We start from the raw sequence: 72,089 nt of genomic DNA on the forward strand, positions 1-72,089 counted from the left end.
TGAAGTCCATTGGCCAGAATTAGTCACTTGGGCTGCCACCAAATAATTGGCAAGACAGGCTGGGTGTCTAAATGTTAGGAAGTATATATGATACTTGGGAGCCCTTCCTCAACCATAGTCAATCATTTAATCTCCTCTTAAACATATAGAGTCTACTTAACCCATTCTTATTAGAGACAATCCTAAATCCCTTTCTCTGACTTCACCCAGAACAAAACAAGCTCTTTCAGAGATACTCACTAGTCTTTATCAGATACAGTGTGACTCCTCTTCATTCACACACCTGTTAAAGGACAAGTTATTCACCCTACACAAATCCAATAATTGGCAGAGGATCCGGGACAGGATAACCACAATCAATAATCCCATTCATAAATGAAAAGAACCAGAGACACACAACATCTAGAATGATGACCTTCAGCAGTTCAGAAATCTCACTGAGCAGATATTGTAAAGATCTCCTACCCTATGATGGAAAAAGGTTTCTTGATTAGGGCTGCTAATGTCTAGGAAGAGTCCTTGGCCCATTGTATTGTTTCTGCTGGCTCCACCCTTTCTGAGGGTTTTGCTTTTTCATCATTATTCCCATACACAGTTTATGTACTATATGGGGTAATATTTCCTTCTTGAAGATTGCATGGTTTTCTCAGGTTGCATCCTACTCTTGCAAAGTTGAAGGTTAGGTTTATTTTGTCTCAAAGTGTCAAAGTCATTTTTCATCTAGGGTTTCTTTGGCAATGATGTAATTTCAAAAATTTAGAAAGCTTCCCAACTATTTGCTATCCTCCAAGATTAAAAAACACACAAACAATTTTAGTTATTTTGCATCCTCATCCCCAACTTAGTAGCAGTTGCCTTGACACTACCTGGAAAATACCTTAAAGACTACAAAGTCTGATTTTTGCCCAGTGTTCTTTATTCCAACTGGTATTTACTAAGCCTCTGTCACTTAGTCATTTTATAGTGTTTGGGATCTAGAAACAGTTAGCTCTTTCAACAGTTCAAAACCTTCTATTTTTGAAATCTATTCTCTTTTTATTTGTTTGCTAAGATACCATTTCCTTCCTACATTCATTAATTTCTTGCAATTCTTTGCTACATGTACCCAACATCAACCTAAAAATACTGCCAATATTCTATTTTCCAACCTTTTCTTCCATGCATTTGAGAAGCACAATCTGCATCTGAACTGTGACAGATGTCAGTTGTACCACATATTTTGCTACTTTGTAAAATGTCTCTTCATTTTTCCAGCCAATTATATCCTTTTCTTTGTCTACCATTAACCAGTTGCTGAGAGTGCCACAATTTAGGTTCTTCTTAGAGCAGCAACTTACTTCAGGTTATCAAATTGTATTTTGGCATAAATGAGGCAAAGTACTTTAAAATCTTAGTAATGGTATTTGCTTTAAGATTTATTTTGTGTTTACATGAAGCCTTATTTATGTTAGCCATTTTCCTTCTCTTTGTGCCTACACCATGTGTCCCTGGAACAGAATAAGAGAAATGGAGGCAAGCTCACTTTTAAATGCCAGAATGAGGCACATGATCTCAAACCAACTTAATGGGGTTGGGGAAATACCTGGGACATGTAGAGAAGCACAAGGATTAGTTGGAGCATCCTATACCTACAACAGACATTTTGGGCTTATTTTGCCATCTATATATATAAAACCCTAATATGCAAATAGATCGAATGGCGGAATAGCTGAACAACCGAACAACTGGTCACTATGACATGCGCTAACCACCAGGGGGCGCGCATGGAACATGGCAAGTGTTGGCAGCAGGCAGCAGAGTGCGGAACATGGCAGGCATCGGCCATGGTGGGATGGTGGAGCAGGTGAGTGGGGGTGCCAGACCAAGGTGGGATGCTAGTCGTTGTCATTGGGGTGAGCCTCTGGTGGTTACTGAAAATTCTTTGCTCCCACGCACCGTGGTCCCACCCAGCACTTGCACCGCTGCTGGTGCTGGCCCTGCTCGCACCCACTGCCGGCGCCTGAGCTGCTGCTCACTTGGCGCCATAGCGGGTGCGAGTGGCGGCTGTTGACCCTGATCTCCCCTCAGGGTTTCTCCACCTGCCCCTGCTTCTGAGGGGCGATCGGGGCCAGCAGCTGCCTCTTGCACCTGCTGCCGGTGCCGGCCCCACTCGCACCTGCTGCCAGTGCTGGAGCCACCACTCACACTCACTGCTGGTGCCGGCCCCACTCGCACCCACAGCTGGCACCGGAGCCATCACTTGCACCTGCTGCTGGCACCCCGTGCTGGTCCTGATCACTCGGCACTGTCAGCAGATGCAAGTAGAGGCTGCTGGCCCCTATTGCCCCTGAGGGCTTCTCCACCCCCTCTGCTCTTGAGGGGTGATTGGGGCAGTAGCTGCCACTGCACCCACTGATGGTGCTGGCCCCGATCGCACCTGCTGCCGGCACTGGCCCCAATCGCTTTGTGCCATCAGCGGGTGCAAGCAGGGCTGGCATTGTCAGCACGTGGGAGTGGCAGTGGTGGGAGCGAGGCTGCCTGCGGACAAGGGACTGGGGGCCACGAAGGGAGGAGCTGGGTGGGGGTATGGAGGATGGGCCAAGACCGGCCCCTGTGCCCACCACAGCCTTGTGGCCCACAGTTCCTTTTAAGGTGCACAAATTTGTGCACTGGGCCCCTAGTGTGTAATAAAATTGTCCCAATAGTGAATTGAATAGACCTTTAAATACGTAAGTTTGGAGTTTAGGGAAGCAGCCAAGATTGGAAATATAAATTTGACAGTTATCAGCATATCAATAGAATGAGACCACTTAAGGATTGACTCTAGATGTAAAAAAGAAGACATTTAAAGATGAGTCTCAGTTCACTCCACGTTTAAAGATTGGAAAGATAAGAATCAGCAAAGAAGACTGAGTAGGAACAGCTACCAAGAAAGGAGGTGACAAAGAAAGAGATGCCCCAGAAGTCAAATTTAAAAAAAACAAACTCCTGTTTCTAGGAATAAATAGTTCAACTATATCTGAAGCTATGATAGATCCAGTGAGAGGAGATGTGAGACTTTCCATCTAAACATCAATGAAAAGGTTATTAATGGCTTTGAAAAGAATTGTTCGATGAACTTTTAGTTAAAAAGACATGGTAAAACAACAGGAACTACTGACAATAGACAGCTATTGTGAGGAATTTTGTTCTAAAGGCTAAAAAAAGGGATATTAGCTAGACCAGTTTGAGGGGGAAAAGGAAGCATTTTGTTTGTTTTTAAGCAAGGAGATATTAAAACATATATGTGTGTAGAAGGAACAAAATAAATATTTGTGGTGATAAACATGAGTTAGATGCCCAGATTAGGTCACTAAAACAGTCCACATTATATCTGAAGTGTGGTTCTATTGACACAACTGGAAATTACCATAAATAACAATGTATGAGTATTAAATGAAATCAAGCTTAAGGCAATAGTAACTTACACTTACTGTGAGATATTGTAATTTGCTTTAATTATTTAATACTAGTATATAGTTGATAAACACTTGTTAAATTCTTCCATTCATTAAAAACATACTTAACACCTAGTATTATGCTAAAAACAAGATGATGAATGACCAGACAGACATGATATGACACTGGAATGCTGGCTAAGCTTTTCTTCACATAAATTTAAATGATAGATAAGCATCAAGGAGCTGAGGAGCTGGCTTTAATGGTGATACCATTCAGGACAGCTCCCTTCAACCAGGTTTGAAAATTCTCCCAAACTGTATTCCATTGCATACTTAATTGAACTGCTCATGTCACTTAAGTCTTGGATATGATGAGCAGATCTACATTTTTCTACCAGACTGAAATATTCAAATATATCCAAAGGGATGGAAAGCACACTATAAAAAGAAGATTATATTAAAGAGGCCAAGCTCTTCAGTTTAATGTTTAAAAATAAACTTCTCCTTTTATAGAATTCCAACATGGTTTTGTTTAAAGAAATAAAACGGGTTGAGTGCCTCTGATAGAAATGAAAATAGACTCTTAGTGCTGCCATAAACCTGTGTGTATAATGGTTATGAACACAAGGGTGACAGTCTGCAGAGGGAGTTGGGGAGGGAACTCTGAAAAGGTAGATATTTATCATTTATTTCAGTGTCTTAACTGTACTATGAGTTTCTTTGATTCTTTCATTGTGCATCCCATTAATTAATAGTGAATCAAAGACCCAACTCTCTGAGGTCTTAACTTCACAAACTATATAAATTGAAGCTACTGTATGTCAGGCAATTGATTGGAATTAACCCACAGAAGATTTAACGTGACTTATTAATATACTAGAGGCCCGGTGCACGAAATTCGTGCACGGGGAGGGGGTGTCCCTCAGCCCAGCCTGCACCCTCTCCAATCTCCAATCTGGGACCCCTTGAGGGATGTCTGGATTGGGCCTAAATAGGCAGTCAGACATCCCTCTCACAATCCAGGACTGCTGGCTCCCAACTGCTCACCTGCCTACCTGCCTGATTGCCCCTAACCACTTGTGCCTGCCAGCCTGATCACCCCCTAACCACTCCCCTGCCAGTCTGATGGATGCCTAACTGCTCCCCTGCTGTCCCGATTGCCCCTAACTTCCCTCCCCTGCTGGCCTGGTCACCCCTAACTGCCCTCCCCTGCCAGCCTGGTCGCTCCTAACTATCCTCCACTGCAGGCCTGGTCACCCCCAACTGCCCTCCCCTGCTGGCCCAGTAACCCCTAACTGCCCTCCCTTGCCAGCTTGGTCACCCCTAACTGCCCTCCCCTGCTGGCCTGGTCACCCCCAACTGCCCTCCCCTTCAGGCCTGGGTCCCCTCCCCCAAATGTCTTCCCCTGCAGGCCTGGTCCTTCCCAACTGCGCTTCCCTGCTGGTCTTATTGCCCACAACTGCCCTCACCTGCCGGCCATCTTGTGGCGACCATCTTGTGTCCACATGGGGACGGCCATCTTTGACCACATGGGGGCAGCCATCTTGTGTGTTGGAGTGACAGTCAATTTGCATATTAATCTTTTATTAGATAGTATTTGAAGATTAAAATATTGATAGGATTGGTTTGATTTTTCTGAAACATCATTTTATGACCAGAATGTGAAGACTCCGTGTGAAAAATTATTTAAATATCACCCTGGCCAGTGTGGCTCAGTTGATTGGAATATCATTCTGTGCACCAAAAGACTGCAGGTCTGATTCTGACTAGGGCACATACCCAAGTTTCAGGTTCTATCCTTGGTTGGGGCATGCGCTTGGGGCTTGAGGCAACCAATTGATATTTCTCTCTGACATCAATGTTTCTCTCTCTCAAAAATCAATTTTAAAAAGTGCAACATTTTAAAAAAATTACTTAAAATCATTTGGTGGTTTGCAAAGAGAGCTTTAAACTGTCTTCCTTTTTCTTTCCCTAATAAATAGGAACACATATATCACTGCTTACTTATGTGACTTCCTTCTGGGATTTCAGTTACTCCCAACTATAAAATAGAGGGGTGCATTTAATAGGACAACCTACTATATTTTCTGAACTGTTTTATGTGCATTATAATACATATTACATTATCCTATATAATAAAAGGCTAATATGCAAATAGACTGAACAGCAGAACAACTGGAACAACCAAACAACTGAACAACTGGTCGCTATGACTTGTGCTGATCACCAGGGGGCGTGTGTGGAACATGGCAAGCATTGGCTGCAGCGGGATGGTGGAGCAGGTGAGCGGGGGTGCCAGACCAAGGCAGGGCGCCAGTCACTGTCATCAGGGCGAGCCTCTGGTGGTTACTGAAAATACTTTGCTCCTGTGCGCAGCGGTCCCGCCTGGTGCTTGCACCCACTGCCAGCATCAGCCCCACTTGCACCCACAGCTAGAGCCACCACTTGCACCCACTACCGGTGCCCAGTGCTGGTCCTGATCACTCAGCACCATCAGTGGGTGTGAGCAGTGGCTGCTGGCCCTGATTTCCCCTGAGGGCTTCTCCACCTCCCCCTGCTCTTGAGGGGTGATTGGGGCAGCAGCAGCCACTCACACCCACTGCTGGCACTGGCCCCAATCGCTCTGCGCTGTCAGTGGGTGTGAGTGGCGCCATTAGCATGTGGGAATGGTGGTGGCAGGAGTGGGACTGCCAGCAGACAGGGAACCAGGGGCTGTGGCGGGAGGGGCTGGGCGGGGGCGCAGAGGAGGGCCAAGACCTGCCCCTGTGCCCACTGCAGCCTTGTGGCCCACAGTTCCTTTCAAGGTGCATGAATTCATGCACTGGGCCCCTAGTTTTAATATAATAGTGCTGTCCAATAGAACTGTATGTGATGATGAGACCATTCTCTAATTTGCACTGCCCATTCTGGCAGTCACTAGCTACAAATCACTATTGAGCTCTTGAAATGTGGCAAGTATGATGGAGAAGTTGAATTTCCAAATTGTATTTAATTCTAATTAGTTGAAAGATTCACATGAGGCTAATAAGTGCCAGATTGAATATCCTGAATATAATACTTTCCCATACTCAAGCACACATAAAATTATTTTATTAAAATCAAATGTTTTACCAAATGTCCTCCTAATAGGTAATTTGTTGTTTTATTTTTTAGCTAGCTTTTGGAAATACTGTGTCTAAAGTTTTTTCTCTGGATGCAAAAACATAAGGACACTAGAACAAGACATATCTCCTTACTCTATAGCTTAAAGACTGTAGTTATTTCAAGCATAAAGGAACTGTGGCATTTATTTTGTGTACTATATCCTTAAGATTTATGTTGCGAACAATGATAAATTAATTGCACTTTGAATGGCATGGGATTATCAAAATGGCTTTGTAGAGCTAAAATTGAGAGTGCTGTATCTATTGTATGCTTTCCATAAATTCATTGTCCATATATAGTTTTGTCCGGTGATGACTATACTATTAAACTATTAATTAAAATATTTTAAAAAACATTTTGGGGCCCTAACCAGTTTGGCTCAGTGGGTAGAGCATCGGCCTACAGACTGAAGGGTCCCAGGTTCAATTCCAGTCAAGGGCATGTACCTTGGTTGCGGGCACATCCCCAGTATGTGCAGGAGGCAGCTGATTGATGTTTCTCTCTCATGGATGTTTCTAACTCTCTATCCCTCTCCCTTCCTCTCTGTAAAAAATCAATAAAATATATTTTTTAAAAAACAACAAAAAACATCTTGGGAAATGAAAATAAGTTACATTGTCTCAATTTATGTGAAAATTATGCATGAGTGTCCTTTCTCTTTTTGATGATTGTGCTATCATCTCTTTCCTGTGAATTGGGACAGTTATCACTACAACTAAATGAATACATTAGGAAGGAGCAGAAATGTATTGTTTATTGGACTCTGAAGAAAGTAGTATTAGATGTCTGAGGGATAGATATGAAGAAAACTTTCTTACAGAACAATGCACTTTTTGGTTCCTTAATTCTCATATTTGCCTCCTTCACATCATCAGAAACTACTTGAGACTCTCAGCATGTCTGTAAGAGATTAGACTCAGTGTGCTAAGAAACAACAAACAACAAAAACGCATTGGCTTTTTTTTGATTTCCCCTCACCCCACATTTATACATTAAACTGCTCTAGCTTATTTCATCAATGCAAGACTGGGAATCCAACTTTAGTTTTGTCTGCCACTCGTGCTGGCACAGAAACTTTATAATTAAAGTAACTTTATAATTAAAGAATATTAATGACTACAATAGCTGGCCAGATGAGCCTATACATATCCCTTACTTCATAATATGGAGGACATACATGCAGTTTATCTCTATAATATGAATTATTTGGTGCTTAAAGATAAAGCTATCCCATAAGACAAAATAAACAAGTTGCTTAAAGTGAAAAAAAATGCATAAAACAGACCAAGTTGAGTAATATGCTTGTCGTGCTATGTATACACTTGTTAGGAGCCACTCTAATGTACATAAGGATTACTTGCTTAATAATGCCTGAAATGTTCCCATTTATTTACACCAGTTGTGAACACAAATATATGATCATAAAGAAAGACAAGATATCTTGTTTTCATCATCTCATGTTTATTAACTTTGGAGCAGTTGAACAATATTCAAGCATTTTGAACCTTTTGGGGTAATGTCATTCAAAAAGCATGTGACACTTCTTCCTTTCAGAAGCTTCCATTAGGTTATCTTTTAGTAATTGATTTTAAGAAATTTAATTCCCTAAAGCTATCTGGAGATTAAAGGTCGAATTTGCTAAACTTTTGTAGTGTCAGTAAATTTTAAGACAATGTAGCCAGGAATCAATATCCTGTCATTAAAAATTTGATCATGTAATTAATGCCAGAACTCAGAAATCTATATTCACAATTTGCTTTATGAAGCCTCACACGGGAACGAAGAGAAAAAAAGGTAATGCACTTTTTTGAAACTAAATGAAAAGTCTTTTCTAGCGACTTTTCTGTGAAATATAACTGGATTTAGTAATATACAATACATTGGACAAATAAATGAGATGACTCGTCATATTCCTAACAGAAATTTTGTCTTAATTTTATGCCATGTTAAAAGAATGTCTTATTTTAAACTAGTATGCTGCTGATTTATTTTCTGGTCAGTATAAAGTAGTGGTAAAAATTAAAATTTGAAATAATATAGTTACAGGTGGAGAAAACATTTTTTCTTCATTGGGAGTCTTGTGCATATATTATATTATGAGACAAGTGCATTACATATTAGAATAGAATATAAATCAATATATTGTGACCTCTTATTTTAATTAAATTGGATGTCATAAGCATAATTTTTAATTAAAAAAATGAAAAAGATAGAAAATCAATGTATTTAATTCAACTTAAATCTTCACCATGAAAAATGTTTAGGTTAAAATAGGTTTGAATACCTTTTGTCAAAGCATGAAGCAGTAGCACCCAGGTGGATTACAGGCTTACAAATACGCAAATGGGAGAAAAAGGAAAGAAAGTGCTTCCAAAGAACAGGAAACATTTTATAATTCATCAGAAGGTTAGGGAAAGGTGGGCAAGAGAAATTATAACTTCTTCTTAAATAATCCTTTCAAACAGCGATTCCTGCAGAATATCTGCCCATGTAGCACTGCTAACTCTCTCATGCAATTTTATGAAAAATAGAATTGGTGAGCTTTCTCAAAATGTATCTTTCTTTGTTACAGCCCCTCTATCACAATTAAAAGAATAATTCATTCACTGTTTTTCTTAAACTTTAAATTTGACTTTTAGCAGTTGAAAAATTTTCTCTAAATCTAAAAAGTTATATACAAAACTATTACATATTCTAAGTACATATGTTCATTTCTATGTTTATTTTAATCTTTGGATTGTACATTTATTCTTTTTAGTTAAGGAATTAACAACTACCCATTTATCTCTTCTTCTTTCAATATAAATAGACCTTTTCATAGCATTCTTCATTGTATGCTAAAGTAAAACTTTGTTCTCCTGGCCAATTTTTTTTTTTTAATCAGGTCTGTTTGGCACTGATTACCAGGGTTTAAAGAAGTGTTTTCCAGAGAATTATTAATTTCTCCTAATATGCTAAATCTCTGGTTCATGAATAAGTTATATTTGTGTTTGTTTTTTTGTTAAATATATTTTTATTGATTTTTTACAGAGAGGAAGGGAGAGGCATAGAGAGTTAGAAAAATCCATGAGAGAGAAACATTGATCAGCTGCCTCCTGAACACCTGCTACTGGGGATGTGCCCGCAACCAAGGTACATGCCCTTGACCGGAATTGAACCTGGGACCCTTCAGTCCGAAGGGCGATGCTCTAGCCACTGAGCCAAACCAGTTAGGGCTATATCTATGTTTTGAAAGCATATCCAATGCACAAAGCTTAAATTACAGTAACATCACAGTTATTGCTGAGAATCAAACTTTCCAGAATATCAAACTTTGTGCTTTGATAGGTCAATTAAAAATAATTTGGGTCATTTTAAAGAAGTCACTTTCCAATACTTATACTCTTTAATGCCTTATTAAACACAGTATATGAAACAGATTAGGTGAGTCAGTAACATCAAAAAGATTGACTATTGTACTATTGTTAAAATTTACTGTGCTAAAATTATGTGTATTTAACCGGCCTCAGACTATACTGGTGGTCTACTACTTGATATTCTTTGACTTTCCCACACTTTCATCTGTTACTTCTGTGAGTAGTTCTCATAATCAGCCACTGATGCTCTTAATTATCAGTTGTAATTGAGAGAAATGGAAAGTTATTAGGGGACACAGGATATCCAAGCTTGACAGATGAGTAATATCCTTCACTTCCTAACTACAAGTCAATATGCTCTGACCTGCAGGTATTTTCTCAGTTCTCTAGAAGACTAAAATTTATGGGCTTAATTATTGCTGTTTTTTCTTTGCTCAGAGAATTTCTTTTGTTTATTTCTAGAACTGAGACTGAGTTTTATTTGATTGAAAACGACTGAAATTTGAATATAATATGAAAAGTCTAATTTCATAATTATTACCCAAGAAGTCCATAGACAAAGGATAAGAAAAAGTGAAAGCATTAAAGAGAAAATACACAGCATTGTCTTTTTTTTGTTCTCCAATATTGACAGATTGCACCTAAATTTTACAGAAACAAATTAGTCTTCAGTTATTCTTCAACTGCATAAATGTAAAAGGTAAATGCATATAGAAAGCATTTCACTACATCATGTTGTTTGTTTCTTAGAAAAGTAAAGTTTGGGGCCAAGTAACCATTCCTGAACAACTAAAATGTAAATTTAAAAATATCCATGCATTGAAATGATCTGCATAATTTACTTGAGGCTATAATAACACTGGGATGTGATAGACCTAAGTTCAAGCTTTGGAAAGAATTTGCAGAAGGTCAGTTCCTTCAAAGTTTAATCATTAAAGAGTGTGAAGAACATCTGAAGCATCTTCCATGTTTCTGTGACATTTCACCCAAGGAAGTCACACCTGCAAAAATGAAAGTTGAAATGGTTAAAGCTATGGAGAACTCTGAAGATAAGGGGAAATCCACCAACTGCAGCTGAGAAGAGCCAAAACTTTAATTACTTGGTGTTTCATTATGGCTTTTATTTAGGCGGCATATTTTTATTGCAAAAACAACATGCAAAATGGTAATTTCTGATTAAATGCATTACAAAGAGCATTTTTAATGTATAAATGAGGTACTTGTGCTCAAGCCATACTTTCTTTGTTTAGGTACCTGCTATAATCTATTTCTTTTGAGATTTCAATCTTGGTTCAAAGGATGTTGCTGTGATAAACAAAAGAAAGTAAGAAAATCTGACTACTATCTTCTGTTTATTGTTATGATAATACATTGATATTTGTTATACATTTTGCTCTATTTAAAGGAACCAACCATATAATGGCATTTAAACATGATATTTCTGTTATTTGAGTTATGTTCATTTGAATGATGGCATGTTAATATTGTTCTAAAATAAAAACTTCCAGTATAATACAGCAACATTTGCCCCACATTATTTCAAGTCTTAAAGCATGTGATGGCACAGGGGAGCACAACTAATGGTCATATTTCTACCAGATTTCATCAAGTAGGAGTCCTGATTTCAATGGCAGAGACTCAGAACTTGCTACTTGCATCTACAGAATTTATTAAACCTAGACAAATACCTCTCTGAATTTGAGTTGCTTAGAGCTTGGGTCTATTAAAATTTCAAACCTTTGGGCCAATACATTAATGATTTGAGGAGAATATTGAGTAAATATCAGGTTATTTTATTTTCCAAACACATATCAGGGAAGAGATTAGTCATTTTTTCCTGAAAACTAGATAACACACATGAGATGTTTCTACACTTGACCTTAAACCAAGCAAAACTTTCATGATTAGCACTAGTTTCACTTTAGTGTGAAAACTTATAGTGAAACACAGAAGGTAAAAATCCACAAATAAACCTGCTCTAAAAGGGTATACATCTCCTCCCACAAAAGTGAAGCCAAGATTTTTACAAAGTCTGAGATACTGTGTTTGTTTTAGAATTGTATAATTTAGCATCCACAAGACCATATAGATCATAAAGAGAATATTGGCCTAGAAGGCCAGTGACCTAGTTCTGGATCTTGCTCTATCTGAGGTTCTGTAAAATTTGGGGCAAATCAATTTCCTCTCATAGTCTCTGTGTTCTTATTTGTTAAAAAAAAAAAAAAAAAAAAAGATTAAACCAGACTTTATGTTCTTGAATTTTTATTGACTTAAATTCATGACTAAGTCATTACAGATTATTGTAATGACTCAAGTTATCTATTAAAAGATACATGCATTACATTTTCTATATAATCCAAAAGAACACTGTGACAAAAGAAAACAATATACCAAAAAATAATCTTGAAAGTTGAATGGAAATTAGAAATATATATTTTATGTCTTTCATTTTCATGCACTATAAAATGTGAAACTTCACATGAGAAAGTCACAATATATCTGAGAAATCTTGGTGATAATGGTAGGAAATAAGGAATCTATATATATAAAAGCCTAAGTGACCATTATGACTGGATGACTGGCCAACCAAATGGCCGGCCAGTCACTATTATACGCACTGACCACCAGGGGGAAGATGCTCAATGCAGGAGCTGCCCCCTAGTGGTCAGTGTGCTCCCATAGCCAACCTCCCCTGGTCCCTCCTCCAGGCCAACAGGCCGAGGGACCCCATATGTGCATGAATTCGTGCACTGGGCCTCTAGTAGAAACATAATTGTTGAGCAGGTGAACCCACAATGGTTGATAAAAGGGAAAGATAGAGTGTATGATGTTCAATTCTTTCCTAAACTTAATTTTTATGATATTACCATCTCAAGATTTTAATAATAATGTGGTTGTCATAACATTCAACAAAGTCTGTTAAGTGAAGGACTTAATACACTAATTTAAAGTTTATCCCACAGTGATTCTGTAAACATCATATTAATTCAAGTCCCTTTTCATAATTTAGTAGCTATCTGAAGTTCTTATGGTCTAAAACTTCATATGAAAATTTATATTGAAAATTAGAGTCTTATAATTTTTTGTTATCATAACCTGTTTTGGTTTAATTCAGAAATACTAAAATGGATAATAATCAAGGTTGGCTAAGGTAATAGAGTACGTATCTAAACCAATCAAATGTAATTATTTTAATCACAGTGTAATAACATTCTCAATACATCAAGAAACTGGAGGATTGTGACTCTGATTTCAAGGAGTTACTTGATTTTTAATAGCAATTAGCTCCTACTCAAATGTAATGTGGTGATTTTCAACAACCCTGAAGAATGACCATACTTGGTATATTGCTAGATACAAAGTTCAATGTGAGATATAATGATGATGCTTTCCGAAAGCAGTGTTCTTGGCAGCATTCAGTAAGTCTTCCTGTATTTATAAATAGTGGAGGTAGTAATAGTACCTACTTGATGGAACAGGATGATTAAATGAAGCAATGCATATTTTACACTAAGTATAGGGCCCAGCACAGAGTAAATGTTCAGAACTGTATTAAAAGGTATTATCATGTACATGTATTGTTGGTCCAATACCTTCTAGCATCTACTTTAATCTTCACAATACCACTGTGTTATTATCTAAATATATAGGCTATTTCTCTCTATATATATAAAAGCCTAATATGCAAATTGTCCCTGCAGGAGTTCGATAGGGAGACCAATCACTCACTACAACATGCGCTGACCACCAGGGGGTGGCGTGGAATGAAGGAAGGCCCTGGCCAGTGTCCTGAAGGCCCCGATCAGTCCTAATTGCCGGCCAGGCCTGGGGACCCTACCCGTGCATGACTTTCCTGCACCAGGCCTCTAGTAAAGAAATAAAGTATCTTGATGGAAACAAGATAATGAGTGATAGAAGCAGAATTTGGATTACATGTTCTGATTCCATGGCTAATACTCTTCTTGCTATACCATTCTCTCTCCTATGTTCCATGTGATCATAATTCTGGTATTGTTATTTGCAATAAAATGGTGTATGTCACTGGAAAGTGTCTTTTTCATAATAGATTGCTACATTATGTCTATTTTTGAAGATAATTTATTATTCTAACTAAAATTTTAACCTTTGCTTGTATATTAATATTCAATAAGTATATAAGAGTCTGTGATAATACCTAAATCATTTTTAGGGTGAAGTAGGATATTCTTTGGATTCTTCAATGTCACTTAAAATTATTTAGCATCAATATACTAACTGAGTACAGAAATGTTTGAAAATGAATTTACAAACTAGGAAATCAAAAGAGGAATTTATAAACTAGATAGATCAATTAGCCTATTGTGAAATATAAATCAAAAGTTTGCATGCATTGTTACATATTTAAATTGTACTCACAATTGGAATCAGTTAGCCTCTTGAATTTGAAAGCCGATTTCCACCAATCCGATCCATGGGGATACCGAATCGCCTTTTTGGATGATCTACTACTTTCCTGAAACCAACCAAGGAGAACATTTTTAAGCTAAAGTCCAAGTGGTCAATTGTTACTTTTGTTCTTTTATTTCCTGCAGATCGTGGGGCTTTCTTTGAGAGTTGGAATAACTATAATAGTTATCAATCGTCAGCACTCATTCTGTGCCAGACACCATCTCTTATCCTTTCGACAACTGTGGAAGTAGGTGTTATTACCTCCTTTTTACATCTGAAGAAACTGATGCCTAGAGAAACTAAGTAAGTTACCCAAAGTCAAACAGCAGATGAAAAGCTAGGTCTTATCAGCAAACCAATTTGTTTGTTATTCATTCATTTATTATTATTATTATTATTTTACTTAATTCAGCCTTTTCTGCTGATTCACATGCATCTTCTTTTTTAAGTTGGCCTTTAGTTTTGCTAGTTAATGCAGATAACATTGTAAGTATGAACTTACACGATGGTCCTTTAGAGACTAGTTTGATCAGTGGATGATAAATCCCGGGGGGGAGGGGGAGAGGGGAAAATAGTGCTTATCCTTAACCTATCCATACCTCTGCCTCCATTCTTCAGAGTTCCAAAAGACACACCCTCTTAAGTGGTGCCTATTTATTGCACTTCTGGATTTCTTGACATTAAATTAACTATGTATTTTTCAACTTGATAATTTAATGGAAAACATGATCTGTAACTTAGCATAAAATTAGTGGTCAAGAGTTATAAGAAGCTATGCATACCAGTGTGCTTTAGGTCTTCTGATGTCATTGTAAATAATGACTTGAAACAGAGTTTATTCTTGTATTATTATTTATTTTTATTGTATTGCTCTTCATATAAACAACTGTATACCTACTTTTGCCCCACCCTGAGTTTTTCCTTATTTTTATTCACATAAGTAAATTTACAGACTCTTAACTTAATCATTTCCTTGTGGTAGTCAGAATAATGCTCTCCCCCAAGGGATGTAATCCACAGAATCTTTAAATATCTCTTTACATAGCTAAAGGGACATTGCAGATAGAATTAATAAAGATCTTGAGATAAAAAGATTATCCTGGATGATCTAGGTGGGCTCAATCTAATCACAGGAGTCCTTAGAAGTGGAAAATGACTGAAGTGGGTGGGTCAGAGAGTGCAATATGAGGACTTAATTCACCATTGCTGCCCTGGAAGAAGGAGGAAAGAATCAGGAATCAAGGATTACTGTGGCCTCTAAAAGTTCTTAAAAGAAAATAGGGACTTCAGTCCTATAACCAAAAGAACTTGAATTCTGCCAATGACTGAGCAGGGAATTAAGCCCCCCCTGGGCCTCCAAGAAGGAGCACAGGACCTCTGGACTTCTTCTGTACCCTGCTGGCAGACCAGGCAAAAGGGAGAGCACAGAACTGCACGGAGGAATTTTAGGGGCCACCCATCGGCAGGCAATCAATCATGTGGCTGCACCTAATTGAAAAGAAGACTGAAAAAAGTTTTTAGAATGATACACAGTGACTGGTGAGGATACACTGGACTTCTGACCTACACATTTGTGAAATAATAAATTTCTGCTGTTTTAAATCCAAAGTTTTGTGGTAATTTATTGCCATAGCAATAAAAAATGAATACATATGTCTGTATGATTTAGGGTTGATGGCTAAGTGCAATGTGGTTAATATGTAAAAAAATAAAAATAGACTGATGTGATTTGATTCCTTTAACCCTTAAATTTCTGCACTACCACCATTATAACTTCAGGAGAGGGTAAGATGAAAGCCACTCCAGGCTGGAGGGAGTGCTCAGGGGAAGTCCCAGACAAGCAGAAAGAGGAAGTGGGAAACCAGCCCCTTCCAGATGGTTAAGGGATGGGCGAGAGAGGAAGGCAAAGACACCTGGAAAAAAGGGTAGTGCTTCACATGTGTGCTGACCTCCCAAGGCTCCTGTAACATGAGTGGTGCCATGAAAAACAATCTTTTTACTTAAAGAGAAATGTTATGGTCTCATGCACCATTGTAAATTCAAACAACATGTATCCGTCCATACTACCAGTGTGTTGTTGTTTTTTTCAAACATGAAGGTATAATAAATGAAAATAGCATTTTTCTTTCTTTACTACAGTTGATCTTTTTCTGCTCAAGTAAATGAGAGGCAGTTGTGGTATGGTGGAAAGCAAAATAAACTCTCTTTTCCCTTCCTTCTGTCTTTGTTTCATTCTTCCCTTTCTGTCTTTTCCCATATTTGGTCCAAAAAGTATTAGGAGACAGGAGATGGTAGACTTGGATTCTATATGACTCTTCTACTTACTGACAGAGTACATGTTTGTAAGTCTTTTATCATTCTGAGCTTCTCTTTCCTTTTTGTTAAGTTCAGATAATACTTGCTCTACCTGTCTTCTGGAGCTGTTTATTCATTTAGCACGTTTGTTTGTTATTTTAATTGTTTTAAGCATAACCACATGAAATTTGTCCTCTGCACTGCAGATACTGTGGTGAAGACATATATTAGCTATGAGAGCTCACATTTTACTTGAGAGATGTTAAAGAAGTAACACATCTGAAAACATATTAACTCATTTTACTACTCTTTCCTGTCAATCTAGTTTAGTGGTTTTTGAACTATTGGTAGCTTACTATTTCTATGAATAAAAGCTTTATAAAAAACAGCAATATCTAAAAAGTTAAGTGAAGAATTGTCTCAGTGAAGTAGTACCTACCTTCCCCAAATATGTGGCCCCTGAAAAAACTTCCAGGCACACTGAAGGATCCTGAGGGCAGAGTTTGAAAACCACTGGTCAAGTGGACAGAGACCCAGGTCATGAATGCTTTTGTTTTAGCAATCAATCTATAATTACTTTGATTCATTTTATCAAATTTGGATTGGTTGCAAATGCCCACAGTTATCTTCAACTCAAATAAGAAGGACAAATAAAACAGATATGAAAAATCCATTCAGTATTTAAAGTGTTTAGCACTAATAGAAAAATGAAAGCAATTATTGCCATAAAGCAGATACACAAAAAATGAAATGATCATAGTTCAGTAAGTTAAATAATTTATCTGCAGTCTCCTATTCATTCAGAATTGAAATGGTAAACTAGTATTTTATCTTAAAATTTTTGCTGATATGAAATATATATAGTATATATAGCATTACTACACTCTATAACATATACACTGACAAGAATACACAGTATGTAGAACATAAACATTAAGATAGAGAAATATTCTTAAGACCAAATGAGGAAACTGTACTTTCTGACTATGTAGTCCCTCTTGTGACAAAATAATGGTATGACACGGCATATATATGCATATACACATGTAACCCAATCTACCCTTTCCATTTTAAGCTATTCTGAAAGTAGTTTAAGGATAAATAACATCAAACTAGTATAAAGAGAATGGACTGTTTATTTTAAATATAACTATAAATTTCACACTAAAATATAGACTTTCTATTCCTAACAGGATTTTCTTAACATTTATATTTTTTGATAATTCAATTACTGAAAATGTTTTACATCCTAAAGCAAGTTAGAAAAATTGTACTTAAACCTTTTGTTGAGAATCACTTCACACATACAAAAGAGTTTATAAATGTATCAATATTCAGTTTAAAGAAAAATAAAATGAACATCCTTATTGATAGTACCAAATTAAGGAGCAGAATGCAACCAGTACTTTAGAAGTCTCCAATGCTCCCTTCCTCTCATGGCTCAGACCCAGAGGTAATCTGTAGACTGAATTTTGGTCTAATAATTCCCTTGATTTTCCTTATAATCCATACACATTCTTCAAAACTCTCTAGCTGAGATGGTTCTAGAATTTTATTTAAAAGTTATGTATTTAGCTCTGCCAGCATTGCTCAGAGGTTGAGCATTGACCAGGAGGTCATGGTTCAATTCCCAGTCAGGGCACATGCTAGGGGGTCATGGTTCAATTCCCAGTCAGGGCACATGCTAGGGGATCCCCTGTAAGGGGTAGACAGGAGGCAGCTGCTCAATGATTCTCACATCATTGATGTTTCTATCTCTCCCTCTTCTCCCTCTGAACTCCATAAAAATATATTTAAAAAAATAAAAGGTATGTATTTAGAAGTCTACTTTTTTCAGCAAATAATATAGGTTTTGAGATTTGTCTATGTTAACATGCATAGTTGCTGTTGCTTTATTTTAATTGTATAATATTTTATTGTATGAATATATAACAGCTTATTTATACATTCTACAGTGGATGAAATTTTGAGGTTTTTTTGTTTTTATTGTTATGTACTGTTCACCTGAAAATGTTGCTATACAAACCTGTAGTGCAAACTTGAGGATCTCTTTATAGTATGTCTATATGTCTATATGTCTACATGTAATTTTATTATATAGTGTCAGGACTTTTTTCCAAAGTTGTGCCAATTTATATGTCCAAGAGTAGTACACAAACATTCCTATTATTTCAAATTTATGCCAATTCTTTTATTTTTGCCAATCTCATGCTTTTGTAAGTGTACCTCCTTGTGGTTTTAGTTTGCCTTCCCTGAATCCTAATGAAGTTGCTCACCTCTTCATTTGTGTATTCCCCATTTGAATTTCCTCTTTTGGAAGTGCCTGTTTGTCTGTTGCCTGTTTCTCTATTGGTTTGTTTTTCTTTTAAATATTGATTTGTGAGAGGGTTTCATATACTGTGCAAATATCCTTTCCCATTTGTGGTTAGTCTTAATTGTATCTTTTATGAAAATTTTTAATGTTGTTATTTTATTTTATATTTTTAAAAATTGTATTGAATTTATTGGATTGACATTTGTTAATAAAATTATATGTTTCAGCTGTACAATTCTGTAATACAGCATCTAGATATTGTATTGTGTGTTCACCACCCCAAGTCAAGTCTCCTTCTATCACCCATATATCCTCCCATACCCTTTCCTACCTCCCACCATTCCCCTTTCTCTCTGGTAATCACCATACTTTTGTGTCTATGAGATACTTTTTGTTTGTTTGTTTTGTTTAATCCCTTCACTTCCCCCCTCCCAACCTCCCAACTCTATCAATATTTTTACATTTTGATTATTAAATCATCTCTACTTCAATGTTGTGAAAGTGTTCTATGTTATTCTAAAATCTTTTTTAGGTTCGCCTTTCACATTTACCTTCTTAATCCTTTTGAAATTATATTTTATTAATAGGATAAAATAGGGGTCATGTTTCTTTTTTTCTATATTTATACCTAATTATTTATAAATTTTAGGTTTAATTTATCAAATTTTATGGGAAATCCTTTTTGCAGTTTTACCTGCAATTATATTGAATTTAAGGTATAAGTCAATTTGGAGAGAACTGAAACCTTTATGATATTAAACTTTACTATCCAAGATCATTTACTGAGGTTACCTTTGCCTTCTTATTTATTTTTATAATTTTCTCCATAAAGACTTCCCATATTTTTTGGATTTGTTGTTGTGATATCATTTAATAATATATTTTAAGTTTTTTAAATATGGGCCCCTTACTAGGTTAAAAAGAGTTCCCTTCTATTATTAGTTTACTGGTGATTTCTATCATTAGTAGATGTTTAATCTTACAGACTGTTTTTTCTTGCATTAATTCAGATGATATGGCTCTATTTCTTTAATTTGTTACCTCTATTAATTTACTTTCTAAAGCAAGTCACTCTTACACTATATTTTGGTGATAAACCCAACATGATAATAGTGTATCATCTTTTTGATACATTACTGAATTGTTGTCCAGATAATGCTATCCTCAAAAAATTAGTTGAGATTGCACCTTCCTTTTTGATTATCCTTTTAATTATTTAAGTACATCATAGTCTGAGAACATGTTCTATATGATAGCCAAGCCTTTAAATATGTTAAGGCTTATTTGTGGTTAGGCACTTTATTAATTTTAATAGGTGTTTCATTTGAACTTAAATACTTTTTCTCCCCTATTAATGGAAACATCACAACTTTTGTTGATCTTGCTTTTGAGTTCCAAGAAAGAAAGGTAGAAATTAGGGTGTGGAGAGTATTCCCTAAAAAAAAAGTCTGTTTGTTGCTGCATCTTAGAAGGGCAATAAAATGCTTAGCTCCTTTCAAGAAAGGCATGCAGCTTCACCAACATTGAGTAATATGCAAAAGGACAAAATCCTATCTAATAAAAGAGTAATATGCAAATTGACCATACCTCCGCTACACCCACAAGCCATGCCCACCAACCAATCAGGAGCAAGTATGCAAATTAACCCAACCAAGATGGCTGCAGCCACGGAGAGAGCAGGAGGCTTGGGTTTCCCTGGCAATGGAGGAAGCCAAGCTTTCTGCCTACCTTGGCCTGCCTTGGCCTCTGCTTAAGGCTACAAAGTTTCAATTATAGAAGATGAATAAATCCCAACAAAAATGGCGGCAGCCACAGAGCTGGAGAGAGCAGGAGGCTTGAGTTGCACCCAGTGATGGAGGAAGGCAAGCTTTCCGCCTGGCCTGGCCTGCCTTGGCCACTGCTTAAGGCTACAAAGTTTCAATTATAGAAGATAAATAAGCCCAACAAAAATGGCAGCAGCCACGGAGCTAGAGAGAGCAGGAGGTTTGGATTGCCCCTGGCAATGGAGGAAGCCAAACTTCCACAGCCCTGGCCTGCCTTGGCCTCCACTTAAGGCTACAAAGTTTCAATTATAGAAGATAAATAAATCCCAGATACCAGGGCCTCTGCTTTGGTCACTGGGGGGCATGGCTGGCCTGCAAACCACCACAGGCCCCTCGCCCAGGCCGCCCCACGCCCCATGGGAACCCCCACTCTGATCCGGGACACCCTTCAGGGCAAACCAGCTGGCCCCCACCCATGCACCAGGCCTCTATCCTATCTAATAAGAGTAATATGCAGATTGACCATTACTCCAACACACAAGATGGCTGCCCCCATGTGGTCAAAGATGGCTGCCCCCATGTGGACACAAGATGGCCAGCAGGGGAGGGAAGTTGGGAGGGACCAGGCCTGCAAGGGAGGGCAGTTGGGGGCGATCAGGCCAGCAGGGGAGGGCAGTTGGGAGGGACCCAGGCCTGCAGGGGAGAGCAGTTGGGGGGGACCAGGCCTGCAGGGGAGGGCAGTTAGGGGCAAACAGGCTGGCAGGGGAGCAGTTAGGCATCAATCAGGCTGGCAGGGGAGTGGTTAGGGGGTGATCAGGCTGGCAGGCAGAAGCAGTTAGGGGCAATCAGGAAGGCAGGCAGGCAAGCAGTTGGGAGCCAGCAGTCCTGGATTGTGAGACGGATGTCCGACTGCCCATTTAGGCCCGATCCCGGTAGGGCAGTTGGATATCCCTCAAGGGGTGCCAGATTGGAGAGGGTGCAGGCTGGGCTGAGGGATCACCCCGCCCCCGTGCACGAATTTTGTGCACCAGGCCTCTAGTATGTTAACAATAATGAAAGATGTTGTTTTAAATAGTTTAGTGATTTAGATTAGTAAAATATGAAATTAAATTACTATTCTATAAAGCTTAGATGAATATAGTGGTCAAGCTCCATGAATTCTACCATAATGCAGTCTCCTTTCACATTAACCAGGGCTGATCTCTGTAACCAACACTAAATTGTGGAAATGACGATGTGTGACTTCCCAGCCTAAGCAATAAAAAATACTACAGCTTCTACCTTGCTTTGTGGGATCACTCACTCTAGGGGAAATCTGCTGCCATTTCCTAAAAACACTTTCACAGTCTTACAGAGATGTTTACGGGGCAATGAACTAAGGCCTCCTGCTAACAGCTAGTGAGGAACTGACACTTCCTGCTGTCAGCCTTGCAAGTGAGCCATTTTTCAAATGGATGTCCTCAGCCCAGGACAGCCTGCAGATGACTGCAGCCTTGGCTAACTTTTTCACTTCAACCTTGGGGGAGACCCTGAGTGAGAAGCACCCAGCAAGATTTTTTATGGATTTCTCATGCACACAAACTGTGTGAGGACATAAATGTTTATCATTGTCTTACCCTGCTAAATTCTGGGCAACTTGTTTGCATAGCAATAGATATTGAATACAGTGAGATTTGAAACGCTCTGGGATTCCACAGGAGAAGAGATTGCACTCAATTTGGGGGTTCCAGGAAAATCTTACAGAGCATGTGGAAACAATAAAACAAATAGTGACCCCTGAATCCTGCAATCTTGATTATCATAATTTAAAAATTAAATTACGGAATTAAGAAATGACTATAGGCCCTAGCCAGTTTGGCTCAGTGGATAGAGCGTCAGCTTGTGGATTGAAGAGTGTGTTCGATTCCAGTCAACGGCACATGTCCAGGTTTTCAGCTCCATCCCCAGTAGTGGGCATGCAGGAGGTAGCCAATCAGTGATTCCCTCTCATCATTGATGTTTCTATATATCTCTCTCTCTCCCTTCCTCTCTGAAATCAATAAAAATTAATAAAATAAAAAAATGACTATACAAAGACAGAATATATGAGCTTGGAAGGACTGATGGATTAGGACGGACTGAAAAGAAGGACTCAGCGAGACCTGGAAAGAATGACAAAGGCCACAGGGTCATGCTTAAATTCTAATTCCAGAATGCTGGACTAAGGGACCACATTACATCTGAGGGATGATTTTTTTTTTAGGGGCCAATATATATTGTCTTTTGACCCCAAGTCCACATTGCGAAACAACAGAGAAATAAGATATGAATGATCAGTGCATAGAAATCAGAGTGTCATTTTGATCAAGGTGAATGTAGATTATGGCTTTAATCTGCATTTACAAGGACTTCCTTACATTTCTTCCCCAGATTAGACAGATTTACACAAGTATTCATAGTTATCCAATAAAAACAGGAAGAAAGGGGATGAGCTGGACATGCTCAACTCCTCCTCCTACACTGACCTATCATATAAATGAGTAATTCTCCTCTGGGAAGGTGTGAATAAGAGGAACTTCAGTCTTTCCCTACCTGGAGTTCCTCTACATGGAAAATATGAGGCTGGGAAATATAAGATTTAATAAGTGGGATACATTTAGAATGATGAAAGAAGGTGCTACTTCATAAGGAGAAAGTTGACTTATGACTTTGGGAATTCTATCTTAAAAGTGGTAATTCATTTTTAAAAAGATTCTATTAAATGTATGATGATAATGAAGATTAGGCATGAAATCAGCTTCTAAAGTATTACTCCAAGGAGTGGGCCATATGAACAGGCATTCAGGAACAAACCATGAGCACTGGAATCAAATAATGAGATTTAAATGGTTTTGTGTAAAATAACACAGGCATGGTTAATTTGAAAACTGCTATAGGGCTGTAGTAGAGAGAAGAGGAAATCTTTATTTGCTTGTCTCATAAACCTCTTTGAGGGCCTCATGAAACTTCTATCTAGCTAATGGATTTACACAAAAATGCCTTCTGGAATTTTTTTTTTTTTTTTGAGGGAGAAAGTAGGTAATGCACATTTCAATAGTCTATATATGGAAACAATGATTATCCTTTTGGGGGAAAGTTTTAAACCTTTATATATGAGTCAGAGTAGGGAGAAAAGAAAATGGGACTTTCTCATTCTGATGTTGCACTGAGATGCAGAGAGGCAAGCAAGAGATGCTATTGTGAAAAAAAATGGCCTAAGCTCATTTTCCCCAACTGAATTTCCTGTGGCACTGCCAGGCTTTTCAGCTAGGAGGAAGGAAGCATGGAAATAGGGCACCACACTTTGAATTCTTTTGCTGTGTTCATCACTCTGAAATGGGGCCCATTTTGAACTAATCTCTTTGGGGATTATCAAATAAGACTTGGAAAGAAATAGCAAAAATCATGAGATACCTATGCTGGCCTTGGCCTGCAGCATTGCTTTACAATGAGTCAGAAAGAAAAATGATATGTTAGGACTTTTAACTTTAATCTTTGGGGCCGTCATCAAGAAAGGCAATCATAAATTGACAAAGTGAAGTTAGAACTGCTATTCTCAACTTTAGTCTGAACTTCATGTCTGGCTTAGAATTGAAACCCATATATTTTCGCAAAACTTTTTATTCAATGCATACATCGCAATGAACCTCACTGTTCCTGAATTTGGACAAGGGTCTTCTTCACATAGAACTTTACTTTCTTTATCAAAGCAGCTTATTTAAGTATAAGTCATTGGACTTAAGAGTTAAGCAGCCTGATATTCTAGGGAGGGAAATAATATTATCTCCCTGAAAATACGCCAATAAAATGAGATAAGATCTTCTTAGGGTACTGAATGAATTAAATAAAAACTGTTCCAGAATGTTAATGTCAGATTCTTTCTACCTCAGTTTTGGTAACTCAGTTTTGGCTGTAGCCCAAAAAAGCTGAGGAGAAAAAAAAAAAGAATGGTATTGCCATTGCCTCTTGCATTCCAAAGTAAAGTTCTAGACTTATGCAGTATTTGAACAGGAGGTTGCTACAAACTGGTTTTTCCAACTTTAACCCAATAAAAGGATTGATGTTAAATAGGTGAAGAAAGAAAATTTCTCTGGTCAGGAGAGAAATTGGAGAACAGGAGCATTTTCCCTCCTCTTTCATATAGAGGAATGGTTTCAAGGAAACCATTCAGAGAGCTTGACATATACCTGTTGAAGCAATGTAGACCTGATAGAATAGAGTCTATGAAATGGAAAAGGTAAGATGCTGTGAGAATTGGCTGTCTGCCAGAGTGAAGAGATGGTTACATAAAAAACAGCTTCACTTTCAGTGACCAGAGTCAAGGGTGTGGGTTTTCTGTGGAACAGATGCAAGGCGAGCATGTGGGTAGAGTTGGTTTAGGTTAATTATAAAATGAACCTTGCCCAAAGGGCTTTCTGCCAGGGGTTATGTGAAGCAACCTCAGTAGGATGCTGGTGGTGACAAATGAAGAAGTTAGATGTAGGATGAAGGTGAGAAGCAAAACTGACCTGCTAAAAGAGAAGCATGGCTGGGGGCAAGTATATTTCATTTATATCAATGTTTCCGATAAAGTTATGCAATGGTCCTACAAAAACAACCCTTGATAAGGAGCCAACATTGAGCATTTACTGAAGCCAGAGAGCACTAAAGCCAGGTCATGGTAGTGTCAGTCAACTAAGACTTTTCTTTACCTCTCTGCTGCCAATCCCCAACATTGGAGGGGAGAGAAGTAGCTAGCTCACTGTGCTAGGGGAAGAGATGAGGATAAACTGACTACAGTCTCTTCCCACTGCAACTCTCTAGCTTGAAAAGGAGAAACTTCCATATTTGTGGTTTGGGCTAAGCCATAAGAATAATTATTTTAATTACTTAAATATGATTGCTTTTCTAATAAAAGCGACCAAAGGGTTATTTATTATTTCAGTGTGACCAGTAGAGCTATATAGTACCTGCCTTTGTTTGGATTCAAGAAATAGAAAACAACAACTTCTACTGAAAGGGGTTGAATTCATGTGGTTGGGGGATAAAATTATTTTCTGATTATATCTTATGGAGTCCTCCTTCTCTCTCAATTTGGTGGTTATAATAACTATGGATCAAAGTGTTTATTGACCTGAATTTATAGAATGTGTCTATTTGTTCTGGGTATCTTCTATCAGCTCTTCAGAGCCACTCTCAGCTTTTTCTCAGCCTATTTTCAGGCTGGGAAGCTAACCTCTCTGGGTCACAGAAAAGATCCTGTGCTTTCTGACTTGGTTTGGGGCAGGCAAATGATGACCTTGGCAGGAAAGACTAAAAGGAGAGAGGAAGTGAGGTCAAAATCAATTTCACCTGGTTCCCTCTTTTCAGGATTACTTCCCTCTGACTGAAGGTCACCACTCTGCTCACAGTATCTGACTCTTCAGACAAGTGACATTCATTATGATTTGCCTGTATCAATTTTTTTTTTTTTTTTTTTTTGGCAAATAGTCTTACTGTGAATAAACCCTTCTCAAATGTCTCTATTTCAAACACTCTGCCTGTTTCCTGCAGGAACCCTGACTGACACAATGACATTATCTGTTTTGCTGATCTCAAAATACTAATGGGAGAATTAAAGTAATAACAGTTGTGAAATGTTTATAGTAATTAAATTCAAGCTCGGCCAGTGTAGCTTAGTGGTTGAGTGTGAACCCATGAGCCAAGAGGTACCTGTTTTGATTCCTGATTCTGGGCAGGGCACATGCTCAAGTTGCAGGCTCGATCCCCAGTAGGGGGCATGCAGGAGGCAGCTAAACATCTCTTTCATAGATGTTTCTATCTCCCTCTCCCTCTCTCTTCTTCTCTCAATAAAATAAATAAAAACATATAAAATATTTAAAATTCAGAGATTTAAACAGATTTGATAATTATTGTTAATGTGTTTATTGCTGCTCAGATTTTTTTTATTTAATGTGTTTATTGCTGCTCAGATTTTTTTTATTTAGTCAGTGGGGACCTCCTCTAATTGGTTTTTTAATCCCTTTGACCCATCTTTAATTATAACAAGCTCAGATATGAAAATATATTCAAGCTAAATATTTCTTGGAGGAGTGAGAGATGGTATTGAGAGATGCCAATATGGACACTAAGTTTGTTCATTGCCCCTGAACTGGTGCTTGTTTGGCAGAACTTTCAATGTACACAGATTGAAAATTATGAGCTCATGGTGATAGAATTTCAGAAACACGAGTTTATACTAATATGAATGTTTTATGGGCAATTTGAAAAATGGGACACTTAAGTACCAAGAGTTTTTATTTTAACATGTCCAATTTACAACCTTATCTCATTTTTATTCCATGTTATAAATCCTAGTTTTCATTAGTACCAGGAATGATAAAATTGGAACATCAAATAGATACTTATTTGCTTTCCTCACAAAACACAATAAAAAATTGGAATAGCAAGACCCATAGTACCACTAGCAATATAATTTCTCAAAAATGATTTTAAGGTTTGTTTCTTTCAGTCCTTTTTTCTCTCATATATCTCACTAGGGATATACAGTGAAATTATTTTATTTCACCACTTGCTATAAATCTTCATTGTGAAGTAATACTGTTAACTGGAAAATATATCTAAGATATTTTGTTTCCATTATTATTATTTTTTTAATCTTTATTGTTAAAAGTATTACATATGTCCTCTTTTCCCCCACTGACCTTTCCCAGCCCACTCCTACACCCCACCCCAGGCCTTCACCACCCTATTGTCTGTGTCCATGGGTTATGCATATATGCATACAAGTTCATTGGTTGATCTCTTTCTACCTACCCACCCTCCCCTGCTTCCCCTCTAAGGTTTGACAATCTGTTTGATGCTTCTTTTTCTTTGGATCTATTTTTGTTTATCGGTTTATGTTCATTAGATTCCACATGTGAGTGAGATCATGTGATATTTATCTTTCTCCGACTGGCTTATTTCTCTTAGCATAATGCTCTCCAAGTCTATCCATGCTGTTGCAAATGGTAAGAGTTCTTTCTTTTTTATAGAAGCGTAGTATTCCTTTGTGTAGATGTACTACTTTTTTCTAATCCACTCATCTGCTGATGGGCACTTAGGCTGTTTCCAAATCTTAGCTATTGTAAATTGTGCTGCTATGAACATAGGGGTGCATATATCCTTTCTGATTGGTGTTTCTGATTTCTTAGTATATATTCCTAGAAGTGGGATCACTGGGTTAAATGGGAGTTCCATTTTTAATTTTTTGAGGAAACTCCATACTGTTTTCAACAGAGGCTTCAGTTATTTTTTAATACTTAGGTATAACATGTTAATATTTGTTGTGATATCATAGGGAAAATATTTAAATGGTTCCAAAGACAATACAAGGTATAGTCAAATAAGTCTAACTTTAACTTTTGATCCCTTTACTCTTTTTCTATCATTATAGAGAACCATTTAATCCTTTTATTTTTCTAATCTAAGTATTCTTGTACTTGTATTGCCATTTTTAAATAGTGATGTACTAAATTGACATTTATACATTTTACTGTTATTAACAATGTCATGAATCTCACTTTATAGTAGTTTATAGAGATAGTCTTTATTTTTAATAGCTGATAGTAATAGTCCATTGTATGTCATAGTTTATTCAACCAATCTCCTTTTGATGTATGTATTTTGTTGTTACAAATAGTTCCAAAATGAATAGCCATATATATACACTCTTTACACACATAGTTGATAGTGATATTTTTAGAAGCAAGAATGCTGGGCTAAAAGATATGTGCATATGTAATATTGCTTGAATATTGCCATATTCACCTCCATGTTGGTTCCATTTTGCATTCTAGTCAGCAACAGATGGAAGTGCCTTTTCTTCATAGCTTCACTATTTTTTATGGAGTTTTGCCATTTTAACACATAAAAATCAGCATATCAGTATATTTTAATATATTTTTCTCATTATGAGAATGGTTGGCATCTTTTCATACGGCTGAGTCATTTGTATTTCTTTTTTCCATGAACTATTTTTTACTTCATTTTTAACAGCTTTGTTCTTTTTCTCCTCTATTTTTAAAAGTTCTTTGTATATTCAAGATATCAACACTCTGTCTTTTATATGAGTTGCAAATATTTTCCCAATTTATTCTTTTAAAAAAAATCCTTTATGATATCATTTGCCATGGAAACTTCTTAAAATTGCAGTTAAATTTAATTTTTTTTTCTGAATTATTCTGAAGTTTGCACCAGAATTTGGAAGACTTTACCTATCCCCTCTCTATACACAATTTCACCAGTGTTTTCTTATAGTACCTATAAGGGTTCATCTTTTTTTTCTTTCACTTGGGTTTCTGATCCATTTTTGAGACTTGATCATTTTTATCCTTTTTTTTTCCATATCTCCAAATTACTTATTCAAAACATATCCTTTTAGTCACTAATATGATATGCTCCTTTTTAAATATCTTATAGTTAGATATATAATTGGGTTTATTTATTGAATTTCTCTTCTGTTTTGTTTTGGTTTATCCATGAGCTGGTAATATGCTATTGTAAAGAAAAGAAAATAATTTATTTTAAAGTATTTGGTAGGGCTCTTGTTTCTTCTTTTTTAGGGTTTTCCTGGGTATGCTATTTTTCAATTCTTTCAGATGATTTTTTTTAATAACTTCTTAAATAAGGGTATGTTTATTGGAATCATGTTGTTTGTAATTTAACTTAGGAAGAGCTGATGTCTTTCTGCTATTGAGTCTGAACAAAGATGTGTTTTCATTTGTTCAAGTCTATTTTTTGAATTTTAGAATTATTTTTATAGTTTTTTTACATGTTCTTTGGACATTCTTTGTTATTATTTGTATGTAGGTATTTTCCTATCTTTATGCTATTGTAAATGAGGTATTCTATCTTCTATCTGATTTCTTTAAAAAATATTTTTTTTTATTGATTTCAGAGAGAGGAAGGGAGAGGGAGAGACAGAAACATCAATGATGAGAATCATGGATCAGCTGCTTCCTGCACACCCCTTACTGGCATAGAGCCCACAACTCAGACATGTATCCTGATGAGGAATCGAACCTTGACCTCTTGGTCCATGGGTCTATGCTCAACCACTGAACCACACAGGCAAGGCTGGTTTCTTTTTGTATATAGAAGGGCTATTAGCTTTATATGTTCATGCACTTCTTTGTATCTGTATCCAAAGAGTTTGTCCGTATATTTTCCATTGATTATCTTGGTTTTCCAACTTTTTATTTGTAAATAAACATAGTTTTAATTCTTACTTTTATAATTATGTGTTTTTGTTGTTGTTGTCTAAATGCATTTGTAAATTATAGTGTATGTAATGGGCATTTCTTTTTGCTTCTTATTTAGTAAAGTTTCCAGTATATTTCACCATTGAGTAAAATGCTAACTTTTTAAAAAAATATATTTTATTGATTTTTTTACAGAGAGGAAGGGAGAGGGATAGAGAGTTAGAAACATCGATGAGAGAGAAACATCAATCAGCTGCCTCCTGCACACTCCCCACCGGGTATGGTGCCCACAACCAAGGTACATGCCCTTGACTGGAATCGAACCTAGGACCCTTGAGTCCGCAGGCCGACGCTCTATCCACTGAGCCAAACTGGTTAGGGCTAAAATGCTAACTTTTTTTTTTTTTAAGATATATTTTTATTGATTTTTTACAGAGAGGAAGGGAGAGGGATAGAGAATTAGAAACATTAGTGAGAGAGAAACATTGATCAGTTGCCTCCTGCACACCTCCTACGGGGAATATGCCCACAACCAAGGTACATGCCCTTGACCGGAATCGAACCTGGGACCTTTCAGTTCACAGGCCGACGCTCTATCCACTGAGCCAAACCAGTTTCGGCTAAAATGCTCTTTTAAGCTGAGGCGCGCACACACACACACACACACACACACACACACACACAACATGTCAATAAAGTATCTGTCATTTCTTATTTTGTTCACTTTTTAAAAATATGAATAAATATTAGACTCCATCAAAAACTTTTTCTAACTCTATGGATATAATTACATGTTTCCCCCTCCCACCCCCCATTGCTCTATTAATATGATGGATTACCTGAAAGGAATTCCTAATATGAAATCACACAACTTTCCTGGTAGAAAACCCACTGGTTAAGATGTATTATATCTTTAAAGTGTTGTGGTATTCTGTTTGTTAACATCTTATCTATGATTTTGTGCATTGATATTAATATACGTATGTCTAAAGTTTCCTTTTAAAAATATAGTAGTTTTGATTTGAAGGTCAATATATTTCTTTCAAAAAATAAACTTGAAAAGTTTACTTTTTATCATGGTCTAAAATTTAAAATAATATTGAGATTACCTGATGATTTAAGAGTTAGTAAAATTCTCCTGTGAATTTATCCATTATTTTCTAGGTCTTCAGTTGAGCAAAGTAGTTTCCTATTCTTTTTTTTTTTTTTAATATATTTTATTGATTTTTACAGAGAGGAAGGGAGAGGGATAGAGAGTTAGAAACATTGATGAGAGAGAAACATCGATCAGCTGCCTCCTGCACATGCCCTACTGGGGATGTGCCCGCAACAAAGGTACATGCTCTTGACCGGAATCGAACCTGGGACCCTTCAGTCCGCAGGCCGACACTCTATCCACTGAGCCAGACTGGTTAGGGCTCCTATTCTTTTTTAAAGTTCTTCTGTTTTGATGGTTTATTATGGTTATTTCCGACTTGTCATTTCTAATTTTTTAAATTTGCATTCTAAGTTTTCTTAATTAGTTTAGTGGTAGCTTGTCCTTTGGTTACTTTAAGAAAAATAGCTTTATTATTTTCTGCAATTTGCTTTATAAACTTATTGATTTCAGCTTTTATCATTGTTCATTCCTATCTCCTGCTTTTTCTTTTCTTTTTTTAACCTGCTTTTCCTGTTCTTACTTTGCTGTTCTTTCAAGATTTTTGCTGTGTAGTGTTACCTTTATTTTTATTACTATATTGGTGATTTTTATCTGATATTTGTTTTATCTGCCCATAATATTACACTATCATTGTTACGATTTTCAATAATAGATGTAAATTATTTTGTATTCCTTTTTTGACCCAATGGCTTATTTAATGACATGGTTTAAATGTCATTCTAGGTAAAAGTGCCCTCTTGTTTTATTATTAAGTTCTACTTTAATTGCATTTAGTTAGTGAATGCCTTTGTGATACACCTGCTCTTTAGAATTTCTTCAGGGTGTTTATCACATCAGATGTGATATATTTTGTGAATATCCTATATGCCCTTAAGAAAAAAATATATTTTCTGTTATTGAATTTCAGAATTCCAGAGAGATTTATAAGCTCTGTTTTATGAATCATGCTCTGTATATCTTCTGTAAATTTTCAATAGATAATCTGTCTTGAATTTTAAAAATGAACCAAAGAAACCTATTATTAATATGTTTCTTTCAATTTCCTAGCATTCTCTTTGAAATATATTTTACACACTTTTTATTTTTAATTCTTTTTTTGTATAATTTGTCCACTCTTTTATTGTCAATCTTTCTAAATCTCTTTATTTTTAGTTGTCTCATATACAAAAAAGTGTTAATTTTCTTTTGTCAGCCAATTTGAAAATACCTGTATTTTAAAAGTATGTTACATCTACTTACACTTATTGATATGATCAATACTTTTGGACTTATATTTGAAAAGTAATATTTATATAGGTGAATATTTTCTATAAAGTTTTTTACTGTGTCCTATTTTATTGTGCTCTCATTCTTATAGAAGAGTTTTAACTTTTATTCTTATGGTTATTTTTATAGTAATATCTATATTAACAATAGAGGAATATGCAAATTATCTGGGACGCCATCACATCATCACCGTTCAGCAGGGTGGCGAGGCTGTGGGGCCATGGGGTGGGACTCTGGGTCCGGTGCAATTTCATCCCGCCAGACAGACACCCCTGTGGCCCACAGCCAAATCCTGACGCGGACTGGGGTTTACTAAACTTTACTGGAGCTGCTCCCCACACCCCCACCCCTTGCACCAGGACTGTGCTGCTCGCAGCAGGGCGCCCCGGCAGCCTCCTGACAGGCAGGTGCCTGGGGAGAGCTGAGTAGGGCGGGGGTAGCAGGGAGCCACGGTGGGGAGGGGCGGCTGGAGCCAAGTTCCCAGGGGTCTGAGGAAAGTACCTGACAGGAGCCCGTACTGCAAAGAAGGAAGAGGAAGCATCCATGGGGAGCTCTTCCAATTCCCCTGCACAGACACCCTACCCCAGCCCCTGCACTCCCGGGGGGACAGGGAGGCTGACTGGACAGGGAGAAGACCCAGCCTGCACCTCTAACTCCCGATCTCTTCCCCTGCCACCCCCACCAGGGGCACCCACAACAATAGCACGCTGGCAATGACCCGTCAGCACCCCAGAGGCACCTGGGGCCCATGGCCCGCTGCTGCCAGGCCCCCTCCACTGGGGCCAGGCATGCCTCTCCTCACTCCAACTCCAGACCCAGGTGGAGGCAGGCCTGAGTGGCCCCCCAGGGTCAGACCCATTCTCCGCCCCCACCCCCCAACAGCAGTGTTACCATCTCTGCAGTGGAAGCGCACTGAATCTCGCCAGGGGGTGTGGCTAAACCCGCCCTCCTAGCCTGCCTGGCCCTGCCCTGGCCTGGCCCCCGCCCTGCTCCAGGAGATTGGAGCCTCATCCTGAGCACATACAGCTGCAAAACAGCCACGTACAATTTAAAGAATGGCACCAAGTGGGGAGGTTTGACAGTTACTCCCCCTTTGGCCTCACCACCCCTAGTGTCCTCCCTAGCACTTCCCCCTTGCCCCCCGGCCAGCGCCTCCAGGGACAACCACTGCTACAGGGCTGCTGGCCAGAGCCTGCCCCTCCAAGGTCTGTGGAACCCTCTGCAAAGCTTCCATAGCTACAGTCCCAGGAAACAATCATGCCCTCCTCCCCTAATCAGCACCTGCTACCTGCGAGGGTACCCATGAGCTTAAAAATAACAGTCCCTTCCCTTTTAGACATCACTTGCTTGATGAAACATTTTTAGGTTTATTAGCTCAGAACCTCCTCATGACAACCCAGTGAGAGAGGCAGGGAAGAGATTACAATTCCCACGGTATATGCATATGTATTCAGAAATGAAGCTAAGAGCGGAAAAGTGTCAAGCCCAGTGGTTCCCAAGGTGCAGCACACACCCCACAAGAGGGCAATTTGATTTTTAAGTGGGGGCAATTTGAGAATGAGTTAACAGTGAATTTTTTGCATTTCTTATGGTTCTAGGGGGCCTCATCTACAGCGTAGTCTATATAATAAAAGGCTAATATGCAAATGACTGAATGGTGGAATGACCGATCACTATGATGCACACTGACCACCAGGGGGCAGACACTCAACACAGGAGCTGCCCCATGGTGGCTAGTGTGATCCCACAGGGGAGTGCAGCGGCAGTGGTGGGAGCCTCTCCTGCCTCTGTGGCAATGCTAAGGATGTCCGACTGATGGCTTAGTGGGTCTAATCTGTCACTTGGACATGCCCCCAGGGCTCCAGGACTGCGAGAGGGGGCAGGCAAGGCTGAGGGACCGCCCCCCCCCGGCAAGTGCACGGATTTCGTGCACCGGGCCTCTAATCCTATATAATAAAAAGGTAATATGCAAATTGACCATCACTCCAACACACAAGATGGCTGCCCCCATGTGGTCAAAGATGGCTGCCCCCATGTGGACACAAGATGACCACCACAAGATTGCCAGCAGGGAAGGGCAGTTTTGGGCAATCAGGCCTGCAGGGGAGGGCAGTTGGGAGTGACCAGGCCTGCAGAGGAGGGAAGTTAGGGGTGACTAGGCCAGCAGGGGAGGACAGTTGGGGGCAACCAGGCTGGCAGGGGAGGGCAGTTAGGGGTGATCAGGCCGGCAGGGGAGGACAGTTAGGGGCAATTGGGCCAGCAGGGGAGCAGTTAGGCGTCGATCAGGCTGGCAGGCAGAAGTGGTTTGGGGCAATCAGGCAGGCAGGCAGACGAGCAGTTGCAGGCCAGCAGTCCTGGATTGTGAGAGGGTAGTCGGACATCCCCTGAGGGGTCCCAGATTGGAGAGGGTGCAGTCTGGGCTGAGGGACATCCCCCTGTCCCATGCACGAATTTCATGCACCAGCCTCTATTATTTATATAAAAACCTTGGTTGTCTCTTTTTTCAATTTTTGTCTTTTATTCTTTGGTAAAAGATCCATTAAATTTAATGGCTAATCTTTCTTTTGCTTCTTCTCCATGTCCCTAAGCAAATATTTGTTGTAATATCTTTTTATTTCCAGTTAATAGCCATGAAGCAATCCCAAACTTATTTGAAATGTTGTATGCTCTCACTATTGTCCCTGAATTATTTGATACTTTGTTGTATCTATGTTGTCAAATGGCACATAACACATGACACTCTTTTTCTTGCTACCATCATTTTGTTTTAATTCTAAAGTTATGCTCGCACCAATTATTATAATAACATTTCTCCAGTCATTTTGGTTGCCTGAAGAAACTCATCTAGTAGCTTCCACATGACATCTTCATGAGAAAAATATTCCCTAATTTTTATAATAGTTTATTTTTAGTCTTTATATGTAAAAATTTGTTCAAATGGATATTAAATTCTTGCTAATTTTCCTTTATATCTTCCATGCTGAGCTATGTTAAGTAGATAGAGTATATCTCTAATATAGTCTCTGTATATGACACTTCTTAAAGAAATTATTATGCTGAAAACTCAATGTAGATTATCTCTATATATAAAAGCCTAAGCGACTGGACAACTGAACGACCGAATGACCAGTCGACTGGCCAGTAGCTATGATGCGCACTGACCACCAGGGGGCAGACGCTCAGTGCAGGAGCTGCCCCCTGGTGGTCAGTGCACTCCCAAGGTGGGAGTGCCACTCGGCTGACCAATAGGTGCCAGACACAGGGCTTATGGCTGGCTGCCGCAGCCTGGAGACCGCAGCAGAGCAGCAGCGAGCCTATCGAGCAGTGGTGGTGGCAGGTGCAGCAGGGCCGGGATAAGCAGAAATGGCAGGCAAGAGTGGCTGGTGATATTGGACTGCTGGTTTCAGCCTGATCCTCACAGGCTACGCTGATGTACCGCACCGGTGCATGAATCCGTGCACTGGGCCTCCAGTATATATATATAATAACTATAATCTTTAAGCAATACATACTTAGTATATATGCATGTCTGCTATTATAAATTCATATATAAATATTTACACATAACATTTATGTACTGACTTTCAAAATATTTAGTAGGTGCAAGTGTTCACTTACTTACCTCTGTTTGCCTTTGTGATCCACAGAGCCAGCTGAGAGTCTGTCCAGGGGAGACCCAAAACCAGAGAAGCTCCTTTTCTTCTTTGTTTCAATCACATCATTCTCCAGAGACACAAGTTCATCAAGAAGCATGAGTTTTGCTGCCAGATCAGCTGCTGATTTCTCTTCCCTGGCTGTGGGTGGTGACTGCACATCTCTGATTCCAACATCAAGAGCCTATCGAGCAAGAAAGGTGATTCTATTCACCTCAAATATGTGTAATCATATGCATTTGACTTTTGCTATATTTACCTGACATGCCTGTCATGAAACTTGATTTCTCATGGAGTTATGATCCAGAGAGACTTTTGAGGGCAAAAACATATAGAGGTGAGGTATACCGAACAGAAATTAAAGAAAAACAACATACACACACACACACACACACACACACACACACACACACACACACACACACACTCCTCTAAACAAAGTTCCATGCCCGCCTCTCAAATTTAGTATATTAACAGATAATTCTTTTGGATTCTTTCCCTGTAACAACTGTATCCTTTATTATCATTCCCATAGCATTTTAGCTATACTTTGATTCTTACAGTCATTACATTTTCCTTTCCTTTGTATTGGATTTATTACAATATATTTGCAATGCATATTAGATTGTGAGTAATTTGAGGGTAATGACTATGTCTAATTAGTCTTTTATTGGCTCTATTCAATGCCTACCCCACTAATTTGCTCATAGTTAGTACTCAATAAATTTTGCTCATAGTTAGTACTGATAAATGTTTATGGAATTAATTCAGAAAACACTAAACTTCATGTTTTTTTTTCCCACCACTCAGTCACCTCTTATTGATTCAAGCCCTAAGCATTCACTGTGTAGTGCATTAGACCTAAGGGATACAAAAATGAACAAAATCTAATAGTCTCTGCCCTCAGAGGACCTACACTTCCATCCATGTGCTTTATTAACAAATATTAATAAGTGTTTACAATGACTCAGAGCTTTCCCAATGACTTTGTTGCCCCATGTAAAATTTCCTGTTTGTTTATTTGTCTATTGCATATATTGCCCTTTTGTAGTTCATCCAAGTCATAAAAGTATGACATTAATAGAAATGGCTTATGTTCAAAGAAAATATATTTGGTCCCTTAAGCTAGTTCCCATTACCTCAGTTGCTACATCCACTGAGAGCACTTTTCCTGAGCTCCACAGCATCAGTGTCACAGCCAGGATAAAATGTGCACTTGCCAACCTCCAGTCCAGCATCTAAGGGTCACATACATCAGGGTTAACATTACTAGTTTGGCATGTAAAGATAGGAAACAGAACTCCTGTAAAGCATATTACATATAGGTGATAAATTAAATTATTCAGCTTCTACTTTGAAATAACAGTTAATAGAAGCTGTCAATCTCTCAGAATGAATTCTATCATGGCTTCATTTCCATGGAAATGTAGATTGGAGTTGTACAGCTATAATAATTAATTTAATTCAAAGTTACCCCAGTCTGAGAAATCTAATTTGTATAATTTTATTCTTGACTGTCTAATCCTGGGATTACAGCCTCATGTACCTAAGGGGAAATGTGTAAAATTGGTCAGGTATGAGAGAATGATCTGGTGAGGTTTGTGGTGAACCAAAGAGGATATGCTTTGTGTAAAATCATTTAAATTAAAAATGTCACAGACCCAATATGAAAACATCTTTATGTCCTTGATACATATAAGGATTTCTTAAGAAACATTTATATCAAAATTGAAAAATTCTGTATGATAAGATACAATAAACAAAATAAAAACAAATTAAAAGTGGAATATATTTTCAAAGCATATAAAAATCAGTTCTTAGAAAATTTAAATAACTCTCACTAATAAAATTCTACAACTAGACACAAAATTAAGTAACAATGGGCCCAAGTTTATACAGAGACATGTATCTGAAAGTTCATAGCCTCATTGTTTAGAATAGTAATAAATTAGAATCAAACTAGCAAGGCCTATGTGGCTTAGTGGTTGAGTGTTGACCTATGAACCAGAAGGTCAGGGTTCTATTCCTGGTCAGGGCACATGCCCAACTTGCGGGCTTGATCCCCAGTAGGGGGCGTTCAGGAGGCAGCCAATTGATGTTGATGTTTCTCTTTCATAGATGTTTCTGTCTTTCTCTTCCTCTCCTTCCCTCTCTCTCTAAAAATCAATAAAAACATATTTAAAAAAATTAGAATCAACCACACTAACTTACTGAAGAGGAAATGGATTCATCAATTGAGGTATATTCCTAGCATGGACTTAAAGCAAATGACTTAAACATGTGTGTATCTGCTGTTAAATGACCTAAATATTACATGGATTTCAAAAATACAGTTTTGGGGAAAATTACATTTTATAGAACACTAGAGGCCTGGAGCACGAAATTCATGCATGGGGTTGGGGGTGTGTCCCTCAGCCCAGCCTGCACCCTCTCTAATCCGGGACCCCTCGAGGGATGTCCGATTGCCCATTTAGGCCCAATCCTACTGGGATCGGGCCTAAACGGGCAGTCAGACATCCCTCTCACAATCCAGGACTGCTGGCTCCCAACTGCTCGCCTGCCTGCCTTCCTGATTGCCCCTAACCGCTTCTGCCTGCCAGCCTGATCACCCCCTAACCACTCCCCTGCCAGCCTGATTGATGCCTAACTGCCCTCCCCTGCAGGGCTGGTTCCTCCTAACTGCCCTCCCCTACAAGCTTGATCACCCCCAACTTCCCTCCCCTACTGGCCTGATTGCCCACAACTGCCTTCCCCTGCTGGCTATCTTGTGGCAGCCATCTTGTGTCCACATGGGTGCAGCCATCTTTGACCACATGGGGGCAGCCATCTTGTGTGCTGGAGTGACAGTCAATTTGCATGTTATTCTTTTATTAGATAAGATTACATATAGCATACTACCATTTACCTAAACTGGACGTACACAAAGTAATTCCACATGTTTAGAAATCTATACATATAATTAAAGTGTAAACCAACGGAATTTGATTCATAACTATGATTGCCTCTGGGGAGAATGAGGAGCAAATAAAGTTATGGAGGAAACATAAGGAACTTAGCATACATATGTGTGTATGTGTGAAAATATTACATTTGTTAATTCTGCATGGTAAGCACAAAGATGTGTCATTTATACATTTATGACTTTTTTTTTACATTAAAAATCATTATAACATCCAATTAAAACATATCTAAGGTCTATATCAGACCCACTGGCTGTCGGTTTGGCCACTGGCAATGGGGGAGAGAAGATCACGGGCTGTGAGTTACAACAGAATAGGCTTGCCTTCGCCACCTAGTATGGCACTGCACAGTCTCCCAGTCCACCTTTATGAATGAATCTCAGTAAACTCCTATTTCCCTTAAAAAATCATTTGGAGCAAAAAGAAAGGTATTCTAGGATGGATCTGAATAACTAGATTTGTGTCTCATTTTTGCTTCAGTGTTAGTATGACCTTGAGTGTGTACCATTTAACCTACTTGAGCTTTATTTTCCATACTTGTGAAGTGAGGAGTAATTCTCACTTCAAAAGAGCTTTGAGAGAGTTGTAGTCATTCATATATAACCTCCTTATTTCATACAGTATTTATAGTTTGTAAGTGAAAGAACATATATGAGATATTACTAAATATGTCTTTAGTAACTACATTCTCTTTGGTATGACCCAAGATTTTCTTTATGACACTTCCTTAAAATATTGTTACTATGAAACCTCTGTAGATTTTAGTAATAAATGCTATGTTGGAGAAAATAGGCAAGTGTTTTATACAGCAGAGTAGCATTTGTATTAACCATGCATGTGTATATATAAAGTTAAAATGAAGATAAAATACTTTAGCTTTGTCCTTAATACTTATTTGTCAAATATAATCTTAGTTTTCATGTAATGCAATCTAAACTAGTTCTTCATTATATCTCCAATTGATCTATTTTGGAATCTTGTCACACAATGTTAGTCACAACTGCTTCTCTGTATTCTGCCCATTCTGGGAACAGACAGTAAATTCTGTGTTCTCTTCCTAAAAAGTTGATATTTGAACTGAGTTTTATGGTAAGTATAAAAACAATAAATCATGATTATGTCCCTATATTTAAACACTAGAAAAATAACAAGAAAGAATGCAACAGATCTGGTAAAAATACCAACCAAAAACTGCATTATCTATTCCTTGAAAAAAATCAAGCACTGAATCATATTTTTTTCCTTCTGATTTTGTTATCTCTTTGATTTTCCTGAATAAAAAGAATGATATATTAAAAACATGACTATTTTAAAAGTTAGTTCATAGTTCTGGCATCTCTCTCTCTCTTTAAAATAGTTCTCTCATTCAATCAAAGATAAACCACAATTGTGATGTTTTCCTTCCTCATTTTTTTATCATGTTAAAAACAGGTTACAAAGTATAAAATTGCCCAATTTTATAAGCCTTTCCATGTGGATTTCCTTTAACTATTTTTATGCACATTTTCCTAACCTGGTTTCTCCATTTCTGCGATCTTATAAATGGCACAGGATGACTGGTGTTTACCATATTGATGATTATGTCTGAGGCATATATTTTTGTGCTTGGGTATATATAGGAAAAAAGTCCTAATGTATCATCTTACAGATAACCACATCCTGATTATTTGGATAGGGAGATGTAAAAATAAATGCAGAGTTTAAATACACACATTTAATGGTTTAAAGCCATGCTTGTAGCCAGTTACCCAAAAGGCCAAGTTCCTAAATATGGCATTTGGTACACTAATGAAAACAAACACCCTGGCACCTGCCACACAAAAGACATTTGATTAACTAGTTGAAACTTGATTGCTACAAAATTAGAAACAGAGGAAATTATAGGGAGGGAAGGAAAAGACTAGGTTCAGCTCCATTTCCCTATTTTGTTGATAGTGGATAAATATAGCCCATGATTTAAAAAAGTGCTCTGCCCCATGTATACTCCAGATCACAGAAAAAACACTCATAGGATGTTCATTGTGTGACTACAGCTAAGTGGAAGTGTTTGTAATTTTTCAGCACACCAATAATTTTTGAGTAATATTTGAATATTTTTTTGGGTATGAGGAGCTTTAAGAGACAGTGGGCATGAGATCTGCCTTAAGATTTGGTGTGTACTTCATTAATTTTTAGCTAATTGGTCTCTAATGTGCATGCATTTTCACTTTTTAGATAATATCGCTGAATAAACAAACATCTTACACTGTGTAACAACTTAACCTTTGTGTCAAAGACTCTGCACATTTAAGAACTTATTATATTCTGAAGGGATCATCTAATGTGTAACTGGAGTGGTACTGGAGGGAGCAAGGGGGTGAGGTGTGAAATTTGATCATTTAAGTTTGGGAAACAGCATATACTGAATATTCCTTTAGAACATTGATAGTGCATGGACATATAAAGTCTTCGAAAGTTTAGTAGTAAAGAAATTGATTTCATTGTATTTAAAACAGCAATACATGAAAATTCTGTTAAAATGAAGGAAGAATGTTTTTTAATATATTTTATTGATATTTCACAGAGAGGAAGGGAGAGAGCCAGAAACATCGATGAGAGAGAAACATCGATCAGCTGCCTCCTGCACACCTCCCACTGGGGATGTGCCCGCAACCAAGGTACATGCCCTTGACCGGAATCAAACCCGGGGCCCTTGAGTCCGCAGGCCGACACTCTATCCACTGAGCCAAACCGGCTTCAGCAAGGAAGAATTTTTATTATTGAGAATCAGTTCTGCAGTGAGTCATTGTTACTGTAAAAAATATCTATTCAGTGAGTTGCAGTAGCTAAAGAAAATATTGAGAATCACGATCTAAAAACAAAAGAACTGGGATGAAGAGAGGTATTAGAGTAAAAGAGGATTAAGCTAAAAAAGAGAAGCAATATTAGCTAGATCTGATCTACTGAACCTTTTAACTAAAAACCTTTTTTAATCCTCACCTGAGGACATGCTTTTTATTGATTTTAGAGAGGAAGAGAGAGGAGAAACATGGATGTCAGAGTGAAACATCAATAAGCTGCCTCCTATGCCCTCCACCTGGGTATGTGCCCTGACTGGGAATTGAACCAGCGAACTTTCAGTGTACGGGATGATACTTGAACCAACTGAGCCATACTGGCCAGGGCTTAACTAAAATCTTTTAAACTATCTACCTTTGAAGGCTAGTGTTGAAGAAAACAAAATTACTCAGATGATTAAGGAAATTATCTTCAATAGTATCTGACTTATAGATAGCAGATTTAACCCAGACACTCATAAGAAGACTAAGTTTTGGAGTGAATCTTGATAACTTTAGGAATTATTTTCCCTATTTTTTATTGGAAATATTCAAAATATAGTTTATTTGCCCCTATTTTCAACAAAAATAAAAATAAAGGGCTTAATGATAAAGGACTTAAAGGTAATTTAAATTACTTTTTAACTTCTCTTCCCACTTTGACAGAGCATAGGCATTTAAGTGAGATATAACAGGACATGCTATAAATGGTCCCAAGTTTAGACACTAGGCAATGACCATCTATGCCTGTCCACAACACTGCCCACAATCTTCTGACTCTGAAAGTCTTGCCCATCTGGTGTGGCTAAGTGGTTGAGTGTTGGTCCATACACCAAGAGGTCACTGGTTTGATTCCGGGTCAGGGCACATGCCCCAGTTTGGGGCTCAATTTTCCTTTTAAATACTTCAAAAATGAAGGCTTTCAGTCAATGAATAGGTATTCAATGTAAGAAAATTACTTCAGTAGGGTGCATGTAGGAGGCAGCCGAACGATGATTCTCATCATTGATGTTTCTATCTCTCTCTCCTTCTCCCTCTCCCTTCCTCTCTGAAATCAATAAAAACATTTAAAAAAATGATCTTCTAGATAAGGGGCAAATCGGCTTGGACAGTGGTTGGCACACTGTGGCTCGCGAGCCACATGTGGCTCTTTGGCCCCTTGAGTGTGGCTCTTCCACAAAATACCACGGCCTGGGCGAGTCTATTTTGAAGAAGTGGCGTTAGAAGTTTAAGTTTAAAAAATTTGGCTCTCAAAAGAAATTTTAATCGTTGTACTGTTGATATTTGGCTCTGTTGACTAATGAGTTTGCCGACCACTGGGCTTGGACCCTAAGTAAATCTGTGAAACAGAGTGTGCTCTTCAGTACATCTTTTACCCATAAGTTATAGTCACCCAGGCCTTTTTGATATAGAGAAAAGCAGTACGAATAGTAGATTACAGAGTCTAATTTTTTATTCTAAAAGAGGGCTTAAAAGGGACTATGCTTAACACAAAGTCTGTATGGCTTATGGTATTAGAAAGAGACCTGACTTAAGATTTCTGAGACTCAGGCACTACTTTGGCTTGGTGGCTATATCACTGTATGATTTTAAGTTTAAATTTCTTCCATAGACTGAGTAAAATAACTGACCTATAAAGTTGCTTCTAGCATTTTTAGAGTCTGTTGGTAAATCTGGCTCCTTTCTATTCTAAGTGCGGACACTATAGGTAATGATAAGAGTAGGTGAATGTTTAGCTAGAAAAACCTTTGTATTGTCGTCTCTCAAGTCAGCTGTGTCTGTGTATAATATTGCATCTAGGTCTTGACATAAATATGTTCCTCTTGAATATTCTACCTGACAAGAGGACCTCCAAATTATTTATTATAAGATATCAGTTATGGTAAGTGATCCCATTTTATACATGTATTTTAAGAAAGAAGAAATGTTACCAATTAAATTATGACATGCTATCAAGTATAAGGCATCTTAATTTCAGAACTGTTAAACATACATCAGAATGAATGAAATTGGGTATATCTACTTATTTTCAAATATTTATTTGTTTTTTCATATTTTTTGTCATCATGCTTAAGTCAATTTCCCCACACTTTCAAAAGAAAATTTGTTAGAGCTGAAGTGCTAGACTTCATAGTGTGCTGTTATATTCCTCAGAGAAAGAAAGAATAGTATAACATTTAATGTATTATCAGATAAAAATTTTAAAATCACATAATTGATATTAAAAATTTTAAAGATTTTATGGAATTCTTATTCTACTGCATTTAGAGTTAACAGTCTATTAAGGTAAAATGATCATTTAAATTTTTCACAGTAATCACACATCATAGTATTAATGGATAAAAAATTAGTTGATACAAAATAGGAATTTTTGATAAAAGGAATTTTCAGCTATCTAAAACCACCAACAATATTGCCTATACACTCATATTTTACACAATGTTACTCCAAAATTCTTCTTTAGATGCACTAATAACTACTTACAAATGAAAATTAGTCAATGACTAGGTATTCAACATAAGAAAATTACTTCTGTGTAACAACTTAACCTTTGTGTCAAAGACTCTGCACCTTTAAGAACTTATTATATTCTGAAGGGATCATCTAATGTGTAACTGGAGTGGTACTGGATGGTTAGGAAAAAACTCAGAAGTGAGTTGAAGGATAGGGATGTGTCCTTGCTGTGTTATTTATTGGCCTGGTAACCTTGAACAAGATACATAAACTGTCAAAACTGTCTAATAAAACTTACTTTATGAATTCCCAAAATTTAAATTAATTATAGTTCATTTAAAATTACATGATTAATTTACAAATAGCATAAATTATTATGGTTTTGCCTTAAGTTTTCCAAATAAGAGCAATATAAATATTTAATTTATATTTAATATATTTACTGAAATATATAAAGATATACATCATCTGTATAAAAACACTTCATCATTTTTCTTCTTATTTTACCATAGGTAAAAACTTTTCAGTGGGAACTCTGAATTGTGCATGAAAACATTCTGTAAACTTTAAGGTAATGTGGAAAGATTAATGACATGGTATAAAAGTCATTATTACTGAGCTGAAGGCAGGTCTTTCAAGCCAATTCCTTCCAGGGAACATAAAATGTATACTCAACAACCATTCAGGGAATTGGGGGCCATTTATTGAGACAATCTGCAAAACTTATGTTAAACAACCAAGAGGATGCATTACAATTTGACATTATCCAGACAATCTTGGTATTTCAATGAATGATGTTTAAACAGGGTGTGAAAGAGAGTTGTTTCTAGTTTCCTTTGATGAGTGAAGCAACCAGGTGCTTGAGACACTAGCTGGAAAGCCGAGGCGAGGATTTTGCGGGCTCTTCTTTATTGGCGCTGCTATTCCACAGCTTTAGTGAAACCGGCTCTACCAACAAGGGAACTGAGTGTGGCTATGGCACTTAGAACTTTACTGGTAGAAGTGGGGGATGAGTTTTTGACCCTTATAAACTCAAATAAGAAGTTTAAAATCACTGAGGATTTCATCCAAGAGCAATTGAATTACAACTTGTAGCCTCTGTCACGACCATATACGTCACCTTTATCAGCCTCACAAAAATACATCTGAGAAATACTCATGGGCTTAGCCCTTTATTTAAAAGTCTCCTTGTGAAATTTGTTATTTTCTGTACATTGTGTGATGCTTTATGTGATGAGGATGATCCGGAAAGGAAGGTGCAGATTGACACTGACAAATTTAATACTTCCCGCTTTTATTTTTTAATTAAAATGTCAGGAACGAGTCCTTTCCCATTTCTCATTGCTCTTCAATTGGCAGTAGGAAATTTTCCAAAGCCACAAAGTCATTTAGGAGAAGAGCCTGAATAACAATTTACATTTTCAAACACTGAAGTATAAAGCATTTTTCCATCTCCAAAACAAATTGCTTATAGAGTAAAATGTCTATGGAGGAGGTGTTCCTAATGTGGAAGACACCTGTGTTTTAAAATGACTTTCCCTGAATGATACAAATCAGGAAAATGATAATTTATTATGATACATGTGTTAACTACTTTTATTCTCTTTGGCACCATTTTCATTCTTTTATAGACAACATTGCCTTCCAAAGTTGTAAAATTTTGAGGTTTTTCCCATTTGGAATTTTCAATAATTTAAGAAGGCAGAAACTTACAATGACACTTTAAACCAGGCGTCCTCAAACTACGGCCTGAGGGCCACATGCGGCCTGCCGAGGACATTTATCTGGCCCGCCGGGTGCCGCTGCCTGTCCTGCTTAGCAGCCGACTCGTCCCGGGCCCGCAGTGGGCATAGGAATTTGTTCATAGTTTTTTTTTTAAACTATAGTCTGGCCCTCCAATGGTCTGAGGGACAGTGAACTGGCCCCCTGTTTAAAAAGTTTGAGGACCCCTGCTTTAAACTTTACTAAACTGATTAGAAATAAGTTTAAAGGAAGATATCATTATTTAAAAGCCCATGTATGCATGTTTAGCAAAGTGTTTAGTTGTCAATGTCAACTCTTTCAGGGTAAGAATGATGTCATGTTCACCAGTGTGTCTTAGCATCCAATAGCATGCCTGGTATAGAGTCAACCTTATTTTGAATAAATGCATAGAGCAGCCATATATGGTGGTAAACAGGAATGCAGGGCAGATATTAACATTCCTGTTTTATTGATATGGAAACTAAAGCTTAGAGGAGATTTGCCCAAGTTTTATACCTATAGCAATATGTGAGAAAGTTCATGACAAAATCCCAGTATGTCAATTAATGTTTCATATGACAGATTCTCATTCTAATGAAAGGGACTTGCATCAATATTCCCCAATAATTATCCCAGTACAGTTTATGATTTCTCCTTATCAAACATCCATTTATGTTGAGATCCCTGAATTATCATTGTCACCTAGAAATAGAAAGGAATTTGTATGATTGTATACAACCCTGGTAAGGACATTTGTTGTTTAATTCTAATATTAAATAAAGGGGGAAAAAAACCATGAGTCTTTAAAACTATGGACAGAAAAAGCTGGTAGAGCTGCACATGACATGCTGCTTGGCCACTTGATATGCAGGCAATTTTTATGTGGTAGTAAAAGGCTTTCAAAGGGATAAGTTGGATGAATGCAGAAAAAGAAGGCATGATAAGTCTCAGGATGATGTGGAATGTCACCATGTCCTTCACCCTTCTACCCATTTTGTACTTATATATAGTATTAAATTAAATATTAACGAATATTTTAATTACACTAAGCTAACCAATATAATCAATGAAAAATACTCTTTAAAATGTAAATGACAAAAATATAAATTTTATAATAATAACAGGAAGCATTTATTAGGTATACACTGTATATCAGATACCAAGGGCATAAAAGTGAGTAAGACACTCTCCCTGTTGCTCAGAGCCTGGTGGGTATAGAAGCCCCTGATCATTGCCCTCCCAGGGATTTCCTCCTCCAACAGCACACTCTTCCTGGAATGTTCCATTTCCTTCAAGCACATTTTTTGTATGTAACTTAAAAAAAGCATTTGCAAGTATTCATCTATCTCCTTTTGTCCTCATAATAGTCATGTTCGATCTGTATTGAAAATATTCTAATTACATTGTTTTAATAAATGAACTGACACAACTTGGGTTACTTTAAAACTCTAGCTTCCTAACTTCAGGTAATATGTGGATACTTTCCAGTACAATACAGTGAATAGGTAGAAAGATGTTGGGTGGTCCTTTAGGTACAGAGACCTGGGTCTGATTCCTGACTGAGTTTCTTAGCTTCTCTGGTTTAATATCTTTATTGGGAAAATGGAGCAAAGACTTACTTTGTAAGTTTATTGTAAGGATTAGAAAAAATACAGGCAAAGTGATGGGTACATAATAGTTTTCCAATAAATAATAGCTGCCATCCTGATACTGCCTTCTGAATATAACAACTTTTCAAAAAATACATATTTTTATGGGGAAAAAAGAAAACCTTTGTTATCCATGTTCATTTTAAGGAACAAAGTTAGTCTTTGGAATCTAGAATTATAGTAAAGTGATAGAAAATTAGATTTAATATAGAAAATAATATTGAGTAGGGGAAGGAAATTTCACTAAAGAGACTTATAAGTGGCAATTACTCTATTTCACATTGCAGTATATTACACATTGTCATTAATTGCAGCCATAATTGTTCTACTAAAATATTAGCATACAACTATAGAGAATATCATAATGGGAAGAAAACAAAGGGAAGAAATCTCAGTTACACACAAAACATAATTATGCTTCAAGCTCTAATTAACAAAAGTGAATATTGAGTTGAATTTTAATATAACTTATATGAAATTTATTTTTATTCGATAATGCATAATATGTCTTTATTGACCTCATTTTTTAAAAGTCACTCATTATGTTGTGAGATTCATGATTTTTACATAGTTTCTGTAATCCTGAGCGTATAGCACAGTCAGGATTGCGTCAGGAAAGCAGAGCCACCATGAGTCTTATGGGAAATAAGGACCTTGCAACAGAAACTACACTTTACAAAGAAAGGGAGCAGCTAGGAAGGGATGGGCTGTGAAGGAAGTCAAGGAAGAGAGCACATCACTTTCCAATCTTCTTAGAGACCTGTCATGGATGGAAGGTCAGAGCTTGCAGGGAAATGCGACCACCAACACGGGGCCCCAGGAAGCCCCGGGAGAGGTCCATGGGAAGCCACAGCTATGAGTCATGGTTCAGCAGCCAGGGTGCCAGTGGTGGGCTGGATGATATTTTAAAAGTGCGTTTTTTTCACATGTTCAGAGACTTACATGTCATAGAAATACAGAATTTTAGAAAGGATGGGGGTACTCATTAGAAATTGCCAAGTTTAAACCCTCAATAGATGAAAAGAGTGAGGTTCAAAGACAATGAACTTGCCCAAGGGAGAGGATATGAGGGGCGATATAAAAGACATATGAGGGTGAAGAGGAGGGAGCAGGTGCTTGGTGCTGAGGATGGAGCTGATGGGACATCCATAGGAAGAAAGTGTAAGGCTGGGCAACAGCTAGTTCAAGCCAACCAAGAAACTGGCAATTACTGGCAGGTGATGCTAACCCTGCTGCAGAGGTACCCTGGGAATTATTTGGAGAAAAGAGAGAAGGGCTCAGCCAAAAAATAAAATGCCTTTATTCAGAGAGATCTTCAAGCACCTGGGAGCTGGCCTGGGTAGAGGTGTGTCCAGGGCTAGGAGAGAACTTTTACTGAGGGAAAAGGGATCCCTAGGAGGTTGGGCAAAAGCTGGTGAAGTCAGAACTGAGATTAGAAGTAATGTTTTCTAACCAAAGCTTGTGCTCCTCCCATGGCACCATTGAATCTAAACAATAGTTGTGTGGTGGGTAGGGATCAAAGAAGATGAACTATTGGCAAGGAGGTTAAATTAGATGATGCCTAAAGATTAGCCCCAAGATCCTGCTATACTGGGTGCTCATTCTCTAATGTAGGGAAAATTGCTGATATGGGAACTTCCCCAGAACATTATTCAGCCTCACTCTATGCTTAAGGCTTGCCTGAAGTTGCAAAATTGCATAGTGACAGTGCTGGGGTAATATTTTGGGACTGCTTACTTCGAGTTCTGTTCCTTTAAGACAAGCTCAATTAATCTAATTTTATTATACAAATGTTAAAATCAGGAAAATAATTTGAACAAGAAGTTGAAATTATACCCCCTGATGTCCCAAACAAACTCTACTAAACATATCTACTTCTCTTATTTCTATGATTTGTTACAGGAGAATCAGTTCAAAACCCTGAAAAATGAGGAAGAGAACACAAATGTCAACCTTAAAAACCTTAAATAATTTACTGAATGAAACCATGGTGCAATTAACTTAAAAAAAGGAGACTTGAATTAATAACTACTGGAATCTCACCTTAACAAAAGTTCTATGATTGCTGCAGGGTAAGTGCCAAAGTAAAGAGGAGACACAAAAAATGCCTGATGTTTTTGTGGAGATAATTAAGTATAATCCTATCAAATCTACAGCCTATAGGGACATAAAAATCATCATAAATCATTGTTGAAATTATTTAATTTCTAGAAGAATAACTCAGAAACAAATAATCACATTTATAAATCTATAGAATCTATTAATGTAATTTGAATGAACAGTAGTTTGCATTGCTAAACTGCATTTATAGAATGTATGTTTCAACAGAACAAACCCTGAAACAAAATTTTAACTTTGTTCTTAAACAGAACTCAAATATATGTTTCAGATTAACTTTCAATTCAATCATTTAATAGCCAAAGCACTTCAGCAAATACTGAAGAATGAACATGATCTGTCTACTCTAAACTGTTATTAATACCATACTTGTATATTTGTATTTCATAAGAAGAAAAACATAGGGCAATTTATGTTTAAAGAATGTAGAATTTAATTAATTTAGAGATGTTTCTTTGACTCCAATTTTGACAGAAATAGAGATAAGAACAGTTCTCTTTTATACATTAAAACATTTCCTAACACTGGACATATTTTATGGAAGCAAACTAATATTATTAACATACGTATAGAAACAACATTTTGAGTTTCCTTTCTCTTTGTCTTGAAATGGAATAATCGCCAAAAAATCATGTAATAAATGTGAAATGTCTGAGCAAACAATTAACTCCACCCAAAGTTTGCATTACAAAATTATCTTAGATTTTCTACTCATTTTAGAGATGAAAATATTACCCCCAAAAACATTTCTAATTTTAACAAAATCAAAATATAACCAAAACATTTAAAAGGATGTAAAATTTTAAAGTAGCTAAAAGGAGAAAAACCTTAAAATTTTATCAGCTTTTATGACTAACTTACCTTGTGAAAAGTCAGGAGATTCTAACTTTAGAGTCCTGCCTGTGCAGTTTCTCTCAAACTCAGCCCTGATGGTGAGTTTTCTCTCTGAGTTTTTATAGTCTCAGTTATACACCCCTTACTCCAATCCCTGCCTTTGCTTTCTCTTACATCATTTCTACAGATTTTCCACTGAACATTTCCCCAAGCCTCTTTTCAATCTCTCTCTCTTTCTTTCCTCCTCCTATTTTTTCTCTTTATATTTATTATATCTATTGCTTTGATCATGGCATTTTAGTAAAAAAAAAAAAAAAAAAAGGGAGTTGGGGCTCTGGAAAATTTAATATTGTGTATTCAGACTTAGACCCATCACCTCTTCCTGAAGTTTTCATCCAGCTCAGATAATTACAAATCATACTTTGGAAATACATTGCACTAAGATTTGTTTTTAAAAAATCGCTAGGGTATTTCAAACTAAGATTTTGGGAGATTATAATCAGAAACCAAAAACTGATTTATTGTTGTATGTTTTGGGCCCTTGAATTAAAGGATCACCTATGGAAATGGTGAGCAGTTTCAACTCGTCAGGTGAACGGCGCTGTCAGTGGAACTGACAGCTACTTCGTAATTAACATGGCTATACTGGGAAGCTGTCACTAACAAACCTAAAAATACTGAACTGCGACATGTGGGCTATAAATGCAGACGTTATGATCATTCTTATCTTGCTCTTGTTGTCTAGTATTTTAATTTCCTTTTAACCAAAACATTCCCTGCCTCTGTCTGAAACTTTTCTTCATTCCCGTTTCCTACTAACCCTATGCAACTTCACATACACAAACTGCAAAACAGTGTTACTAAGTCCTACAGGTAGTTTGCTAATGTGTTAGACCATTATTAGCTCATTTGTCTCACCAGCAGGTCCCCATTTGACAGATAAAGAAACTGAGGCTCGATAAACTAAGTGACTTTATGAGATTACACAGCTAGAAATAGTAGCAGAGCCAGATTTCAAATACAGATCTTAATTCTGTATCCAGTTCTTTTCCCACAACTTCATTCTGTCTCACTATTTAAAAAGCTAGGAGAATCCAAACCATAGTATGTTTTTGCACAAATAGAAATAAATTTGTTCTTTTTGGTTTTGCTTAAAAAGCCACTTAAAATTCTACTCACCAGTATAGGAACTATTACATGGTTAATTTGGATCTCGATGGGGAACTGACCGGAGCACACTTGAATTGGTGGGACAGTAAAATGCTTCAATTTTATGAAGGGTTTCCAGGGATAACATATGTCTCAACAAGCTTGAAATCTGAGTAGTTGGCAGTGATAGTTCACAAGTCAAGATAAAAATATAGCCTAATTGTGGACTCTTGTTTAGACATTATTGCCATAAAATGATTATGTTAGCTTGAATCCACATGATGGAAAACTCTCAATATAGATTTAACGGATGCATCATAATGCTACCAGAAGCCAATATTGTTGACGTACCTTCCACCCTTATTTGAAACGCCTCCCTCAGCATGCTGACAAGTGATATCTGTGGCTGATTTATTCCAGAGCTGTCCCTGCTTAGACAGTCCAAAGATTCCACCCTATTTGTGGATTTTGTTGACCTAATTCAAAAGTTTGACTTAACTGTTCTGCAGCAGCAGAAATAGTAACAGTTTATTTCAGGAATAAAACCATGGTACATTTAAGCCATTTATACAGAGTTTTGCACATTATACACCCCTATGTAAATTACTTATGCATTTGTGCATAATAGAAAAATTCTGTTATCTTAAAAAAGAGGGTAGAAATGGAACCATGTAAAAAAATAGAAACAACAGTGATGGATGGGAGAGACTGAAATGAGAAAGGGAAAAAATATTAATGATAAGTTTTTCAGTTAGTATAGCATTATTTCATTCCCCTAACAGCCTTGCCAAGAAGGTATCATTATTCATATGCAACAGATGAGAAAATAAAAGCTCAAATATGTGAAATGACTAGCCTAAGTGCTCACAGCTTTAAAACAATAGGACCAGGAGTTGTTGCTCTTTCTATCAGTCAGGATTCTGGTAGGAAAGAAATGGTGCATTCAAATTCAGTAATTCGGGGAGAATTTTTTTTTTAAATATATTTTATTGATATTTTTACAGAGAGGAAGGGAGAGGGATAGAGAGCTAGAAACATCGATGAGAGAGAAACATCAATCAGCTGCCTCCTGTACACCCCCTACTGGGGATGTGCCCGCAACCAAAATACATGCCCTTGACTGGAATCGAACCTGGGACCTTTCAGTCCACAGGCTGACGCTATCCACTGAGCCAAACCGGTTAGGGCAGGGAGAATTTAATGTGGACAGTATGTAGGGGAACCAGAAAGGGTTAAAGGTGATTACAGGAACCCAGAGACAGAGGAGTCTGTATAGAGAAAGTTGTCTGGCAGAAGCCTGATCTTTCATCAAGAGCCATCTATAGGGGAAGGAACCTTTGAAGTAAACAACCGAGATTTCACTCTGCTTCCTGGATACAATCTCCCGTGGAGTTACCTTTGGTAAAACCCAACTGACAAAGGGATTGAGAGGGGGAGATAAAAGACCCAGCAAATTGTTTAACCTCAAAACTGTGCTAAGACCAGCATGACTGCAAGTGCCATTACCTGCATTATTCTCTCATACTTCCTACCATTTTTTTTTTAAGTCGGGTTTATTGCAATATAATTTGTCTACAAAATTTACTGTCTTAAGGTGTACAGTTTGATAAGTTTTGACAAATGTAGAAAGTATGTAGCCTCCACTACAATCAAGATATGGAACATGTCTATAATAACCCTCTCCACCCAAATTTCCTTCATGCCCCTTTACAATCAAACCCCTACCCTACCCCCAGGTCCTGGTAACCACTGATCTGATTTCTTTCCCTATAATTTTGCCTTTTCTAGAAGGCTGTAGGAAATTATATGGTATGCAGTCTTTAGTATCTGGATTCTTTTACTTAGAATAATGTATCTGAGGTCAATGCATGTGGCTAAATATATCAACACTTTGTTTCTTTTTAATGAGAGTGTTCTATTGGATGGATGTGCAACAACTTGCTTACTCATTCACCAGTTGGTGAACATTTTTTCCCCCCAGTTTTTTGGTCATTATGATTAAAGCTGCCATAAACAACAATGTAGAGGTCTTTGAGTTGATATATGTTTTCATTCCATCTGGGAAAAATACAAAGATTTGGGATCTCTTGATCATGTAGTAAGCTTATGTTGACTTAATAGGAAATAGAAAAATCTGATTTTTAAAATTGCTCTCCCATTTTGCATTCCCGCCTGAAATGTGTGGGAGTTCAACATCCTTGCTAGCATTTGACATTCATTGTCATTTTCAAAAATTTAGCCATACTAATAAATGTATACTGGCATTTCACTGTGTTTAATTTATATTTTCTTTCTTTTTTTTTTTTTTTAAATATATTTTATTGATTTTTTACAGAGAGGAAGGGAGAGGGAGAGAGAGTTAGAAACATCGATGAGAGAGAAACATCGATCAGCTGCCTCCTGCACACCCCCTACTGGGGATGTGCCCGCAACCAAGGTACATGCCCTTGACAGGAATCGAACCTGGGACCCTTGAGTCCACAGGCCGACGCTCTATCCACTGAGCCAAACCAGTTAGGGCTAATTTATATTTTCTTAATGATTAATGATGTTGAGAAACTTTTTGTGTACTTATTTCCCATTTCCTATGTCTTTTGGTGAAGTGTTTGTTCAGATCTTTTGCTAATATTCAGTTCTGAGAGTTCTTTATATAGTCTAGATAGGAGATTTTTGTGACCTGTGTTTTATAAATTTTTTCCACTCTGTGGTGTCTTTTCATTCTCATAATAGTTTATTTCACAGAATAAGCATTTTTAATTTTGATGAAGTATAATTAGCCATTTAATAAAAAATAGATCATGTTTTTTGTGTCATAAGTAAAAAGTCAAAAAATAGTTCCCTCACAAAGTTTGCAAAATGTTCCCCTATGTTTTCTTTCTAGAAGTTTTTCAAAATTCTTTTGGCGATTTTAGGTCCTTTACATTTCCATATACATTTTAGGATCATCTTATCACTGTACACAAAAGAGTTTGCTGAGATTTTATTGAAATTTCTATAGACCAAGTCAGGGAACATTGACATCTTGACAGTACTGAGTCTTCTGATCTGAGAATATAAAATATTTATTTCTCTTATTTACTAGTAGATCTTTGATTTCTATTAACAATATTTTTATTTTCAAAAGCATACAAATCTTATAGTTGGTTGTTTTAAAATTTAAATTTCTGAACAAACATTCTGAGTTGGTAAAAATAAATTTATCATTGTATATTGATCTTGTATTCTGTGATCATGGTAAATTCATTCATTAGTTCTAGTCAGTTTTTGTAGATTACACAGTATTTTCTACATATATAAAATCCTCTTATTTGGAATCAAAACTGATTTGTATATTTTGTTTCAATTTGCATAGCTCTTATTTGGTTGTAATTGCCTAGTTCCATCAACAGGTTCTCCAGTACAATACTGAATACAAGTGGAAAGTGAATATCCTTGCCTTGTTCTTGATCTTGGTGTGGGGAGGGCATTCATTTTATCACCATTAAATACAATAATGTAGTTTTTGTTTTGTATTTTTATGTTTTTTTTTGTATTTTATATGTTTTTTATTGACTTTAGAGAGAGAGTATAAGAGAGGGATAGAGAGATAGAAACTTCAATGAGAGAGCAACATCAATTGGCTGCCTACTACATGGCCCCTGCCTGGGAATCAAACCCGTGATCTCCTGGTTCATGGGTTGACGCACAACCACTAAGCAACATTGGCCCAACAATGTAGGTTTTTATAGATGTCTTTTATCAGGCAGAGGACGTTCCCTCTTGTTAGTTTCATCAATGCTTTTAAAAAATCATAAATAAACATTAAATTTGTAAATTTAAAAAAATATTTTTTTTCTGCATTTAGTGAGATGATTTTATTTTTAGTCTATTGACATGGTAAATTATAATCTTCCCTTCTAAGATAAAATCTACTTGATCATGATATATTTCCTTTTATATATTGTTATGAAGAACTAATAGTTTTAAGGATCTTTATTTAAGTGGAATATAGGCCTTTTTATTTGTTTAAAATATATTTTTCATATTTTGGTATCAGGGTTATTCTGGTCTCATATAATGATGGGGAAGAATTAGACCCTTGTCTTAGTCCATTTAGGCTGCTATAACAAAAATACCATAGACTAAGTGGCCTAAACAACAAACATAGTATAGTAGTTCTCATATTCTGGAGGCTGGGCAGTCCAAGATCAAGATGCCTGCAGATTTGGTGACTGATGGGGTCAACTTACTTGTTCAGAGATGGTGGTTTTCTCATTATGTCCTCACAGACAGAAAAAGTGAGAGCTCTTTTGGGCCTATTGCATAAGGGCAGGAATCCAATTCACAAGAGCTCCTCCTTTGTGACTTAATCAACTCTCAGACCCCCACCTCCTAGCACTATCACATTGGGGTGTGGAATTTCAACATATTAATTTGGGGGAGCACAAACATCCTATCTATTTTTTTCAAAGAATTTGTGTGGAATTTGTATTATATTCTCCTGGAATAGTTGGTAGAATTTACTAATGAAGACACCTATGCCATTAATTGCCTTAATGGGAAGATTTTTAACTAAAACTTCAAATTCTTTTATAGATATAAGGTTAATCATTTTAGCTATTTTTTTCAAGTGAATTTTCATAGCTTGCATCTTTCAAATAATAGTTCAATTTTATTAAACTATTGAATTAAAGTTATACTACTCTCTTTTCCTTTTAATATTTGTATGATCTGTAGTGACATTACCTATTTCATTACCAATTTTGGTATAATTTTCTTTAAACTTTTTTCTTTGATCAGTCATTCTAGGATTTTATCAATTTTAATTATTTATTCAAATAATTAGCATTTGGTTTCATTGACTTTTCTCTACTATTTTCATCATTTTATTTTACTGATTTCTTCTTTCTATTGTTTCCTTATTTTTTTCTGATTTGGAATTAATTTGCTAACCTTTTTCAATATTATTTTAGCATAGATGTTTAGATTACTAATTATAGACATTTATTTTCTTTTAATATAGTCATTTAGTGCTATATATTTTCCTCTAAGCACTGCTCTAGCTATATCTTATGCATTTTGATATGCTCTGTTTTCATGTCTTACACTGAGTGGCCAGATTATTATGATCTCTGAACGCATAATAATCTGGCCACTCAGTATATATATATATATATTAGAGGCCCGGTGCATGAATTTGTGCATGGGTGGGCGTCCGGCCAGCCTGGCCAGGGGGAGGGGACATGGGTGGTTGGCCAGTCTGCCTGCTGGTCGAACTCCTGGTCGAGAGGACAATTTGCATATTAGCCTTTTATTATATAGGATATACACTCAGTGGCCAGATTATTATGCGTTCAGAAATCATAATAATCTGGCCACTCAGTGTATATTCTTTAGAATATTTTATAATTTTCTTAAAAACCTTTGACTAAAGATTATTTGGAAATGTCATTTAATTTTCAAAATTTGGGTAATTTTCTATGTATTTTGCTTTTATTGATTTCTAATTTAATTGCTTTATAGTTAGGAAACATATTTTGTATTTTTTCAGTTATTTTAAATCTGTCAAGATTTATTTTATAATCAACAAAATAGTTGCCTACTTTGTTCATTTGGACTTTAAAAATAATGTGCATTCTATTTTTTAAAATATATTTTATTGATTTTTTACAGAAAGGAAGGGAGAGGGATAGAGAATTAGAAACATCAGTGAGAGAGAAACACTGATCAGCTGCCTCCTGCACACCCCCTACTGGGGATATGTCTGCAACCAAGGTACATGCCCTTGACCAGAATCAAACCTGGGACTCTTCAGTCTGCAGGCCGATGCTCTATCCACTGAGCCAAACTGGTTAGGGCTGCATTCTATTTTTTATTAAGTGGAGTGTTCTATGCATCTTAATGAAGTTAAGTTGGCTGATAATGCTCAAATCTATATTTTAATGGTTTTTGTCTACTCGTTCTCCCAATTACTGAAGGATAACTGCAGATGTCTTTAAGAACAACTGTTAATTACTTTATTTCTGCTTTCAATTCTATTAGCATTTACTTTATTAATGTTTAAGCTCTTATATAGCCCTTCATCATTATGCAATTTTTTTTATCCCTAACACAATTCCTTGTTTTGAAGCTCACCTTTTTCTGATATTAATATGTTTATTATAGCTTTCTTTTGATTATTGTTATTGGCATGGTATATTTTCCCCCCACATTGTTTTAGTTATAATTAATATATGCCATTATATTTAAAACTAGAGGGCCTGGTGCACGACATTTGTGCACTGGGGGTTGGGGGTCCCTCATTCTGGCCTGCACCCTTTTGCAGTCTGGAACCCCTTGGGGGATGTCCACCTGCTGGCTTAGGCCTGTGGGAGCATGCCTAAGCCAGCAGGTGGGCATCCCCCAAGGGGTCCTTAGCACTGCCACAGAGGTGAGTTAGGCTCCTGCCACTGCCAATGAACTGGCCAGCTTTGAGCCTGGCTTCTGGCTGAGTGGTGCTCCCCCTGTGGGGCAGCTCTTGCATTGAGCATCTGCCCCTTGGTGGTGAGTGTGTGTCATAGCGACTGGTCCTTCTGCTGTTCAGTTGATTTGCATATTTGCCTTTTATTATATAGGATGGGCTCCTATAGAGAGCATAGTATTGGTTCTTGCTTCTTCCCCCTAATCTGTTAACCTTAAATTTAAATTGGTGTATTTTGACCATTTGCATTTCATGCAATTATTGATATATTTAAAACTACCCTCTTAAAAAGTTTCTTTTTGTTCCATGTGTTCTCTGTTCTATTTCCTCTCATTCTGCCTTAGTTTGGATTATTATTTACTAGTAGCTCTGTGCACAAATATGTGCACCTGTAGCTCTCTGTGGGGCCTGGCCACTCCATGCCCGCTACCCAGAGGCTCTCTGCAGCCCAGAGGCCCATCTGCAGCCAGGGCATGGAACACTCTGGTGACGAAGCAAGCATTCCACCAGGCCACTCACGCTGCCTGCTCTCAGCGGCTGCCCACCTGACCCCCCTCCACCCCTCCACCCCTCCACTTGGGACTGGGGGACTCTGGCAGGGCTGAGAGGACTGGGCGGGCATCTTTGTGATGGAGTGATGGTTAATTTGCATATTATCCTTTTATTAGATAGGATTTTTAAGATCTTGCTACAGGTTTACAATATGCATTGTTATATTGCTAATCTTCCTTTAAATCATATTTTCCCACTTCACATATAATGTAACAATGTCTCAACAATTTATTTTTATTTTATCCCACTCATTTTTTTATATTTAGATTATTATTGTCAGGTATTTAAATTTTACCCGTTATAAACCCCATAATTTTTTTCTAGTTTTAATTTACAGTTATTTTTCATATAATTTTTAAATGTATAGTTACCTACACTTACCATCACTGATTGTGTTCTTTGTGTGTGTGTGTGCGCTTAGATATACGTTTCCGTGTAGTACTCTTTTCCTTTTGCATGAAAAATTCCTTTAACATTCTTTTCAATGCTTTATCTAAACAGTATTCAATTCACCTTTATTTTTGAGTATTTTTTCTCATGATAGAATTCCGAGATAACAGCTTTTCTTCTTTCAGTTTTTAAAGTTAGTGTTCTATTATTTTCTTTTGAGTTGCAGAGTGCCTGTAGGAAGTCAGCTACAACTGATTTTCTATGATGGGCTTAGTTGTAGTTTTTTTTTTAATATTTCTTCTGAGGGTCTCTGAGTTTCTTGGTTGTTTTCTTTCATTAATTTTAGGGGGAAAATTGGCCATTATCTTTTAAAATTTTGTCCAATTCTCTCCCTTTTTTTTTCTTTCTGTTACCTCAATTACATGTACGTTAGCTCATTTGATATTATCCCCCACCTCGTGGGAGTTCTGATTTTCTTCATATTCTTTATTCTCTCTGTATTTCATTTAGAATAGTTTCTAAGTTAGCTTTAAATCATTTATTGCTTTCTATTCTGAATCCAGTCACTGATACTGCGTGTGGTTTTAAATTTATTTTTATTTTTAGCATATTATAGGCCTAGTTAATGAATGTGGATTTCACTTATGCCTGAGTCTTCCAGGAATTCTAACCTCCCATGCAGCCTATACATTTACTTTAGGAATTGCTAAAATTTTAAGTTTTTCTTTTCTTAATTACTTTTATGGTGACCTCCTCTTCCTGCAATGTTCTACCAAAGGTGAAACCATTTTTATGCCCTTCCTCCCCTAAGATAAGCTGTAAACATTTGGAAATTACTATCTCTGATTGTCTAATGACCTCAACTCCCTGATAGGCTTAAAAAATTTGTGGTTTTGCATGCCTTGTGAAAGTGGCATTGTTTTGTAACTTATATGCTAGTTGGAAACACAAATCTCCTTATATTTTTAGGCTTGTTTTATACTATAAAAATATTTCAATAATCCCTTTCCATTTATGATTTCTGAAAATATTGTTTTTATTGTAATTCCTATTTTGTAGATGTGAAAACAGATTTGAAAGCACTTATATTGTAGAAATAAGATGTAAAGTATGTCTCAGCTAAGTTCTACCTTTCCATTGCATTTTTCATCTGTATAAATTATTCCTTTAATAATGGAACTTAGAGGTGTGAGAACTGCATCCATAAACCTTCTCATGTTTTCCCTTGTTTTTATACTGAAGTGAACTCCAGAAGGCTACATTTGTATTTCATCCTCATCTCCCAGGTTAGAAAACTGATTTCTACCTCTGAAGTCTATAGAACTCTTCATGTTGCTCTGGCTTTGCACTGAATTTTGATGTATTCAATGTTTGGGGTACAATGAGCCTATGTAGTTGCTGGGGAAGAGGGGCTTTAGAACAGACTGGAGGTTTAAAGATAACCTCTGAAGCAAAGCACAGTGGCGTTCATTTTTATTGTATAGAGCTAGGGCCTCAATTAGTTTTGTTAGCTTATTTCAAAGCATGTTTTCACAGCCACACCATTTGCTAACCCTGATAGAATGCCTTTGCCATTTGATACCTCCACTCTTAATACCCTTCCCCCATTAAGATCATCTACTGGTTACATTAAATACAAGATTCTATCTGCTAAATTTTAACAGTTTAAATCATTGACTTTATCAGTTTAAGAACATGGAAATTCTGGGGAAACCAAAAGCCACACTAGGAGACCAACTGCCATACATATATATCCTTAATTCTCTCTCACTCTCTCTCTCTCTCTCTCTACACACACACACCTACATGCACACATGCAACACGCACACACACACACCCTCCAGGAAAATATCACTTGCCTACAATGAGGTACTAATTCTATATAATAAAAGCCTAGAATGCTAAGCGTCCGGTCGTCTGGTTGTCCGTTCAACCAATAAAAGTATAATATGCTAATGATATGCTAAGGCCGCTCAACCACTCGCTATGACGTGCACTGACCACCAGGGGCCAGACAGTAGACTGGTTGACCAGTTGCTATGATGTGCACTGACCACCAGGGGGCAGATGCCCCGACTGGTAGGTTAGCTTGCTGCTGGGATCCGGCCGATCGAGAATGAATGACATGGGCCAGACACACCCTGGAGCCCTCCCGTGGTCCCTCCCAGTTGGCCAACCTCCCATGTCCCTCCCCGGCCCCAATCATGCACTGGTGGGGTCCCTCAGCCTGACCTGCGTCCTCCCGCAATCCGGGATCCCTTGAGGGATGTCAGAGAGCCAATTTCGACCCAATCCCACAGACCAGGTTGAGGGACCCCACTGGTGCACGATTTCATGCACCAGGCCTCTAGTATAATAATAATAATCTATCAATATATAGCACTTACAAATCTCCTTATAATTTATAGTACTGCTATAGTAACTGTTCTCTTGATACAACAGTATCCTATCTAATAAAAGAGTAATATGAAAATTAACCATCACTCCGCAACACCCACCAGCCATGCCCACCAGCCAATCAGGAGCGAGTTTGCAAATTAACCCAACCAAGATGGCAGTTAATTTGCATATCCAGGAATAGAGCGAAGACTGAAGACAGCATAGAAGAAAGCCAAGCGTTGCAGAAGGAGCGAAGCTGTGGAGAAGCAAGCAAGTGGGGCTGCGGAGAAGGGAGGGAAGCAGGCGGGCCAGTGGAGAAGGAAAGGAAGCAGACTGCAGCAGGAAGCCCTATTGCAGGAATCTTCCTGCAACAGACCTCTAGTTCCTAAATAATAGAGCAACTATTAATAATATCATTATACAGAAGAAAAAACTGATGTTTAAACAATTATATTATCTGTCCCACTTGATGTAGAATCAATTCTGTTGGGTCTGTAAACGTTGTATCCCTACTTTCTGGGAGGTAATATGCAAAGTAACCCTCACACCCTCACAAGATGGCTGCCTACAACCAGGTCAGCAGGGGGGTTAGTGAGGGACGACCAAATGACTGAACAAGCAGGCTGCATGGGGCGACCAGGCCGGCAGGGGAGATAGTTGGGGGCAATTAGGCTGGTGGGGGGGGCAGTGAGGGGTGACTAGGCCAGCGGGGGGGCACAGTTGGGGGCAAAAAGGCCGGCAGGGGTGGCAATAAGGGGTGACCAGGCCAGAGAGGGGGGCAGTTAGGAGCAACCAGGCTGGCAGGGAGGGAGCAGTTGGGGGTGACCTGGCCAGCAGCAGGGGGCAGTTAGGGGCGACCAGGCTGGCAGCGGGGGCAGTTAGGGGCAATTAGGCAGGCAGGCAGGTGAGTGATTAGGAGCCAGCAGTCCAGGATTGTGAGAAGGATGTTTTACTGCTGGTTTAGGCCCGATCCCCAGAATCCTGGATTGGAGAGGGTGCAGGCTGGGCTGAGGGGACCCCCCTCCCTGTGCATGAATTTCATGCGCCAGGCCTCTAGTATTCTAATAAGGAAGGAAAAAAAATTTTTTTTAAATAAATCTTTATTGTTCAGATTATTACAGGTGTTCCTCTTTTTTTCCCCCTAGCTCCCCTCCACCTGATTCCCCACCACACCCCATGCCCTTACCCCCCACCACTGTCTTCATCCATAGGTGTAACCTTTTTGTCTACTCTCTTCCCCCACCCCTCACACCCCCTCCCCCCTGAGAATTGTCAGTCCACTCCCTTTCTATGTCCCTGATTCTATTATATTCACCAGTCCATTCTGTTCTTCAGATTTTTTATTCACTTGATTTTTACATTCACTTGTTGGTAGGTATGTATTTGATGTCATTTTGTTGTTCATAATTTTTATCTTTACCTTTTTCTTCTTCCTCCTCTTCTTAAAGAACACCCTTCAGCATTTCATGTAATCCTGGTTTGGTGGTGATGAACTCCTTTAGCTTTTTCTTGTCTGTGAAGCTCTTTATCTGACCTTCAACTCTGAATGATAGCTTTGCTGGGTAGAGTAATCTTGGTTGTAGGTTCTTGCTTTTCATCACTTTGAATATTTCTTGCCACTCCCTTCTGGCCTGCATAGTTTCTGCCAAGAAATCAGCTGACAGTCATATGGGTGCTCCCTTGTAGGTAACTAACCGTTTTTCTCTTGCTGCTTTCAAGATTCTCTCTTTGTCTTTTGCCCTTGGCATTTTAATTATGATGTGTCTTGGTGTGGTCCTCTTTGGATTCCTCTTGTATGGGGTTCTGTGTGCTTCCTGAACTTGTAAGTCTATTTCTTTCACCAGGTAGGGAAAGTTTTCTGTCATTATTTCTTCTAATAGGTTTTCAATATTTTGCTCTCTCTCTTCTTCTGGCACCCCAAAAATTCGGATGTTGGTATGCTTAAAGTTGTCCCAGAGGCTCCTTACACTATCTTCATATTTTTGGATTTTTTCTTTTTGTTTTTCTGGTTGGGTGTTTTTTGTTTCCTCATATTTCAGATCTTTGGTTTGATTCTTGGGGTACGGTGATCTACAGTTGAGTTTCTGTATATTCTTTATTTCAGACAGTGTATGCTTAATTTCTGACTGGTCCTTTTCAATTTTTTTGGCATTCTCATTAAGGTCCTTGAAGGTCTCACTAAGCTCCTCGGAGGTCTCATCAAGTTTCTCGGCAGTTTTTAGAAGATTCTTGAGTAACCTTATAAATGTGGTTCTGAACTCTATGTCCAGTAGTTTGCTTTCCTCCATTTCTCTCATTCGTGACATGTTTCTTTGTCTCCGCATTTAGTTGTTTCCTTGTGTTGATGGAGTGGCTTTGTGTGGTAGGTGACCTATAGGGGCCAGTAGCTCAGCCTCCCCAATCACCTGAGGTGGACGCTCTTGGTACACCCCTTTGTGGGCTGAGTGCAAAGTCTTGGTGTAGTTAAACCTTGATTGTTGTTGGTATCACTGGGAGGAATTGACCTCCAGGCCAATTGGCTGTGAGGACCTGCTGTGTCTCTAATGGAAAAACTGCTGTGCTGGAGACACACTTATGGTGCAGGACTTGTTTCAGTGGGGCTTTGGTGCTCACTGAGTCTGCCTCTTGAAGGTGTCACTTATGGATGTGAGGAGTTGAAATCTGGTGTCTCACACTGACCACTAGGTACACTGGCTTCTGGATCTCCAATGGGGTGCAGGTCAGCTACTGTCTGAGGCCACCCAGCAGGAGCTACAGCAAGAACTACAGTTTTCTCCTCTTTGCTTGGGGTTTGGAGGTTTTGGAGCTGTCTGACCCGGGCTGCAAGTTTGCTAGGTTAAGCTGCGATAGGGCAGGCCATTCATATGCTAAAGCCACTGCTTAGAGCTTGGGTGGGTTTGTAGATTGTGCAGGGTGGGGTCTCAGGGCGTCACTAGGCTAGGGCGTGGCAAACAGCCATGGCTGCCAGTAAGCCGGCTCTGCGTCTCCCTGTCCCCGCGTCCCGCGCCCCAGCACAATAAACAATTATTCCTGCGTGCAGCCCTGCAAGCAAGCCTCCCTCACTTTCCGACCCCACGGCAGACAGTCCAGCTTCTCCCCGTAGGAGTTTGGGTCCCCCGTGTCTCCCCAGAAACTGGAGTTCGGAGTAATCGGGAGCTTATCTCCCTTCGGGTTGAAAACAGCAGTGCTCCCAGTCACCCGTCGCCAGCCCGATTCGCGCGTCTCCGTACCTCAGCTTTTCAGCGCTTGTGCACCCCTCAATGCTGTTTGCTCTTTCCTTCTAGTTGTAGAACTTCCACTCAGCCAGCTTTCCCATGGTTCTGGGTGATAGACGTTTTGTCTTTTAGTTGTAGTTTTGAAATTGTTGTGCGAGGCAGCAGTTTAGGTGTTTACCTATGCTGCCATCTTGGATCTCTCCAGGAAGGAAAAATTAAAATGCAAATAATTCCATGATAGTCTCCATATTATTCTGTGAAGAATTTAACCCTCTTTTGCTTTTTGTTTTTCTGTTCCTATTTGCATCATTTTTATAAATGTTTCTTTCCTTAATAGGTCACTGATACCTTGGAAAGTTTTCCACCAATTATCATATTAAGTATATTTTTCTCTCATGTTGAGTCAGGAACTATTTGTTTTAAATTAAAGTTTTAGGACATTATAAGTGTAGATACCAGATAATAGGAATATTATTTATTAATTATCTTCTATGAGAGAGAGATGTTTCCTTACAATCATAACAATCAATAGAATTCACTGAGAATTTACAGTGTGACAGCATTATTATTAAACCCTCACTTCAAAACAGTGAAGGAGCAATGATAATTACTATCTTCATTTTACAAAAGAACTCAGACTTAGCTACTAGTAAAATCAATAAACTAGTGAGTGGTAAATCCAAGATTTACCAAATTTTTTCTGAATTTAAAGCCCATGTGTGCTTTTAAATCCTTATCCGAGAATATGTTTTTATTTATTTTAGGGAGAGAGAGAGAAATATTGATGTGAAAGACAAACATTAATTGGTTGCCTCTGATATGGCCTTGACCAGGGGTTGAACTTGAAGCCTATTGGTGTACAGGACAACGCTCCAACCAACTGAACCACACTGGCTGGAGCAAAGTTTTTATCATCTATCTAATCCTAGAAATATCTTATAAGGTAGATCTTATCCCAAATTAAATCATGGGGAAACTAGGCTTGGAATATGCTCAAAGTCATGCAGGTATAAATGTGAGTTGGGGTTTTTGTGCATGAATTTCTTCCCACAATCTTTTTAAAAAAAACCTTTCTCATCATCGTTTCTCACTGTTCTACATCAGTGACACTGAGAAGTCACCCTGACAACTCTGGGTATCCCTGACATTCCTGGTGTGCATCCATATAGACCATCAATTTCCATCATGGAAGAGAATTAATGTCTATGAATTATGTATCCTTTAAATTCATCTCTATGGATTTACACTGGGAAGACTCTCCAGACTTAACAAAATGAATAAAAACAAGTAAACATGCCACTGTAACTAGGGTAAGAGAACTAGAACCCCTCAAGAAAGTAGGAATGGCACTAACAAGATTATTAAATACTTTAGGTATCTAGTGAAATGAAGCTTTACCTTAAGTAAACCTGGTGCAAATCAACTATGACATGGATGCCTAAAAATATTAACAGAATTAGTAAAGGTAATGTTTTCCTTTTTTATTTTTTAAAGTCAATATTTATGTCTAAATGTTTTATTAATTTTTTAATATAATTAATGTAGTTTCTTTGGGAATATTTTGTTATTCAAACTTTTTCTCTCTCTCACTCTCTCTCCCACCCCTTCTCTCTTCTCTCTCACATGAGCACCCCAATACATACACATGAGCACCACAACGCACACTAGCATTTTTAATATTTTTATGACTTAGTGCATGACAGGTGAATAGATACTTAGTTGAAGTGAATAGATAAAAGTTTGCCTTTATGAAGAATCATCATATCCCATAGGCTTCTACAAAACTGGACTTCTGGCTTCCAGCCATGATTTAATCTAGAAATATTACAGTTTTTCCCTTTACAGATTAGAAGTAAGATATTCATCAGAACAATGACTCTCAGGTATCATTTGATCTTACATGGATTGGAGTGCTTGGGATCCAGAAGAGAGACGGGATCCTGATCTGTGCTCATCCTGAACAAGTCTTATATTTTCTAGGCTTCCTGTTCCTCATCTATGAAATAAGGAGCTTATTCAAAGATCCCTAAGGCCATTTCCAGTTTTTAAGTCTTTAACTTTCTAATTTGTATAACTGCTTATTTGAGAATGTGCTACATCCACTGCACTATGGTGTGTTTCATTTCCCTGGATTTTTTTTTTTTTTATACTTGGTCCTGAGAAAGTTAAGGTAGAGGATAAAGAGTTTGTAAGGGATAGCTGCCAGTATCCTCAAGTAACTTAAGATCTTACAGAGGAGTAGGTTAATTTAAAACACAATGACAGTTCAATGTGATTAGTGCTATACAAGTGGCATGAAAAACAAAGTTTTATGGAAGCATATTTTAAACATGGTTTGAGAGATTTACCTTCTGGTGTATTTTATTTGTCTGAGTGCCTGAAGGGTTGCTGACAGATCTCACCCTAACAGTAAGTATGTGCACACATGTTTTTTGAATAAGGATGTAGCTTACCATACAAAGGCCAAGACTAGAAGAGGCCTTTAAGGTCCACACTATTAAAATCATAACTGAACAAAAGTAAAATTTTTTTACACATCCAAGATTCACATCCTCTTTTAGCTTTCACAAATGTAAAAAGAAAAGAAGTATAAATCAAAGTCCAATCTTAAAATGATCTTGCCTACAATTATTACCATGACCTATTTCCTTGAGTAGAAATCATACATGCTTAGCCTTGTTCCCCTACATTTCCCAGAATATAAAAAATATGTTTCTTACTCTTCTCATTGTGCCTTTGTTTCAGGGTTTGTACTCATCTTGCTCATTACCAAAAATAAACTCCCACTCATTTGTCTGCCAGATTTCTAGAATTCACTGCCTGCTAAAGTGTCGCAAACATATATAACTCTCATTAACATGTATACATTAGTTTTAGATCTAATTATAAATGTGGACAAGGTAATATGAAGTTGAATATAAAGTTAGAGTTTAACTTTGTGCAGAATTGACAAATGAAAGTATGTGGGTGTGTAAGAAGAGCCATCCCCTTCCCAATCTCTCCCACAACACTTTTCAATTTTACTCAGTACAACTGTGGGCATAGCTCAGGGGTTGAGTATTGACCTATGAACCAGGAAGTCATGGATCTATTCCTGGTCAGGGCACATGCCCAGGTTGCAGGCTCTATCCCCAGAAGTGAACATGTAGGAAGAGGCAGTCAATCAATGATTATCTCTCATCATTGATGTTTCTATCTCTCTCTCCCTTTCCCTTCCACTCTGAAATCAATAAAAATCTATTAAAAAAATTTCACCCAGTCCAGTCTGAGCAGCACTGGAGTACTTACTATTCATCTTGTTCTTATTTTTTACTCATGCTTAAAGTCTATCACAAAATAACAACAAAATAGCTTCAAGTATTATAAGAAAAATTAATTGTATTATTGACATAAAATGAACAGAATGAAGTAAAAATCACTATGGTAAATATTGAAGTTTATGGTTAAATTTAAGAGCATTAAATGTGAGTTTAAAGATGAAAAACCACAATTTTTTTATTATCACCCTATCTGATTTAGTCCATCTTAAAAATTAGCTTTTACTTTCTCAAAAGTCTTGTTTTCTCTTCTGTATCAACACACCTTTATTGGGTCACAAAGAAAACTTAGATTCTCCAAATGTTTGTATCTCCTTTGAGAAGAGATTTACTTTTGGGAATCCAGTAGATGGACCAGGTGGACTTAGCTAACACATGGAGACTGAAATAAAAAGGTGGCTTGTTTTCTGGCATACACTGTTCATAGCTGCTGGTATAAAGGGATGAGTACTCTTTCTGCTTTTCTCAGACTCCAGATACTCCTGACTCACAAAACTCTTACCTGGCGTGAAGTTGGCTAATGGGGCCATTCCTATTCCATTTTGGGAACATTTCCAGATCACTTTCCTTTTGTCTATTCCCCGACTTTCTATCCTTAGTTTTTCTGGTTTCTCAAATCACTGGTTGGTCACCTCACTATTTGGTTTGACTATTTGACTTTTTAATTGCCATTGGATCTTAATCTTTGGTGCGTAGTTTCTGGCATCTGCTATCAACGTGAAAGGTCCTCACTTCTGAGCTCTATTTCAATCCTATGGAACATGTACTAACCAGAATTGCTTTTCACTTATAGTACTCCATCAGCAAGTGCACAAAAATTATTATTCCCCTTTACCAAGATGGAGTGAGATATGTGGAGAAAGTAGAGGGTGGTGGTTGGAAAGAGATGTATCCATAGATTTGGTGTCAGAAACCTAATTTATTCAGTAAATATTAAAGTAGAATTATGAATTTAGTAATTAGAAATATGGAATGTAATTATATTATTAATTTATACACAAAGACACAATTCTTATTTCCTAATACCTAGATCCTATTGAGGGAGAACTATGTATGGTTGTTTTTCATTTCAAGTTTGGTTGCACTTTCAGGAACAAATTCAAAACTTTAGCTAAATTTTTATCTTTACCAATTTCACTGATATTCAGGGATATACTTTTTAGATAAATTATGAAACAGTATTTTATCTTATTATTTAAATTCTGATCATTAATGTGTTTTGATCACATGCTAACAATAACTTATGTTTGCCTAGAATTTAGATTATAGTTTAGGGACATGTCTTTTTTATACACATTAACTAGTATCTCAATAATTTCCAAATAGAATATATCCTCAAGGTGATATTTCTAAATAGTAAGTGATAACATTATGTTTAACATCCCTTATTCACCAACAATCAACTATTACTCAGAATTTATTTATATGGTCTATTCCCAAACTCCATATAAATATTATTTCTTCTGTAAGTCATGTCCTTTCCAGTTAGATTTGTTCTTTCTTCCTCTAGAATTTTATAACATAAGCATTTTATTTCTTGTCACTATTAAGTTAAAACTTCTAGTACATCTCTGATTCTTCCATTAGATTATAATATCCTTCACAATAACAGCAGCAACTAACCACCTTTGTTTCCATCACCAGAGACTATCTTTATACCTGACTTGGTTAGGGAATGGTAATTTCTCCCTTAATTAAGCTGATAATCCATTTTAGCTTTGCCAAGATTACATAGCCTCTTCTGAGATTTCATCTCATGAGCTCTTCTTGGTTATCTGCTAAAATATTATTAGATTTTAAAAATTATTTTGTTAAAAATATCAGCTCTTACTTAAAAGCTGATTGCTGGTCTATTGTCTCAACTTTATTATTACACTTGATAAAAATCCGTATTAATTGAATTATATAATCCCCTTATTCTAGTTGTTCACTTATTATACAATGAACTCTGACCAGATTACTATACTAGATATATTCTCCTTAACACCACCCCCCTCCACATACAGACACACACACTCACACACCCACACATATCTGTGGGCAAATTTTCTGTAGAAGATGGATATCAATACTTATTCTGTAATGCTGTATGGATTATTACATTTAATAGTGTATGTAAAGCAAATGGAAATGTTCACTATGTATCCAATACTATCATCATGTGTTTACAACATTCAATTGAATTTTATAAAATAGATGGCAATATTTTGAGGTGGTTGCAATCATTATCATAATTTTTAGGTTGAGGATGTGAGACAAAGTGAAGTTATGTGCCTGGCTCCAAATCACACATCCGATACATTTCAGAGATTCTGTTGCACCTTGGGCAAATTCTTCTCCCAGACTCAGATAATTTGCACATTGTAAAGTACAGATAATTAATGATTGGTCTTTCTCAGAAGTATTTGAAAGTTAAAATAGGACTGGTTTGTGATGTTTCTGAAGACATTTTGATGGTGAAGGTCTGGCAGACAAGGCAGTTCTCAGGAGTCCTTTTAAATACAAAAGAGAATGGTTTTACTCTGTTGTATGTCTATGAACATCTCCTGTCTCGACCAAAAGATGGGCCACACACACTGATACAACTCTTTGAAAAAAACTGTTATAATAAAAAATGTAAAAGGTTTAGTGTGGTAAATATTTCCCTGTGTCTGAAGCATAATAAAATGCATATATGTATGGTACTGGGGTGAAGTATTTTAGAATATAATATTCAGAGGCCAAATGGGTTATTTAAATTAGTAATTTTCTCAATTATGAAAAATAATTGTTCAGAACTCGGCTGAACAATAAAGGTATAAAGGGGCAAGTCATACTGTTTCTGTGATTGAGAAACTCATTCTGGGAAGAGGGAGAGAAAAATGCATGCTATTATAACAAGTGCAATGGCCACAGTAAGTTCAGTGGGAGCATGAAGCAAGTTGCCTAACTGCCTCTGCCTTGGGGAGTGCAGGAAGGTTTCATAAAGTAGAGACGTCTGAGTTAAGACTTGAAAAGTGTGTAAAAGTACTAAGTGATGAGGAAACATGATGTGCAAAAGCATTTATGGATTGAAGTACATGGTCTAGAAGTATTATATTTGCACTAAAATCCTATCTAATAAAAGAGAAACATGCAAATTGACCGTACCTTCGTGACGCCAACAAGCCATGCCCATCAGCCAATCAGGAGCGAGTATGCAAATTAACCCATCAAAGATGGCAGTTAATTTGCATATTCAGGCACAGAGTGAAGATTGAAGACATCTTAGAAGGAAGCCAAGCACTGGAGAAGGGAGCGAAGCTGTGGAGAAGCAAGCAGGGCGGCAGAGAAGGGAGGGAAGCAGGTGGGGCGGCAGAGATGGCCACAGGAAGTCCTATTCGTGCAGGAATCTTCCTGCAATGGGCCTCTAGTATACAATAATTGGGAATATAACCTCTTAATCTTGGAAATGGAAAATTTTTAAAAATTAATAAATAACAAGATGACTGCCTTATCTGTAAGATAAATTTAACATAGTTTTTCTATCAAGTTCTGATTTAACTCGCCTCATGCCTATTATTAGAGCATTTTATATTGGACCTGAGTTTTTAAACCAACACATGAACTAGTTAATAATCACAACTTGCTTATTTTAATTGAGCTATTAAATGCACTCCATTCTGAAGTAAGGAGATTAGAGAAGTATGAGCTATATATAGTCAGAAAGACTAAAAACCTCAGTAACGAGACCAGACATTTGCTTATTGGCATAGGTACACTGAAGGATGTCCTCTCCTTACATTGCCAACATGTCAGTATTTTTAACAGATGTTATTAAGACACCACAGTAATGCAGAGATGCATGTAAGCTGAGAGCATAATCACCAAGAGAATTGAAGGCTGATGATTTGACTGTGTTGAAATTACTCTGGTGTCCCTCTAATTTGTCACATGACTTAATGTTTAACTCCGTTATATGGTTTTAAAATCTGGGTTCTTGACGATTTCTTTTTCTTTTTCTTTTCTAGAAGTGGATGATGATTTGTAAACTGACTCTTCATGTTCCTAAACCACTGA

At 37.5% G+C, this 72,089-nt stretch overlaps 1 protein-coding gene across 5 annotated transcripts; it reads right to left on the minus strand.

The window, feature by feature from the left end:
* Positions 1-6,390: 6,390 nt before the first annotated feature.
* Positions 6,391-52,108, minus strand: OSTN (osteocrin). 5 transcript variants are annotated; one of them, XR_013960003.1, is made up of 6 exons: positions 50,638-50,787; positions 37,176-37,274; positions 36,006-36,220; positions 14,315-14,411; positions 9,780-10,920; positions 6,391-6,941 (listed from the first exon to the last, which is right to left on the minus strand). XR_013960003.1 is itself a non-coding variant. In XM_080657402.1 (6 exons), exons 2-5 carry the CDS (start codon positions 37,272-37,274, stop codon positions 14,327-14,329), a joined length of 450 nt encoding a protein of 149 aa, XP_080513528.1. In that variant the 5' UTR covers positions 51,790-51,871; the 3' UTR covers positions 8,012-10,920; positions 14,315-14,326. The 5 variants fall into 5 exon arrangements, 4 of the variants coding, with proteins under 4 accessions (XP_080513528.1, XP_080513527.1, XP_080513530.1 ...); XM_080657402.1 differs by lacking the exons at positions 6,391-6,941; positions 50,638-50,787 and adding exons at positions 17,082-17,132; positions 51,790-51,871 and having other exon boundaries at positions 8,012-10,920; XM_080657401.1 differs by lacking the exon at positions 6,391-6,941 and adding an exon at positions 17,082-17,132 and having other exon boundaries at positions 8,012-10,920; positions 50,638-50,778.
* Between the last annotated feature and the right edge of the window lie 19,981 nt (positions 52,109-72,089).

This window comes from Plecotus auritus (assembly GCF_963455305.1).
Source record: "Plecotus auritus genome assembly, chromosome: 2".
In the NCBI taxonomy this organism is placed as follows: Eukaryota; Metazoa; Chordata; class Mammalia; order Chiroptera; family Vespertilionidae; genus Plecotus; species Plecotus auritus.

Bases quoted from the DNA above. Each gene is read 5' to 3' on its own strand.
- OSTN (XM_080657402.1), bottom strand. From the start codon at position 37,274: ATGCTGGACTGGAGGTTGGCAAGTGCACATTTTATCCTGGCTGTGACA. The intron at 36,221-37,175 runs GTAATGGGAACT...CTTGCTCGATAG, and splicing joins CAGTGGATGTAGCAACTGAG to GCTCTTGATGTTGGAATCAG. The intron at 17,133-36,005 runs GTAAGTAAGTGA...CTCTGCCCTCAG, and splicing joins GATCACAAAGGCAAACAGAG to GATCCTTCAGTGTGCCTGGA.